We start from the raw sequence: 54,636 nt of genomic DNA, 5'->3' as shown, positions 1-54,636 counted from the left end.
GGGAATTTCTGCTCGTGTACATCCATCTTCACGTCTTCAACTGTCCTAAACGTTGCTTTCAAAGTGGTCAGACACGGATAACCCATTAGCAGTGCACGTGGGCTTCTTTTTCCCCACATCCTCTTCAATACTAGTTACTGTGCAACCTTTAAAGATTTGCCAGTAATGTGGGGGTGAACCTGAGGATCCCTGTTCTCAGCCACGCTCCCCCTGAGGGAGCTGGGGGGCTGGGCATCTTCTCCTGTTCACTTGCCGTTCAGGTCCACCTTTGTAAGTGCCTGTTGGTACCTTTAACTCAAAACAATTTTAAAACTGAATTAATGGCCTCAAAAAACGTTTTTTTCTTGCTGCCTCAAGGCAGCCTGTCTGTAACCTGCCTCCTTCCAGTCCTCTCCCTTCCTCCCTGCTGGCAGATTTTACTTAGAACAACTTCAGGGCCATGGATATGAAAAGGAGTGGGTGGGTGGGTGGGGGTCAGGAAAGCATCAGAAAGCCATATGGGGGAGGTGGAGCTAAGGGGCCTGCAGCATTCATTTATTCATTCACTGAACAAGAACTGAGTCTCAGTGCTGTGCACCACCCTCTGAGAACAGAGGCCCCTGCACTGCTGCCCCCCAAGGAGCCTGCTGCCCGTAGGTGCAGAGACAGACCCACCACAACCGCCTAGCAGCACCGCCTGGAGCTAAGTCACCCCCAGGCCGGCCTCCCTGCTTCCATCCCTGGGCACCTGACTGTCCTAGGCCTGTGGCCAGCTTTGGCCAGGCAGTGGGCACAGACCAGAAGTCCAGAGGGACTTTCCAGGTATATTCCACCCTGGTCCACCTCTGTTCCTGCCCACTCACATGCATTCCCTTCCCTGGGGTTCTGATTTCCAGGAAAACCTGGAGGGGACCAGAGGGAGGAAAGGGGAGAAGAGGGGAGGAGGGAGGGAGGGGAGCCGACAGACGAGGAGAGAAGGGGCGGAGCTCCGGCTGATCCTCACAGCCCCTATCGCGTTGTACCGACCATTGCTGTCGCCCAGGAGAGCCAGTCTCCCGCGCTGCCACCGAGGAGCAACTGTGGAGAGCAGCCACTTGCCGTGCCTGGAGGAGCAGCCCCCGCCCCGAGGAGCAGCCCGGGATGCAGCCCCCCGCGCCCCTGGCCCTGCTGGACACGACAGGTGAGCGCGGCTCGAGCGTCCCCTCAGGCTCCCAGTGTCCGGCTCTGGCGTCTGGGTGCAGGTCCATCCTTCCCGCCTCCTTGGAGGGCATCTGCGGGACCCTTGGGGGCACAGGTCCTCATGCACATCCTCTCGGTCTGTTTCTGGACGTCTCTGACTTTGCGCCGTCTCTCCCGTCTCTTTCCCGCGATCATTCCTTAGGAACAATAGACACCATACTTGCAAAAGGACAACCCAAACCGCACTCCTTTTCCGTCTCTTCTACTCTATTTCAGTCTCCAAAAATTTCTAGGAAAAGTTCGTTTCAACAGCCCGGTAGCTTCTTCCTGCTTGAAAGTGACAAGGGTACTGACAGCTGTTTTCAGTGCTGCTCCCTCCAGGCACCCTCCCCACGGACTTCCCCCACAAATTCACAGAATCCCTAATTCTTGGTTTCTCCAACAGAGCCTGGTGCAGCCTGGATGCCAGGCGCCAGCGGGGGAAAGAGACCTGTGCTGCTTGCCCACAGGGTCTGGAGCTGGCCATGGTTCTCTACCGGGAAGTGGCCGGGACAGAAATAACGCCAGGCGTGTTTTGCTGAAGGGAAGACCCACTGCAGGGAGGGTTTTGAAAAGCACAGGAAAAAGGAGTCCAGTGAGTGAGGCTCTGAGGCTGGGCTGGGGGATTGGTGACATCCTGGGGCCGCTGCGTGCTTCAGAAACGGCCCTGTCCAAATCTCGGGGGTTAAACCACACGACCCTGCCTGCAGTGCCTTTGGAAAGTCTCTTTTTAAAAACCAGATTAGTACTGTTTGATTTTTAAATAATAATCAAAGAATCTGGCTTCTTCCTAAAAGAAACAGTTCCATAGCCCCACCCTCTAAAGCTAAACGCTCTGTGACAAAACTTATTAACACGCGTGCGTCACTTAACGATGGGGACACGTTCAGAGAGCTGCACCGTTAGGCGGTTTTGTCGTTGTGCGAACATCACAGAGTGAACTTACACAAACCTGGATTGTACAGCCCACCACACGCCTAGGCTGCTTGGTGCTAATCTTATGGGACCACCGTGGTCCGTCTCTGGTGGAAACGTCATGATGTGGTACGTGACTGTAAACGTGTTTTCATCCTCCAGGAAACGAACTACTTATTAGTGTGTAATAATAATAATAACTGGTTTTTATTATTGTTATTATTAACTAATTATTATATTAGAATGACTTGGTTAAAAAATATCATCTGACTTAGTTTTTTCTTCTTCTGAGGAAGTATAAATTTAAAATAATAAAACTAGGAGTTGGTCTCTTATTTAGAAATATTAAACATTAGTGTGGCTGGGGTGGGATTGTGGAATTTCCCACCTTACGTCTCTGTGGTCTCCACCTTGGGCACGTGTTATGTTAAAATCAGAGACAAGGGAGACGGCGGCCGAGGGACCTCTGCCTCGGTGTGTCTTCCTGGGGACAGTCACTGTGCTTGCACGACGAGGTGTCCACACACAGTTAAGTGAGCTCATTCTTCTTTTGGGAAGCCCATGCCCTGCTGGCAGGGAGGCCAGGGCTCGGAGCCTTCCTAGCTGCCCCCCAGTCTCTGTGACACCCCCTTCCTGGCTCTACTAAGTGGAGAAAGTGCTTGGGAGAGCGACCGGATCTGATCCCCGTCCTTGTGCCTCCTCAGGCGTGACCAGGTTCCGCAGGAGCTGTGGTTCAGCTCCTCGGCCGCGGCTTGGGGCGGGCAGGGCCAGAGGACTGGAGGGGCCGAGGGGGGACGGGGCGACAGTCTGAGATGTTCTCGGAGGGATGCACCGGGGACAGAGCGGAGCTGGGAAAACTCGAGCAGGACACGTGAGCTGTAGCCACTGGCCTCAGCTTCATGCCTCGGAACCTCTCCCTCAACCCTGGTGGAGAAACACGGGTCAGAACAACTGCTGTGCAGTCTCAACGTGACACCACCCGTGATGAATCTACTCCTCACGCTCATGAGAACGTGTGCAGAGCTTTCGCCTCTGTTCTCACATCACAGCGAGGAGGGGTAAAGCAGGAGGTTGTCAGTATCTCCACTTTACAGACCAGGAAACTGAAGTCCGTTCGTTCACTCACCACCGGGAGACGTCTCTGTCTTCTAGGTTGAGCTGGGCACGGGGATCCAGCGGCGAACAAGACAGACACAGTCCCTGCTCTAGCGGATTCTCCTGCTGGGCTCAGAGAGGATGGATGGCTGCCCAAGATCACACAGCAGGTCTGGGCAGACGCAGAACAGTGTGGGTACCGTCCATGTAGCTGCCCCACAATTGCAAACCTAACAGTAGATATATTAATTTACCATCAGGGCACCGTCTTAAGAGCGCTTCAGTTGTCACAACGCACATGATAACATTCCTGCTGACGGGACAGGACGGAGGGGATGGTGCAGGCTGTTCCAGTTGTCTGCCTCCAATTCGGAACCCAAATTCTCTCCAAAACCTGATCTGAAAATGCATATGCCTTGTGGTTATTATAAAGGTATCCAACCTTCTTTTCTTGAGTTTATTTCTTGTTTTCTTATTTTTATGCAATATCCTATGTTTATAAAGTGTATTTAAGGTCGAGATTCTTCTTTTTGTTATCTCTGTTGTACCTGGAGTTAAAATAGTACAGTCTGTGTCATGAGAACGAGTTTGTGCAGAACCGTTCCCCACAGCGTCTCGTATCGATTACGCTGTCTGTCTTTCTGGGCCTCGTATCAACCGCGGAACTACTGACAGAAATGCTGACACTTTCTGCTTTTATTATGCAGCAGTTTCAGGGAAAAGCCAGACTCAGGGCAAAGTGGTGAAACAGCAGTTATACTGAAAACGGTTCGTGGGAAGATTTACGTGATCCCACAGGAGATGCGTTTAACTCTTTACTCCGTGACTCGGGTGTCAGAATGTCCCTAACAGATCGGACAAGGGCTTACCGAATGCTCCTAGCCTAGCGGATCTGATCAGATCACCATCCATCAAGCCAACTTCCCCAAAAAGACGAAGGAAACAGAGCCGAGAGCTTTAACAACCGGAATATAGTGGAGGGGGCTCTGTCAGATAGACGCCCACAGGGAGCCAAGAGACACGGCCCTGAGAAGGCTGTAACTGTGCTGTAAAGCAGATGCCGAGGCATCTGGCTAATTATCTTGAGCGTAATAGCCGTGCAATGCATTAAATTAGGAAAAATGGCAAAACAAAACCCTTTGAGGAGAAAGGCATTTGCCTGATAATTTTCTCAAATACTTAGTCCCACAAAATTTAGTTTTAGGAGTCTTATTGCTCTTAAAACACACTTTACCCATCGAAAGATTGGAATGGGAGCCTAAGGAAAGAAGAACAGTCCAGGAAGAAGAGCTGAAGAGGAAGCCGTGCTGACGGAAAGCGGCTGGTGTCTGGCTTCGCCGGCAGGCGTGCGGAGGCTGGCGAGGGTGATGGGCAGGCGGGGGCCGGTCCTCCCTCCTGGCTGAGCCAGACGAGGAGGCTGGGCGGCTCTGGAAACAGCTACGGTTGCTACTGAGCTACTAGATGGTGGTGTCACCATTAATGTGGTTGTTTTGTGAACTTCCACAGCAACAGTTGCATCAACTTCCAAAACACAGAAGATAGATTTTTAACTTTTGTGTCCGTTTTTTTCAATTTACCCACCTTTCTGCAATTAATCAACCAGACAACTTCTCCCGTGGGGGCTTCTCTTTGTCCCCAGGGTGGCACTGTCATTTCAGGCCCGTTTCCCCACAGACACCCCAGGTCTTCTGCCACCATCCTCATAACCCTGATCTTCCTGACTCCTGGGCAGACTACCTTGTGCAGATGTCCTTGGTTTCAGGCTTGAAACAAATGCAAGAAAAAAAGTAATTGCTGTCTCTGCACGTATACTTCTTTGCAAGTAAGATGTGTGATAGTAACAGAGGGGAAAGTCCACTATGGGGAACTCCCAGAGCACGTGCAAATGCCCTGTGTCCCGAGGGGTCAATTGTCTGCTTGCACTTGGGGCTGTGTTTTCCTGTAGACACTCCTACGAACAGTTCACCCTCAACAATTCTTATATATTTGTAATAGAAACTACTAGAAAATAACAAAAGAGCAATTTAGAAGCAACCAGATGAAGCAGTATTGACTTCTCTTGCCTGTAGATGAAGAATTCTGTGGAGCTCCTGAGAACTCTTTCCAAAGCTTGTGCGAGGACTGTGGGTTTATCTTCTGTTTTATTAAGGTTAAATTTCACTTCAAAACTTTTACTTTCTCCTTAAAAATATTTTGCCCTGAAATTCCCCTTGTAGAAATTTATCCTAAAGAAGTAATTAGAGGTGATAGAAAGATTTATGTACAAAGACATTGTGGTTTTTAAAATATATATAGACTTTATTTTTCAGAGCAATTTTGGGTTCACAGCAAAATTGAGGGGAAAGTACAAAGATTTCCCCTCTACCCTCTGTCCCCACACAGGCACAGCCTCTTCCGAGATCAGCATCCCCACCAGGGGAAACTTTGCTGCGCTCAATGAACCCACACTGACGCGTCGTCCCCCAGAGCCCACGGCTGACACCAGGACCACTCAGTGTTGGGCAGTCTGTGGTTTGGACAAACGCATAACGTCACGTATCCATCGTTGTAGTATCAGACAGAGCAGTTTCACTGCCCCGAAAATCTCCTGTGCCCCAGCTGTTCATCCCTCCACCTTGTGTTTTGAATAATAAAAGTTAGAAATAATAAAAATTTAGAAATAACCCAAACATACAACAGTAGAGCTAGATTAATTGGCTCATTCATTTGGTGGAACTCACTATTGTGAATAAGAATTATGTTTAGAAAAGTATTTAAGAAGTTGGAAAATTCTTACAGTATATTAAATGAAAAAAAACCCCAGATTTTAAAACATTTTGGTCCCAATTAAAGGAAAAAATGCTTTAAAAAGTAGATAAGTGCATTGAAAAAAGACAATACGGTTATGTGCCCACCTGCCAATTTTGGGTGATGGGATTACCGTGAACTTTATTTTTTTCTTTTGTATTTTTCTGTACTTTATATATATTCTACAAAAAGTAACTATTGCTTTTATGAGAAGAACAAAAATCACACATTTTTAATATAAACCTACAGTCTTCTTTTTCCTTGTAAAAACGTCCTTGTCACCTTGGTAATATTTCCTAGGCCCAGTTAGGGTTGGTTTTAGTTCACAGACACAACGAGGGGTGTGGGAAGAGAAATTCCCGAGGTAACTGAAAAAGTCAGGCGTGGAAAGAAGAGGAGGTGAGACGGAGGAGAGGACACGGTGGGGGAGAATCCGAGGATGCTGGGGCTGGAGCGGCTCTTGGCAAATGTGTCCACTCTGCCCCCACGCCCGGGGCAGACATGGTTAATGGGTCCAGGACATCTCAGACACTGAGTGGGGACTTCCTCGCCGTCCACGACGCCGCAGCAGGAACAGGAAGTCACTTGCTTCTGGTCACACACCAAGCAAGGCCCGTCCTCTTGACAGAAGCCCGACAGTGGCCTGGGCATCAGGCCACACGGGTTAACGTTTGGCCAATGCCCTCAGGACAGAGCACCTCTGGAGAGCTGTGGGCTGCGGAGTGGCCAGTGTGAGGCTGGACATGGGTAGGGAGGGTCACCGTAGGACATGTGCCAAGTTTAGAAACATCAGGACATGTCGCAGAACCGCGTCTGAGTGATGCGGCCACTGCGTGGTCATGGGCAGTCAGCGTTGTCACTGTGCTCCTGCTCTGTCCACTCATGTGTCCACTCAGGGGTCCACTCATTGTCCACTCATGTGTCCACTCACGGGTCCACTCATTACTCAGACCCTCAACGCTTATTCTGCAGAAGCTGCGGTGGTGGACTGGCAGCCCACCGCCAGGGCGCGTCTGCGAGGCTCAGATGAGGGATGTGCTCCCCGGCGAGTGGCACGTGGCCGGCCCCTGGGGGCAGCAGTCACACGACTTGTTGTTGAAGTGGGGTGGCCCTTCGAAGCGAGGGCCGAAACAGGTCTAGGAGCCCTGCATCGCCTCTGCTCTTGCTGGGGTGCACTGTCCGCACAGCGGCCACGGAGCTGCCGGAATCAGGAAAAACCCCAGAGCAACGCCCTCCTCTGCTCAGAGTCTCCAGCAGCCCTGCTCTCTCAGGGCGCAGCGGGGCAGGCGGGAGAATTTGTCCCTGAGGACGCCAGAAATAAACCTGCTTCTTAGGGAGGCGGAGAGGGGAGCACATAACCGAGGGAAATCTGGAGCCTGATGGCGGGGCTTTGCATCCCAGATCCCCACGTCAGCGTCTGGAGAAGCTGTGCCAGGCCTGCTGTGAGGGGCCTGCAGACAGGCTGCCTGCGCCAGGGGAGCCCCTTCCCCCACCGCCACCCCAGGACCTAGAGCTGCAGGCTGCCTCTGGCCCGAGACGGTCAGCTGGCTAGTCGGGAGCCAGGGATTTACGATCTTAGTGAGAATTGACCTCGTATTCCAGGGTGAGGGTCACAGGTGGTGTAGGACGAGAGTCTTGGGAGAAGGTCCTCCCAGGGGTCTGGAGACGCAGGGCTGTGCAGAGGGCCTTATTGCGTCTGAGGGGGTGCTGGGGAAGGGAGGGCGGGGCCCCGTCGGGGTTCGGCTTGGCCTCAGGAGGAAGTGTCCTTCCCCAGACGCCCACCCGTGCTGGCTCACTGGGTCAGAACGGCGTTCTCTGGTCAGCCAAGTTATTCTGAGTTTGCACCTTGATTTACGGTTTTGCATCATTTATTTCCGAGGATGTAACAATCCCATTCCTGGGGTTGTGACCTTGACTCGCTGTCAGGCTTTGCGAAAGGACGGCACACGTGTGAACCTGCAGACACAAACCTCTGGAGCATGAGGACGTCTGCCTGCCTTGAGTCAGGGGTCACTGCGCCAGGGGTCTCCGGCAAATATGCAGCCGCCTCCCCCGTCACAGGCACTGATACACGCTTGCGCACACACGTACACTCACACATCCTCACACACACTCACACACCCTCACACATGCTCGCACACACGAACGCTTGCACACTCTCACACGCACACACTCACATACTCTCACACACTCACACGCACACGCAATGTGGATTTCAAACACTTGGGCCTGGGAAGAAGCACCGTGTTTTCCCTTCATCTGTCATTCAGCTTTCGACTCCCAAGGACCAAGACGGTTAAGCTTCCACACCAGCCGCGCTGGGCTCAGCGAGTCTCTCCTCGGCCCCCCGCCGTCTCTGCCTCCGTGTGCACTTGCTGGTGACCAGCTGGGAGCAGGTGTGTCTGAGAGCGAATGGCTGTCGTAAAGAGGCCAGTGTGCCCTCCCCGCACACATGGAGAAGGAAGTCAGATAAACGCGGACCCAGACGTCAAGCCTCGGGGCGGGGGGTGGGATGCGGGCGGCGGGGAGGTTTCCTTTCTTCCTTCTTTCTTGAGTTCTGTGACCATTAGAATTGGGTTTGGCTGTAAATACCAGGACATCCAAATAGTGGCTTATAATCCAGAGATTTTATTCTGTTACCTAATCAAAGCGTGGACGTGGGTAAGCCAGGGCTGTCTTCCTGCTCTGTCATTCTGCCTGTGTGGCTTCCGTCCTCAGGTTTGCTCTTGGTCCGAAATGGCTGCTGGGGCTCTGCTTTCTGTTCATGTTCTAGGCAGCAGGAAGGATGAAGGGGAGAAAGGCAAAGGACACGCTCCTTTGAGAGGTTTCCTGTGGGTCCTGCCCACTGACCTTTGCTTAGATGGATAAGTAACCATGCGGCTGGAACAGAGGCTGGAAAATGCAGTCTTTCATGTGGGCAGGTTTCCACATCCCATACAGGGGCCTGTGCTCGGGGGAGAGGGAAATGGAGGCCCAGGGGCAATGGTGGTCTCCGGCACACTTTCTGCTTTCTTTCTGCCCCTCCCCATTCAATCCTTCACTGTTGGGGGCTGAGCTAGATGCTGGAGATGGCGGACAAAACACCTTGCGTGCCCTTGGGGGTGACAGCTGTGTGGACAGGCCACAGGCTATCGAGAGGGACGCGCATGCTCCCTTGGAGCGCGACCTGCTTAGCCTGGTCCAGGCAGAGTGTGAGCGTCTCCCTCCAGCCTCCAAGCAGGCAGGTGTCCAGGCTCAGGACTCGGCAAGGACCTAGGGGCTCTTGTTAACACAGGTGAGGTGCTAGAGTGGCAGCCGGCACGTGGTGGATGCTCGGTAAGTGGTTGGCCTGACTTGCCGTGTGGGTTGCCGGGGTGAAGGCGTTTGGGGACCTGTAGTCTGGGGAGGCGACGGCATTGGAGGCGAGCCACTGCGGCCCTGACGTCTGTTGAGAATCTGCTGTGTGGGGTGGCCTTAGGTGTGTGGGAGGCAGTGGGGACAAGACAGACCCCCACTCGCCCTTGTGGACTCCTCCTCGGTGGGATGGATGACGGGGCTGTGAACTCAGGAGCTGATGGTCAGAGTGACCACTGGGTGCAGTGGGAACTGTGGGGGACAGGGGGCCGGGGGCTCCTGCTTCTGCCCCGGTGGAGGTGCGGAGGAGGGAGGCTGTGCAGGTGAGATGAGCAGGGTAGAGTGCTATTTAGGACACGATGCCAAGGAATCTGGCACAACCCTGTAAGGTAGGTGAGGGGCGGCGAGGGTGACTCGCCTGAGTTCCTGCTCTGAGAAACAGGGCGAGCCGGAAAGAAAGGGGTTGTGCGTGTGGGTGGTCTGGGGGGTTTCCAGAGGCCTGTTCAGTGCGCCTGAGGAGAGAGCAGCAAATGTGCCCATGTTGGCTGGGACCCCCGCTCAGCCCCGGCCCCTGAGTAACGGCTCCCCATTTGTCCTCCTCCCAGAAGGGTTTGCAAGAAGAAAGAAGACTTCCCTCTGGTTTGTGGCGTCTCTGCTGGTGGTGTCCATCTTCATCCTGACCGTCGGCCTTGCCGCCACCACCAGGACGGAGAACGTGACCGTGGGGGGCTACTACCCAGGAATCATCGTGAGTCACAGTCCCGGGGGTCTGTGGGGAGGCGCAGGGGCTCGACGGTTGCTGTGTGGTGGGGACACTCCGCTCCAGCCCCACAGAGTTGGGGACCAGGGCACGGAAACTTCCATTGGTGATTGTGGTTGGCAGAATAATGACCCCAAAGGCGTCCGTGTCCTCCTCACTGGGACCTGTGAATGTGGGGGGCTACACAGCAAAGGGGCTCAAGGTTGCCAGCCAGCCTGGAGAGGGGGCGGTCATCCCGCACCGTCCAGAGGTCCAGTGTGAGCACGGGGTCCTTCCACATGGAGGAGGGGCAGGGGAGGGGTCGAGCCACGTGATGGGAGAGGATGCCCACGGTGGAGGAAGGGCCATAAGCCGAGGGGTATGGCCACCCCTGGACGCACGAAAGGCCCAGCCACATCCTCCCCCAGAACCTCCGAGGGAACCAGCTTTGTGACGCTTGGATTTCAGCCTCATGAGACCAAGCTGACGCTTTACAAGCTGCCTGCCTAGGAGCCTTGATTGAAGTTTGCGTTAATATTGTGACCAGATGGGAGCAGCAGGAGATGACGGAGCCAACCTCGTCCACTTCTGGTTTCAGATTTTGGACACCGACTCCACCGGCTAAAGCGATGACAGCTAATCAGATCTGGCAAGAAGCGGTCACCCAAATCCAGAATTATCTAGAAGAATTTTTACCTATGAATTCACATCTGCTGTTGTCAGCAATAAAGTCTGCTCCAAGTGTCCACGTCATGCTCAGGGAAAGTTTGTGAAGTTGCCTTTTATTGGCTACGACGCCCTTAAAATGCACCAGGACCCTGAGCTGCTGTCATAAAGTGCTAAACCAAGATTCTTTTTAAGAATGAAGCTTATTTAATCACATTACTGTCACTAGCAGTGTTATCAAGACTAGTAATAATATTGATAACATTTTTAGCAAGGGTGAAAAGGATTTTGGCACTCAGATTTAAAAATATTTTACAAATGTTGTTCATTTCATCTTCATGCTGTCCTTCATTGTTATATTCTGTCTGTGCTTTATAAATCTGCATTACCCACTTGTATGTAATTTACGGGTGAACATATATAAATAGTGTCTGTGCAGAAAGTTTCATCAGTGGAATCGCACGTTGAAGACCCTGCTTTTCTGCCTTGCGCCCTGGACTGGAAGGGGAGCCAGGAATTTGGGGGCTAGTGGCTGAGGACACGTCCTCCCAAATTTCCTCAAAGGATCAGGATCCGTCTCGAGCGGCAGTGTTTTCCTTGTTCTTTAAGCTTTGCTTACTCAGGACTTCGTGTCAGATCCTGTTCAGAGCCTCCTGTGCCGTCAGTGCTGTGTCCACAAGGCCCCCGATTCCCAGTGGTGACGGGAGGGAGTGAGCTTTAGCCCGGCAGCTCTGAGGGGAAACTGTGGACACGGTGTGAAATTCACTCAGAGAAAATGTGGACAGAAGTCACTCCCGTGGCGGTCCCGTGCCCAACCTGCAGACGACGGGGAGAGCGGACCTTGGGGAGAACCTGCAGCCCAGCATCTCCTCCTCCTGGGGGCCGGGGCTGTGCTTTCTCGAGGAGCAGGAAGACTGACTCTCAGGAGCCCCAAGACCGCCCGAGTCAGAAGCCATCTCCGAGCGGCATCAGCATGCCCATGGGTGACCGTCAGCTCTTCTTCTGAAGTGCCCTCGGGTCCAGTTTCCCGGTATCTCTCCCGGGGAGTCGTTCTCTGACAACGACAGGACTGCAGACAGGCCCAGGGGCACGAGCAGGTGGGCCTCTCGCCTGATGACCAGAAGATGCCCGTGAGGGGTCTGGGTTACCATGGAGACGTTGTCCCTCCGTGCTGGGGTAGGGGCACACGGTACTCTCTTTTCTGTAACCAAGAGGCAAACTGAGTAAGAGTTAAAATATGTGGACGTAGAAGATGAGATGGGTCACGTTTCAGCAGCTTCTGTTCCGATAGCGGCTCTGATGAAGCCCATGAGGCCCACCCAAGCAGGTGTGCTCCCATCTGCCCCTTATCGGTTAGCCTTTGTGGTGGGAATGGCCAGCCTCGCGCCTTTGGTGAGTTGCGTTCAGGGTGGGAGTCTCCGTGCACTATTTACTGTTGCGTGTCAGCAGTGAGCTGCCAGCCGTGTAACCGAGCGCTCTCTCCCTTGTTTTTCCTCTGGTGTCAGCTGGGCTTCGGATCTTTCTTGGGAATTATTGGCATCAACCTGGTGGAGAACAGAAGGCAAATGGTAAGAGTGTATATTGTTTCTTTCAAATGTGGGGTGGTGGGGAGTGCTTCCCCTCAGCAGAGGATGTTACAGCATTAGCCGGCGTTCCTGGGAGAGCCCCCGCCCCAATCCAGCAGCCCACGGGATCAGCACTGAGGTTCCCCAGGCTGCGCACTGCACAATTCAGGGGTTGGTGGGTGCCATTCTCACCTTAGTCTAAGTGAGCGTCGCCCCGAGGGTCGTAGGGTACATCTACAACCTCACACGGAGGTCCCAGCAGCTCAGGTTGTCATGGGAAGAAAAGCTCAGGGTGTGGGGTGGGGTAGGGTGGTTGGCAAATTAAATTAAATCATGGCGTGTGAAGTTCAGGCCAAAGCATCTGTGAGTGAGCATCTCTCCTTTCTGAGTCGATAGGCCCAGCGTCTGCTCTTACCTCTGGACACGATAGTGTGTGGGCTTCCCCAGACTGAGGAGAGGAGCAGTAAACGGAAGAACAGGAGGCCCCGTGGTTCAGACGATCTTGACAGAGTGGGAGTCTAGACACGGCCCGTCCACGCGTGTTTGCTTGTGGATGTGTGAACGGCAAATGATCAATTTTACTAACCTGATGTCTTTACTGATCATTTGAATTTGGAATCTGTTTGTTGGTGTGCTGCTTTCGGGAATAGAGCTATAAGAATAAGTGGTTAATTTTGCCAATTCGGTGGACAGCCGATGTTGAACTTTGAGAGTGGTGTTCGGAGGGGATGTGGCCATTTCTGTCTCATCCCCGAATTATTGTGTGAGACCACGCTGGCGTTTTCAACGCCCCCTGCACTGGCTGTCGTCCTGTTGTGTCCTCAAGTTCCCAGCGGCCTGCCCTGGGGCTTCCCCGGGTGTGTGAGGAGCGTGCAGTAGATGACCCCAGATGGCAATGGGACCCATTACCCCACTCATTCTGTTCCCTGGCCCCCTGGCCAAGAGGGAAGGTCAGACGGCTTGGCCATGGTGTCTGCTGTCAGAACCCACAGGGGAGGAGAAGACGGACCTTGGGTGGGAGGGCCCTGGACGGGGCTGGGGAGGGGGAGGTCAAGGAGACTGGGATTTGGGTAAAAAGAGGTGTTTAGCCCCAAATATTGGGAGGTGATGATGCATCGCAGGGCGGGCCGAGACCCGATGCTTTCCTCCGGAGTGCAGTGCGGGCTCTTCCTCTGTGTCCACCCGGCTTATCCATTCTCCGCTTTGCCTGGCTGATAGGGGAATATCAGCCTGGGAGGGCACAGTCTCGGGGCCCCTGTAAGCCCCCCATCTCCCAGTGAATCTCTTGCAGGAAGGAAGTGAGAGGGGCTGAGTTGAAAAATAAAAGGAAGCCCTCGCTCCTGTGTCTGCTGAGGGAGCCCCAGGGTGGAGGGAGTGCCTTTCGAAATTCTTACCAGGGCTCCTTCTGTGCGCTGACCACTTGAGTGACATTTAAGAATCTTCACTGGGGGAAATATGTTTCCTTCCATGCTTTTTGTTAGTGCCCCGGAGTCGATTCTGACTGTTAGCGACCCGTGGACAGCAGAGCAGAACCCTGCCTGGTCCCTCTGCGCCATCCTCCCACCTTCTGGTGCTCTATCAGACGATGCTCTGCTGCTATTCATAGGGCTTTCATGGCAATTTTTTCGGAAGTGGGTGGTCAGGTCCCTCTTCCTAGTCTGTCTAGTCTGGAAGCTCCACTGAAACCTGTCCACCATGGGGGATCCTGCTGGTGTTTGAAATACCAGTGGCAGCGCTTTCCACATCACAGCAACACGCAGCCGCCACAGTGTGACAACCTACAGATGGTGGTGTGGTTCCCTGCCCGGGAAACGAACCCAGGCCGAGGCGGCGAGAGCTCCGGATCTTAGCCCCCAGACCACAGGGCCGGCTCCTTCCATGCTAAAACGCATTTCAGTGTCACGACTCCGGAGAGGGAGTGATTGACAGCTACTCTAAGGTGTGAAGGCTGGCATTGTTTTCTGTAGAAAAAGCTGGTGCTGGAGAGAGGGCCTCCCCGTTGCTTGAGGAGAAACTAGAACCCCGCTGTGGAGGGACGCACCCTTGTCCCCCACTCGCTCTCTCGCCACACTCCTGTCGCAGCCCCTCTGCCTCCCACCCCTCCTGCCCAGCTGTCGCCTGGCGTCCCTGCACGCCCCCGCGGTCTCTCGGCTGCGCTCCTACCTTCCGGGAGGGTTGGGGCGCCTGCCTGAGGCAGGTCTCTGCACCTTTGGTCCACAGGTTGAGGGTCTCCCGACAGACATGGCTTCCTACATGATTTCCCCAAAGGGGCGGGCCGGTGGTGAAGCTAGGGGTGCGGCCACGTGCCAGGTGGCCTGCAGGCCGCACACTCTTGGGAGCTGTGGACCGAATCTGGTCCTTAGAGGCCTATTTCTTTCCCCTCTTTTTTTTAAACAGCTGTATTGAGATGTAATCCACATAGCATATAATTCACCCATTTAATGTGTAAAATCCAATGGATTTTAGCACATCCACAGATACGTGCAACCATTACCACAGCAAAGTTTAGAATATTTTCATCACCTTGACAAGAAGCCTATACCTGTTAGTTATCAGCCCTCCAGCCCCCACCTCCAGCCCCCAGCAACCACTCATCTACTTTCTGTCTATAGATCTCCTATTCGGGACTTTCGTATTAATAGAATCATACACCATGTGGTCTTTTGTGTCCGGCTTCTTTCACTTAGCTTAATGCTTTCAAGGTTCGTCCATGTCGTCATGTGTGTCAGTGCTTCATTCCTTTCTATGGCTGAATCACACTCCGTTGTATGGATGGACCACATTTTGTTTACACATCCTCAGCTGATGGACAGTAGAGCTGCTGCCACATTTTGGCTGTTGTGCATGATGCTGCTCTCAACATTTGAGGTCAAGCTTCTGTGGACGTATGTTTTCTTTGCTCTAGGGTCTGTATCTAGGAGTGGAATTGCTGGGTCACATGGTAACTCTACATTTAATCGTTTGAGGAACTGCCAGAACTGATTTTAAAGTGGCTGCCCCGGTTTACCGTCCCACCAGCAGCGGATGAGGTTCTCTACATCCTCTCTTGTCGTCGTCTGTGTTGTCTATTCTGGCCATCCCCGTGGGTGTGAAGTGGTGTCTCATTGTGCGTTCGATTTGTGTTTCCTCGATGCCTAATGATGTGGAGCTTCTTCTCGTGTGCTTATTGGCCTTTTGTAAATCTTTTTTTGGAGAAATATCTATTCGAATCCTTTGCTCATTTTTAAATGGAGTGACTTGTCTTTTTATTACTGAGTTGTCAGAGTCCTTTATATATTCTAGATACAAGTCCTTATGAGTCACATGATTTACAAATATTTTCTCCCATTCTGTGGGTTATCTTTTCACCCTTTTGATGGTGTCCTTGGGCACAAAAGTTTTCAGTTTTGACAAATTTATCCCTTTTTTTCTTTTGTTGCTTGTGCCTTTGGTGCCCTTTCCAAGAATTCCATGCCAATTCCAAGGTCATGAAGATTTGCCCCTATGTTTTCTAAGAGTTTATCACTTGCATTTAAGCCTTTGGTCCATTCGAGTCAACTTGTGTCTACAGTGTGAGGTGGGGTCCACGTTCAATCTTCCGCATGTGGCGCCTCGGTTGCCCCAGCACCATTTGGTGAAAAGACTATCCTTTCCCCACCGAATGGGCTTGACACCGTTATTGATGATCCCTTGGGCATGGGTGTGTGTGTTTATTTTTGGACTCTCAATCCTATTGTGTTGATCTATGAGTCCGTCTTTGTGCCAGGACACACCGTCTTGAGTACCACTGCTTTGTAGTAAGTTTTGAAATCAGGACACATGCGTCCTCTGACGGTGTTCCTCTTTTTCGGGATTGTTTGGTTCTTCTGTGTCCTTGCAGCTCCGTATGAGTTTTAGAATCAGCTTGTCAATTTCTACAAAGAAGTCAGCTGGGATTTTGATAGAGACGATGGTGAATCTGTAGACCAGTTTGGGGAGCATTGCCATCTTAACAATGTTAAGTGTCTTGACCCATGAACACGGGATGTTTTTCCATTCTTTTAGATTTTCTTTCATTTCTTTCAACAATGTTTTGTTATTTTAAGAGTCTAAGTTTTGCCTTTCTTTTGTTAAATTTATTCTTAAGTATTTTACTCTTTTTGAGGCTATTGTGAATGGAATTGTTCTCTTAACTTCATTTTTGGATGTTTCATTGTAAGTTATAAAAATACAATTGATTTTTCTATGTTGATCTGGTATCTGCAACCCTGTTGAACTCATTCATTACTTCTAATGGTTTTATAGTGGATTCCTTAGGATTTTCGATCCCTAAGACCACGTTGCCTGCAAACAGAGATAGTTTTGCTTCTTCCTTTCCAGTCTGGATGCTGGAGGTCGACTTCTACAGCTTTGGTAAAAGAAATGTGGGCCTTGGAATGGGAGGATAAAAACCCAGAAGTGACAGCAGCCGCCAGAGCAGCCTGAGCCAGGAAGCCTCCCTGTCTGCCGGGTGAGGGGGGCACCGGCTTCCTCAGACCAGAGCTGTCTGAGCGGAGTTGCTTGTGGTGCCTGTGGAATCATTTCTGCCTCTTCAGGGGAAGCAGTCTTCCAGGCTAACTTTCTATGATAAACAAATATTTCGCTATCTAACATTTAACTTAGTATTTATGAAAGCTGAAACCTGTATCCACCACTAGTAGCTGTGTGAACTTGGGGAACCTACTTGACCATTTTGAACCTCAGTATCTTCATTTTCAGGGTTGCTGGGCGCATCTGAGTTGACGCATGTGAGAATATCTAGCACAGCGCTGGCCCATGACAGGTGTTCAGAGAATAGTAGCTGTTGTTACGTTTCATATGAATTTACATTACTGTATTTAAGCACATAGGTTAGTCAGAACAGTCGAGTTGTTTCAAAAGGAGACAACAGCAAGCTGAGGGAATGTCAGCCGAAGAAAGAATCCTTGCATTTCAAATGCATCCAGATACATAAGAATGCTTTCTTCTTTCTTGATAGAAAACTTAAACACATACACAAGTAGACAGAATAGTGTAGTGAGCCCCTCTGTGCCCTCTCCCAGCTTCATCAGCTGCCGACTCACGGCCAGTCTTCGTTTGTCCCCCATCCATTTCTTCCCTTCCTGTGTTATTTTGAAGCAAATCCCAGACATAGTATCATTTCGTCTGTAAATATTTCCTTCTGTTCAATTTAAAGGGTGGAATCTAATCATCAGAAGTGGCGTCACCATTATCTCTGCCTATTATCATAGTAGTCCCCAGTGACATCCAAAGAATGCCCCAAATTGAGTCAGCTTCTGATATTTTTCCATCGACGACTGAGTTCTTGTTTCTCCTCACCCAACAGACGCAGGAATCATTGATTTCCTAATAGCTCTGTAGTCTAGATGGTCCAGACAGGTCCAGGGAGAAGTGAAGTCCAAAACAGACTGTTTACTCTGATCCCCCCACCATGTGTGTGTGCACACACACACACACAGAGACAGACAGACAGACACACACACACAGACACAGATACAGACAGACACACACACACACACAGACAGAGAGACACACAGAGGTAGACACACACACAGACAGACAGACAGGCAGACACAGACACACAGAGACAGACACACGGAGACAGACGCCCCCACACGGACAGGCAAACACAGATAGACACACAGAGATAGACACACACATAGACACATAGACAGACAGACACGCAGACACAGACATACACACTGGAATCCCCCTGGAACATAGTTTAAAACTGAACTACAAGAACCAATGGGACTATTAAGAAGTGACTTATAGATTGAAAACACTTTCCGCAGAGGGTTGGGGTATCAGACCTTTACTGCCTGGTCTAGAGACAACCTGTTTTCTGTTTTCTTACATTACACAGAGCGTACTCTCAGGCCCAGAGCAGATCTTTTCAAAACCCTCACTGTGTGCCATCTTGCCCACAATAAAACCCCAAGTCCTCCAAGGCCTAAGGCCCCCGATCTGGGCCAACCGGCCCCCTACCTCTCCCTCCACTGCTCTCGCCTCTCAGTGCCTGCCCCCATGTGCCTGCCTCGAGGCCCTTGCCCTGCAGCTGCTGGTGCCTGAGTTGTTCTCTCAGTCACTGAGTCCCTGTCTGACGCCCCAGCCCACAGAGGCCTGCCCTCCCCGGGTGACAGCCTCCCCATGGACGCGCTCTCTCCTTGCCCTGTTTTCTTTCCCTCTTTTCCTCTTATCCCCACAATTGTATCTACCTATCTGGTATTTGTTTTTTTAATCTCCTTTCCCCTGTTGGCATGTGGACTCTGAGCCCGGCAGAGATGTGGAGGTGACCTTCCCCTGCTGAATAACAGTTGCCCTTCTCTCAGTGAGGACGCCGCGCAGAGCAATGGACCGTATCCACACTCTTGATCTCGAGCTTTCTGTAGCTGCTGGAGCAAGAGCGGTTTCTCTCTGCAGAATCCGTGGGCTCTGGTGGTCCTCACAGACTGCGGAAAGCGGCTCGTTTGTATCTTCATGAGAGGCAGCTGGGTTCCCACTGCGTGCTTTCTTCTGGCCTCATGTTCTTAAACACGCTGACGGGTCAGCGATGCCCGGAAGGAGGGCGGGAGCCGTCACGGGGAACGCAGGAGAACACCCCGGTCTCTGCTGAGAGGTGGCTCTCCCATCGCCGATTCTGGCCAGAACTCTACCTCCAGGCTGAGGAGTCGGAGGAGAGAATGTCAGATGTCCTTCCCAGTGCCACTGCCTGTACGCTGGGGCTCACACACCAGAGAGGTTCTGGGCAATACCGAGCAAGTGGTCGTCCCAGCGCTGGGGGCTATCACACAAGCAGTCTTGCTGGCCTTGAACTGACGACTTTATCAGGCGAGCCGTCTTGCCAGCCCTGAATTTTGCTGTCTCAGGGGTGGTGGGAGGACGGGCAGCCAGGCAGGACCAGCTGACAGTTGACGAGGGCACTCGAATGGAGGGGACTGTATGTGCCAGACCAGATCAGAACGTGTTTATCAGTCTGGACAGGTGCGGGCAGCCTGCAGTGTCAGCGGAGACTTTGGAGACTGTGCTCTCTGTGAAGTTGTGGACAAGGCCGGGTGGAGGTGTGCGTGAGGGTCTCGGCTGTCGGGACTGTGACACCTGGTCAGAGCTGGCCGCCTGGCTGGGATGTGGAGTGTGGCGCTCTCTGAGGAGTCACTGAGTTGGTGCGGGTTGAGCTCCAGGGGCAGCAGGTCCTGACAGCCACCCTGGTCGCCCACTTGTGGTGAGAGAAGTGCAGTGACACTTCTGGAAGTTTCTCAGGCAATTGGCAAGTGCTTGGTGGATGTCCTGGGCCAGGCCCCGAGCTGGAGAGGATGCACACCGCATGGGGCCTAGCAGACACCCACTTCTGATGGGGACCTGGTCACTGGACTGGCCGCAGGCCCCATTGGGCTCTAGGAAAGTCATCACTGGGACAGCTCAGCTCCTTGGGGACACAGAAGTGGCCCTGGGATGGTGGGGGAGAGGGGAAGGCAGGCCTGGAAGAGGGAATGGTGCCATTGAAGGGGGTTCACGCCCATGAGCTGAGTGAGCTGTCTGCAGAGAAGGATGTCAGGGCCACGTGCACAGGGGGACCCCAATGGGTCCTGCACAGAGCCTGGAGCCAGGCAGGTGCCCAGGAGACAGGTGCTGGAGGAGAGGGTTAACCTCCCATGGCTTCTGTGTCAGAAACTTGGCCTCCCTTCCTGAGGCCACGGGGCTATCTGGGGAGGTCTGGGGGAGCGGGGCTGCATTCTGAACCCCTGAAGTTGTGGCCGTGGCCTCTGTCAGGCGGGCTTTCCCCTGATGAGCCCGGGGACGGGGTTCTAGCGGGGACCAGCCTTTCTCCCCCGACGCTGGCTGACCTTTGCCAACTGCAGACAGTGCCAACGTCACAGCATCACCAGGGTTGGCAGGAGGCCCTGTGCGGAAGGGCATGGGGACTCTAACGTGACTTTGTCCATCTTCGTGGCTTTTTTCCTTTGGCCTCTGGCCGGGAGTTCTGCCCAACAGGAGTTGGTGGGCGCCCTTTCAGAACAGCGTGCTCGCCGTGTCCTTCCGTGGGCTGCGCTGGGTTGGGGTGGGCTGTTGGTCACAGAGGCGTCCTCCAGGAGCAATGGGCCGTGTGCCCTTCCCTCCCAGCTGGTGCTAAGACGAGGCGGTGCGGCCTCGAGATTCACGGCCGGTGTGAAGGAAGAGCATGAACCGTGGATAATGTTTCCTCTTTGAAGGGTGCGAGCCAAGGGGGGACAGAGCCCAGCCAGTTGGGACGGCAGGAAGGTCGGGGAGGAAGCTGCGAGGACTCGGCAGCCAAATTAGACGCAGGCTTTTCATTTTCCTCCGGAAAAGCAGAGGCACCTGGCCTCCCTGCTGGGAACTGGAAAGTCGCCTTCTGACCCTTTCATTTACGTTTTCATGTATTTTTTCATAACAGCAACACAAGTGTAGGAAAGTTCAGTTAGGTATAATTTCTGCAAACGATTTCTATGCAACTCTTCGCACGATAAACATTTTATTTGTGTGCGGTGACTTCATGCGGAGGAAGCCCCAGGACTCCCCTTCCCCGTGGAGGTGAAGGAAGGTCTGCCTCTGGCCACAGTCCCTGAGCATCACGGACCTTCCGGTGTTAACCCCGGGGGCTCGAGCGCCCACCCTTGTCCCACAGCTCTGGCCCTGCTCCTGCTGCCTGCCAGCCCCCTTGGAGGAGACCCTGTCTATTTCCCAGAGCTGCTCCAGGCCCTCCTTCATCCTCAGGGTGAGGCAAGTCCCCCCTGTCTGTGCCCATCAGAGCTCATGGTTCAGCCTGTGACAGCAGTTACCACCTTGGGGCTTCAGTTCTTCATGGGGGACCCCCCATCACCCATCTCTGCTTCTCTCCAGCTAACAGAGCAGCTGTTTCTGCCCCGTGGGGCCCAGTCACTATGGGGGTCAGTGGACCCAGAGCAGTCGCCCAGAACAGCAGGTTCTAAAATGGCCTCGGTGCCGTAGAAAGTCCAGCTGGAGATGATTCTTCTGTTCCGGTTGAGGCTTGTGCAGGTGTGGTTCCCTGCACGGCTCCCCCAGGGAGCCCCCAAGTCCTCTTTAGTCTATTCATCGTAAACGTCAGAAACGTCGGCCGTGGGGAAGGGCCAAGGTCACCATCGGTTTTGTCGCCTCTGCCCCTGCAGGGCCTATACCACTCGCAGGTCCTAGCAGGCACTGAGAAACACTTAGTTAGGGCATGGATAAGTCATAGCTCCACACCTGCCTTTCCACATGGGGAGCTGAGGGCCAGAAGGGTCACTAGTTCAGAGACCCCCAAGAGGACTGGGGTGCCAGCTCTGATTTACAATGTCGGGGGACCCTTTTCATTTGGAAGCAGCACGTGGGGCTGGGCATCTGGAGTGGGGTTCGAGGGAGGGGGCTCATCCAGGCAAGCTCAGAGTGCCAGCCGGCTCCTCTCCTCTTGGAACAGCAGCGGAGGGTGTATGGTCTCAAGTCCCATTCTGTCCCCTGGAGTAGCCATTGGGAGTTTCGTGTCAAAACGTGAAATTCTGGGTGTCAAACCAGCCAACGTTTCAGACCAATTCCCTGTGCTTTGCTGAGCAAATAAATAATTCAGATTAACCAGGCTGGAGAGGGAGAGGGAGAGCTGTATGGAACACAGCAACCAGAGCGCCTGACTGCATCATTAATGAGTCACTCGGCCACAGGGGAGGAGCTGCCCCGAGTCACAAGGGAGGACGGTGTCTGACCCTCTTCTCTAAGGCCACAGATGAGACCTGCGCACAAACATTGTGCTCTGGTTAGTAGCTTGACCTTCACAAGGTCGGGTTAGTAATTCCAAAATTACTTTATGCATGTTCCAGGGCCAAGAAAATAAATACATACTTGTGGATCATGAGAGCGGGGTTCTTGCTGCTGGAGAGGAGTTGCAGATAAGGAAAGGTCACTGGTGCGGTTGTGAAGGTGTTAACACCTGGGGAATCTGAAGGAAGGACATCCAGGGGTTCTTTGTACTGTTTTTGCTATTTGTTTTGGTAAGCCTGAAATTATTTCACAGGAAAAGATAAATTTTATTTTATTTTTTTGCGAGGAAGATCAGCCCTGAGCTAACATCTGCCAATCCTCCTCTTTTTGCTGAGGAAGACTGGCCCTGAGCTAACATCCGTGCTGATCTTCCTCCACTTTATGTGGGACGCCACCACAGCATGGCCTGATAAGCAGTGCGTCGGTGCGCGCCCGGGATCCGAACCTGGGCCGCCAGCAGCGGAGTGCATGCACTTAACCGCTACGCCACGGGGCCAGCCCCAAAAAAGTTTTTTTTAAGAAATTGCCAAAAAAATGTAGGAAGAGGGCCGGCCCCGTGGCTTAGCGGTTAAGTGCTCGCACTCCGCTGCTGGTGGCCCGGGTTCGGATCCCGGGCGCACACCCACGCACCGCTTCTCCGGCCATGCTGAGGCCGCGTCCCACATACAGCAACTAGAAGGAGGTGCAGCTATGACATACAGCTATCTACTGGGGCTTTGGGGGAGAAAATAAAATAAAATTATTAAAAAAAAATGTAGGAAGAGGTTCTTAACCTCAGAGAAATGCAAATTGAAATAACAATGAGACTTTTTTGCCCATCGGATTGGCAAAATTTAAAGATTAATAATATGAAGTGTCATTCGGGATATGAGGAGATGGAGGTTAGACTGTTGGAGGGAGAGGGCCACCTAAGGGACAAGGCAGCACATATGTGTCCCATCTAAACGTGTGGCTCTTGTGTGCTCCACTTACCTCTCCTACAGAAATACTCACACACGAGCTGAGATTTTTCATATAGAACACATTTAGGGTCGTTGTCACAGAGTTTGTAATAGGAAGAAATTGCTGGGGCCGGTCCCGTGGTCTAGTGGTTAAGATAGGCACGCTCCGCTTTGGCAGCCAGGGTTCAGTTCTTGGGCACGGACCTATACCACCCATCAGTGGCCATGCTGTGGCGGAGACCCACATACAAAATAGAGGAAGATGGGCACAGATGGTAGCTCAGGGCGAATCTTCCTCCGCAAAAAAAAAAAAAGAAAAAAAGAAATTGTAAACCGTTTAAACACCATCACAGGAACTGGTTAAATAACCCTGATTATTCATGAGGCAAGTGCAGAGGGGTGTGCTGAGGGGTGTGCTGAGGGGTGGAGGGACTGAAGGCTCCCCCATCCACAGGACCCTCCTGTCTATTTGTCGCGTGAAATGAAACATCAAGAATGTGCTGGCTGGGGTGCAATCTGGCCCAGGATCGTCCTGGGCTGTAAATCGCTGGGGACTCAGGCAGGGTGGAGACGAGAATCCTGCGGAAGGAACAGCTAACATGCGGGTGGGACTTTGAACTGGTTTGTGTTTGGAAAAGGGTCCTGTTGGACGCTCAACGCCCACTCCCTCTTGTGTCTCCACTTCCAGCTGGTGGCAGCCATCGTGTTCATCAGCTTCGGCGTGGTGGCGGCCTTCTGCTGCGCCACCGTGGACGGCGTCTTTGCCGCTCGGCACATAGTGAGTCCCATCTTCTTAATTTTGTTTTCAATCGCTTTCCTGGGTTTGAAAAACCTACCTCACAAAAATAAAATTCCGTTTTGCAGAACTCAGCTCAGTGACCTCCACGTTTCTCTCTCCACTTGTGTTTGCAAATACTGTCCTTCATTTCCTCATTTTTCCTCGTTTCCTGCAAAACTGACCCCGACACACACACACACGCCCCAGCACAACCATATCGGTTAGAATCAGATGCTTCAGCCTCCCAGGTAACTTTCCTCAAGCTCTCTAAACTTAAGACGAGACACATCCCAAGATCCACTGCCTCACGTCTTCCCAGGTTTATGGTTCAGTACGTGTCTCTAGCAAGATTACTACAGAATCCTCTAGGTTGGCGCTGTAGCCTGTGAAATCCTTTTCCGTTTATTTGCCTAATGGTGCGGAAGCCTGAGATGGAAGATTCCATCAGTGGTTATTCAAGTGGAGCCGTCAGGTCAGGACACACATGCTCGAGAACCGTGGCTCCCACGCGGCCACGGCACAGAACACTGCCGGTTTAGTTTTTAGCATTATGTGAACAGATTCTGAGCAAAAAAAAGACGAGATCAATGAGGATGGTGCTTATACAAATGTTAAATTATGTTAAAATCAGTTAAAGAGCCAAGTCAAAGGCAAAAGGTAAAATCCATCACCTGTTATGCAGGATATTTTTTCTAACCTTCTTTCTACGTTTATAAAAGCTTTGTCATACCGTCAGGAGATGGTTCTTCCTGTTTCAACGTAGACAGATGTACAAACTAGGCAAATCAAAGAGAGTTTGGGTGTCTTGTCGGTTAATCTGAACACAGCGCAGCAGCAGAATTGCATCAGAAGCACCGACGTCTGCCTCGTCAGCAGCTGCCGTGGCCTCTAAAATAAGACGGTTTTGGTCACGTGCAGTGTTGTTTTCTGCATTCGTCCATCAGATGTTACCTCTGACCTTGGAAGTCAGAGGTGGTGAGACAGTCGGGTCCCGAGATGCCCCGTCCCGCTAGAGCCATCTGCTCAGCCCCCATTCCGACGAGGCGGACACGGCTGGACTGATGATTCTGTCTCTGGAGAACCATTAGGAGACCCTTCACGGCCTCAGACAGAAATGATGGGGCCGAGATGCAGACGTACGTCCCCTTCATACCTCCCCCAAGCGCTTCATTATACAGCAATCCAGGGGAGGTGTGGTCGGGGCCTGTGCCGAGGACTGAAGGTTCGTGTCCCCCCAAATTCGTATGTTGAAACCTAGCCCCACGGTAATGGTGTTGAGGGGGCTTTGGGAGGTGGAGCCCCCACGAATGGGATTAGTGTCCCCATAGAAGAGGCCCCAGAGAGCTCCCTCGTCCCTTCCACCGTGTGGACACATCGAGAAGACGCCGTCTGCCAACCAGGACGCGGGTCCTCACCAGGCACCGACTCTGCGGTCGCCTTGTCCTCAAGGCCTGTCGCCCACAGCGTCCGGCTCAGCCTTCCCAGCACAGAGCGCCTCCAAGTGGCAATACTGACTAAGAAGATGAAGAGGTCTGGGGCCAGAGGCAGCCGGCCCAGGGTCGCCTCGGCAGCCTGAGCCCACTCACCACCCTGGTGGCCAGGCGAGTGACCACACCCCCGCCTGATCCGTTGCAGAGGGCTCAGCTGCCAGGGGTTCAGGTGAAACAGATGAAAAGGTGCTGGTTTTTCAGCCAGAGAGACCTGGGTTCAAACTCAGAGCTGGGCCAGTTGCTTCCAGCGTCTGTATTCGTAATGGGATGATTCTTATTTCCTACAGTGTGATTGAGGATGAAATAAAACCACGTATGCCCTTCAGGGTCTGCGAATCAAAGACGGCCGCCCCTTCCTGGGCAGACCATGTTCTTTGAGTTGAAATGAGATGTGGACATTTCGGGAACCGTGGACAGATGCAGGTCAGAGGTTCCACACAACCAGGCTTTTCTCCCCTATAAATACAGAGCACACCAATAGCTGGGTTTTACTGAGAAAGTTTTATACGGTGTTTGAAGATGGGGCATCTTCAACTGAGCCCTGAGGGTTCCTGCCTGGCTGGTGACAGGGGAGAGTATGGGGTTGAGGGCTGGGATGGAGGGCGGCCCACTCCAGGCTCTACAGGTGGCCAGACGCAGACAGGACCAAGGGCGGGACTGGGTGGAGTTGTGGACGCCCAGGTGGAATCCCGCTGCAGCTCTCAGATGACAGGGGCAGTAAGCAGGGACCTTGTGTCATCCAGCTTCCCTGAGGGCCCAGCCATGCCTGCCTCAGAAGGAAGGGGCAGGGGCAGCCACTTTGTTTGCCCTCGGTGTCCTGACCCAGCATCCCGTCCGAGCCCGCGAGGAGAATCCAGCTGGCACCTCCCTGAGGCCCCAACATGTCGTGGGTATGCAGGGCACTGCCCACGCGAGCCAAAGGCTTAAGATTGCACCGGGTCACACTAACGTGGCCGGCCGCACTGAGTATGTTTATAATTGTGGAGTTTCTTAGGTTTTTTAAACGAGCTGGCACCCACTGTTAACATGAGGTTAATCCGGGCAGAGACTGTGCCTCATAGTACTCTATTCTTGCCACCTTTCTGTAAGTTTGAAATTACTTCCAAATAAAAGGTTTAAAAAATGTCGGTACTGTGGATCTTTACAGACTCCTTTCCAGGAATGGCAAAGGGCCAAGGAATTGCCCAAAGCACGGCATCTTTCTCCCGGTCGGCGGTTTGAAATTAAAGCGGCGGTCACGTCCCTCCAGCCACCTGGGTCCTGGCGCCACTCGGGAGCCTCGGGTTCCATGAGACTCCACCAGCCTCACGCACGGAGGCTGGAGCGGGGTCCTCATGTCCACGGGCTCGTCTGTCTTTCTTCTTTGATGGATTTCCAGCTTCTTCTGGCTGCACGTGGCCAGTGTCCCCAGGACTGGCCTGTCCTTCCAGTGCTCGGCCTGCGTATCCAGTAGCACAGGGACGTGAAGAGCAAGGAGTGAGTTTCCAGGTTGAAAATCCGCAGCCTGACTCTCCCGGGAGATGGTTATTGTCGGACAAATGAAGAATCAATTTGCCCAAAGCCCTTTTCTGCAAACAGTAACCAGCTTTCGGTACTTCTCGAAATTATAGTTTTAAAATGCCAACAGCCGGGAGACAAACATGTGGGACATCAAAGAGCGGGGAAAGCGTGTCCCTGGAACAGACGAGACGCGGTGTGTGGAGTGTGAGCGTGGTGGAGAGGCCCCAGCCTGATGACCGACTCCCAGCCCCGCCCCAAATCCCGGTGGCTCCCGTGGCCTGACGACCTATCCCCTCCCCAACCCCCGAGTCCCGGTGGCTCCCGTGGCAGCACACCCTAGATACCCAGACCCATGGATGTTTACCAACATCTACACCATAGCTGGTTCTCAAAGGACTGGGTGCCTCATCAGCTCGTTTTCTGGTTACATTCCAGCCATGGGATCAGTCTGCACCTGGACCACACTCTCGCCCTTCCATTGGTAATGGACTCACTCTTGTTTCTGAGCTGAGTAGCAGGAGGGCTTGGGTCTGGCAGGCAGTTTTGAGAACCCTGGTTTTGGAGGCAGAAACCCGGCCTGCCTTCCTGGACTCTTCTTCCTGGAAGCTTCTTCCTGATGGGGGAACTCACGGCGGCCAGAGGTGGGGTCCCGGCCCTGCCCCCGTGTGCAATGGCTTTCTCAAGCCACCTCCCTCTCAGCTCACGTCTGAGAGACATTTCCTTCAAAACCAGTGGTTTCCAAGTGGAAGAATCTCCTCCTCCCAGTGCTACCGGAGTGAAGACGGGGGGCATGTGTCTCCCTCGGCCCCTGTCTTGTTTCATGGACAAGTAGGATTTATTGAAGCAATTCGTCTTTGCAGGCGACGTATAAAGATCGCTGGAGAGAACTCCAGGACCCCTTGTTCCACATTAACTGGCCGCCTCGTGAAGTGGAATGTCTGCCCCCGGGTACTGGAAGTTCGTCGCTGGCAGGAGATCTGTTGGGAATTAGCCCACTCCTGTTTCCACCCAGTGGGCCTTTGGTCAGATCTTCTGGCCTGGCAGACTCCTGGGGGTCATGGCTCATTACAGAGGAATGGGGAATACTGAGGCTGATGGTCACTCGGCCAGGCCTCCTGTTCCAGCTCAGGGTGGACTCATCTCTGGCATAACAACAATGTGGTCGCCCCAAAGTGTTTAATTCAGTAGCTAATTTGGGACATTTTCAACAACTGGCTGCACAGTGCTGACACCAGGGCCGACACCAAGGGTGTCCTTTTGCCTCCTGGGCAGTTCCTGGCCCCTTCATTCACCTCACAGCTGCTCACTGAGTCCTGCGGGTGCCAGGTGTGCAACGGACCGGGGCAGCTGGCGTCTCTGGAAAGGGCCAGAGGGTCAACATGTTAGGCTTGTGGCCACGTGGCCTGTCACTGCTACTCAGCTCAGCCGTCACAGCCTAAAAGCAGCCCCAGATGATACGTGATGAGTCAGTGCAGTTGTGTGCCGATAAAACTTTATTTACAAAATCAGATGGTGAGCTAGGTTTGGCCTGAGGGCCGTGGTTGGCCGACCCCTGCAGGAGACACACAGGTTTTAACGACTTACAGTCTGATGATCAATGTTGTTTAGTGTTAATTTATGTGCAACGGTTAAGAAATAAAAACCGTGTGCAACATTCCTCCTGAGCACCTGCTGCCCACGCTCCTAGGCCAGAATGACGCTGACTCTGGGCTCCCTCCAGCCCCAGAGGAAATTTAGGGTTATCCCCAGAGAAACACAATTTCCAGTTTCATCATAAATTCGAAAATTAAGTTTGTGTGATTTATCTGGGCTAAAATGGGTTACAGTTTTATTTAATTCAAAACTAATAAGAATTATTTCATCCTGATTGAATAGTAAAGATCAGACAGAAAATCACACCAAACCACTGGTGCTCCTGTGTTAGAAAAAGGATTCACTAAAAAGTCCAAGTTTTACAGCAAGTCTCCGTCACTGATTTAAGGTGACGCTCAGCAGGGAGCTGACGAAGCTCCAGAGCGGCCATGGCTGAATGTTTGTGCTCCCAAATCCATCTGCTGAAGCCCTAAGCCCCATGAGGTGGTGTTTGGAGGTGGGGCCTCTTCGAGGTGACCAGGGTTAGATGAGGTCATGAGGGTAGGGCCCCTGTGGTGGGGTTAGGGTCCTTGTGAAAGAGACAGAGCTCTTTCTGCCCTGTGAAGACACGGGAGAAGGTGGCTGTCTGCAGGACAGAAGAAGGTCCTCACCAGATCCCGACCCTGCTGCACCTGATCTCGGACGTCCAGCCTCCAGAACTAGGAGAAATAAACGTCTGTTGTTGAAGCCGCCCAGTCGGTGGGGTTTAGGGCAGACTGAGACAGAGCTAATGGTCCCATACGCTCCCCCAGACCCCGGGGGCCAGCCCTCGAGCTGGGCTGGATGTAAACCAGGAGGGCCTGAGGGTGACTTTCGGGGCCGTGAGTCTGGGCCCTTTCAGCCAGTCATCAGTTGGAGTCTGAAAGGGCATTTCCCCTTGATTACTGGGAGGAAGGAGGGCAGCTGTCCACAGGGACGACCTATCAGAACCTGAAGCTTGTCACCGGCACGTTGGCACAGTCACGAGGATTGTGCCGACCTGAACATCGCTGCCCACGTGCCGGCCGGATTCCCTGGGGAACAGACGCTGAGCCGGAGCTGCTGACACAAAGGCCTTGTCGGGTCAACGCCCGTGAAGGGAAAGGAGGAGAGAACTGGGTGGTGGGCGCCCAGCAGAGGTCCCCACAGGGCAGAACCGGCCCTGACCCACAGCCTTGCCCAGTCAGCACTGGGCCTGAGGAGGGCTGAGGAGGCCTGTATGGCAGCCCCACCCAGCCTTCTCAGTCCCCTGTCTCTCTCCCCAGCCTTTCTCACCATCCTCCATGCTCTACACGTGTTTCCCACAGGAAGACAGACTCCTCGAGGACAGGGACTCAGCTCCGTTCCGCCACCCTGTATCATCAGCTGCTGCCGCCTGGACACACGGATGCATGCCTGTCACCCATCACTGGTGTCACAGTTGTTTTATTCTCTTTTCTTTTTTTTTTTTCTTGTGAGGAAGATCAGCCCTGAGCTAACATCTGCCAATCCTCCTCTTTTTGCTGAGGAAGACCGGCCCTGGGCTAACACCTGTGCCCATCTTCCTCCACTTTATATGGGACGCCGCCACAGCATGGCCTGACAAGCAGTGCGTCCGTGCACGCCCGGGATCTGAACCCGGGCCGCCAGCAATGGAGCGCTCACACTTAACCGCTACGCCACAGGGTTCTGACCTCTTTTCTTAGGTCAGAAGTAGGAATGCTTTGGGAAATACAACTAACGAAGTAGTAAAACTACAGTTATCGGGACCCTAACTCATTTCACAACATCAGGTTCCTGGCAGTTTATAGCTTCTGTGTGCTCCTTGCTCTTGTCTACCAGAGCAATTATAAGCACTTTGTAATTGTCAGTTTACTGGTCTGTCTCCTTCACTAATCCCCTAAGGACAGGAACTGTGTCTTAACTGGGTACCTGTATAAGGTGGCACTGTGTCTGCTCCATGAACACTGGGGACAGACTGGTGGATGGATAGTTGGATAAGGTCATAGGTGGATGTGTGCTTGCATAGTTGGTGGGTGGATGGACGCATGGAGGGAGGGGGAAGATGGATGGATGGATGGAAGGATGGGTGGATGAATAGAGGGATGGATGGAGGGATAGAGGGATGACTGGATGGATGAGGGATGGATAGATAGATGGAAAGATAGATGGATGGATGGATAAATGGATGAAGGAATGGATGCATAGATGGTTGAATGACTGGATGATTAGATGGATGGGTGGGTGGGTGGGTGGATCTTTAACTGGATGAGTGAATTAGTCTGAAATCCCTTTTGCTCCTTTCCTAGTCAAAAAAAAGTTTGTTTTTTTGTTTTTTTAGGGAAGGAGGCAGGAGCCAAGGGGTCTCCCTATTGAGAGTTGTAGGGTGCACCTCAAAATGTCATGCAGCCACTTCCCTTCAGCTGCCCCGTGTTGACGGGGGGAGGAGGAGATGTGTCGGCCCAGCCTGCAGGGACGGGGCGCCTGCTCCCCTGGGGTGTTCTGCTCGCAGGAGCCCAGCTGCTCTGGAATGAGCTGTGGCATTTCCTGCTTTGTGTTCTCCATCTGGCCGGCTCTAGTGGTGTTGGCATCTCTCTTCTAGGCTCAGGGCCGTGGCCGACGGGTCTGAATTGCCTCTGGCCACTCCTGATTTGGGGAGGAAACTGTTCCATTCCACCTGCGTTTCTCTGCTCCAGGAACCGAGGCCCCTCTCCACGGGGAGATGCCAGTTCTACTCCAGCGGGCTGGGATACCTGCACGACATCTACCAGACAGAGGTGAGCAGCGCTGGGCCTCATGTCTGGTTTCGCTCTGCTGATCCAGGGATCCCATCATTTCCTGAGTCCCTGGTCAGAGTCTGAGTGTCTGGATTCTAGCAGTTCTTCTGTCCGTCTCCACTCTGTGTCGTGTGAGGATTTGTTGCTCACACTTTGTTTCGAGCTCTGACATTTAATGTGTCCTGTTTGTTTGGGAATCACGGCTCTGACTTGCCTTCTCTGACCCACACCAGTCCTGGGACTCACTTGTGCAGCTCCGTGTGGTTTTTCCGATGAGCATGTTTTGTTGGCTTAACTACTGGTGTAAAAAGCTATGAACTACATTTACGTTGGCCAAGGGACTCACCGACAGTTCCTGGGCCACGGACACCTGCAGGGCGGTTTCACTTCTATTCCCAGCTGCGTGCAACGCCAAGAATAACGCCGTCCTCGGTGGCACACCGTCTGCTCTCACGGCGTCCCCAGGGGGCACGTGGTTCTCTCTGACGTGTCCAGCCGGCTCAGCCCAGCCCTGTGTAGATTGTCGGTTTAAGGAAACACGGCCTCTCAAGCTGCATACCAATGTCAGAAAGGAGGAGGGCAGAGAGGAGCAGCCTGAGAACACTCTGCGTGGCTTGTTGGGGTTCTCTGTGGACCACGGGGATGGGAAGGGGCATTCTGCATGCTGTGGCATGGGGCGCTGAGTGGCCTCTGCTGCTGGCCTGGAGGCCCCTTGTCGCCCCTCTCCGAGGGAGACGGCACATTTTTTCTCCAAAGGCCGGTCCCGGCACTTGTGGCCTTTCGCCTGGCTTGGGGGAGCCCTGGGACCTGTCGCGTTCAGAGGGGGTCACGGCTCTCCAGGTGCTCCCTGTGTGCCCCCTGCCCTCTGCAGGCCTGTCCTTCCCTTCTGCTCACCCTGATGTGTTCCAGTTCAGGCTGGACTCTTTCCCTCCCTCCTGGGATCACAGAAAAGCAAGCCCCCCTCCGGAACCCCGTTGTCTCCTTCTGAGGTCAGGCTACATGCCTTGGGCTGCCCGGCTCCATCCATCCCTCCACCAGGCGTTCTCACCCCACTGTCCACTGGAGTCAGTCCAGGGGCTGGAGCAAATTCGGACGCCGAGTCCTACCCCAGGGACAGGGTTCAGTGGACACCAAATTTAAAAATCTCCCCAAAGATTCTGGGGCCGAAGCTGCCCACACAGCTCTAAACCAGGGGCCAGCAACTTTCCCCATAAAGGGCCAGTGATAGTTTAAGATTTAGATGGTCTCTGTCACAGCTACTCAACTCTGTCTCTCGGTGCGACGTGTGGACAGATGAGTGTGGCCACGCAGAGCTTCACCTACAGGACAGGCTATGCGCTGGGCTGGGCTTGAGGCTCCTGTTGGCTGACCCTACTCTGAGCCACTGTCCCAACTGTTGTCTCCACACCTCCCAGCAGGGGACACCTCCCAGGAGGGGACACCTAGGGTGAGGGGTTAGGGGTTAGGGTTAGAGGTTTGGGGTAGGGGTTAGGAGTTAGGGTTAGAGGTTAGGGGATTAGAGGTTAGGGGTTAGGGTTAGAGGTTAGGGGGTAAGAGGTTGGGGGTTGGGGTTAGGGTTATGGGTTAGGGTTAGATGTTAGGGATTGGGGTTAGGGTTGGAGGTTAGGGTTAAGGTTAGGGGTTAGAGTTAGGGTTAGGGTTAGGCCTCTTGACCTCCAGCTCCCCATCCCGTGGCTCTGACGTCTCACAAGCTGGGTGCTGGGCTCAGAGTCGTGTGTCACCCTTGCTCCTTCCTTCCCTCCAGTTCTCACATGTCACATCCCCTGGCCCAGCCCCCTCCGAGTCTGAGTCACCAAGCCCCTGACCACCAGGGCCCCAGGGAGGCTCTGAGGACTCTAGGGTCTGATCCTGTTCCTTAACCTGCCCCGGTGCAGTGCCTCACCTCTGAGAGCCACCCCGAGCTTGTGTGGAGAGCCGGGAGAGCCAGCCTGAATCTCTGCCCTTCCCGAGGTGCACCATCCTCCCTCAGAAGCTCCTTCTGCTCCCCTGGCATCACTGTACTCCCTCTGAAGTTGGGGTGGTCTCGGCTCTGCTCACCTCCCACATGGGGTGACACAGCCCATGCCCACACATCGCATAGCACTGGAGTAGGGGGAGAAAGTGTGCATTTTTGCCCCAATCTTGCTCCTTTAACATCAAAAGTCCCCCCCAACATTTGTAGCCTGGGGCAAGGCCTCCGTGTGGCTTAGGCAGGGATGGCTTGGTCAGATCAGACTGCCAGGAGCTGTCCTCTGTGTGGTCAGGAAGGGTCCCACCTGGAGGAGTCCCCATCTGTCCCCACCTGGAGGAGTCCCCATCTGTCCCCACCTGGAGGAGTCCCTACCGGTCCTCACCTGGAGGAGTGTCCTTATTGACGCACGGTGCCGGGAACCCTCTCCCTCTCCTTGTCCAGCGAGCACTGGCAGGCGTGGCCGAGCCTGGTCCTCTGATTCCTCCTGAAGGGAGGGCGCTGCAGCCCCCCAACACCCCTGCAGCTGTAATGGGGGAGGGGGAGGTCAGGAGGGGGCGCTGCCTGACTGGCCAGGTGCAGCGGCCGGGTCCCGGCTCCCAGGGAGGCAGCTGTGTCCACTCCGGGGTGAGGACGAGCGGGCACCCGACGAGGTCTCTGCTTGCAGGTCACCTGCCACTCCCTGAACAGCAAGTGCCAGCTGAAGGTGAGGAGCCACACCTGCTACTGCTGCGACCTCTACGACTGCCGGGGGTGAGTTGGGGGGTGGCTGTGGCCAAGCCCCTTGCACCTGGACGTGCCGGGCAGCCCTCCTCCCGTCCCTCCTTCCTACCCCGGCCTTGGACGCTGCTCCCCCATCATCTCCTCTAGCTCTCAACACTTACGGGAGGAAAGGGTGCCGGCTCCGTTTCACTGACAAGAAAACTGGGGCTCAGTGAGTGGGGGTGTCTGTGAGCCCCGTGGTCATCTCCCCGAGAGCCTGGTCTGGGCTCTGAGCCACACCCACCAGTCTCCGTCTTTCCCCCCTCCGCTGGGACAGGCCGGCTAGTGGGGCCTGGGGTGGGCGTTCCCTCCCAGGGGTCAGGTTCTGGTGACCAGCGTCCCCGAGGGCAGCCTTGTTCAGAACAGTGCTTTCAGAACAGCCCTTCCCTCCCCTCGGAAGCCCGGGGCACTTTTCCCTGATGTTTACTGTGGGAACCTGGCTGGGCTCCCGGAGGTAATCCTCACGGTACCGTCCCTCAGTGATGGGTCCCCTCAGACTTGTCTGCATGGGGACCCCGGCAGCTCAGCGTCATGGGTGAGGGTTTCCTGCCGGCGCTGGTCCGGCAAAGGTTTCCACTCATGTGTCTCTGCTCAGGGGGCTGCATCCGCCTGTCTGTCTCTCCTGTCTGGGGCCGTGGTGCGTCCTGTGTCCTCCACTCTTACTCCAGTAGAGCTGCTGATTTCCCAGGCTGCACAGCTGTTCACGTGCTGTTAGGCTGGGGTGGGGGTTCTGAGCTCCTTGTGGGAGGAAGTGGAACCTTCCCCATCGTCACAGCTTGAACACCCACATTCAAACCAGCGGGAAGGTTGACGTTTGCTTCTTGGGGACCCCTCCCCTGACTGTTGAGAACCCATGGGTTTAAGATGCACCCCCTCCCCAGGAAGAGAGATCCATCCTATTTCCAAACCCAAATGGGAGGAGCAGTGTATGGGGGTCACGGGGGTAACGGGGCTGCCCCTGTAGGTCCCTGTGGCCCAGGCTGCAGGCCCAGGACCGTGATGCCCGAGGTCCAGGGCTCTTTCCAGACCACGGCAGGCCCATGGCAGGAGGGCCAGGACGAACCCCTCTGGGCATCCACGGGCAAAGACCGCAGCTTGTCTGGACGCAATTTGCCTGGGTCCAGCACTGCGTCCTCCCGACCCTGCTCTGTTGGCGGTAAGGTCACCTCCTTGCAAGTGTGGGTGACGCCGTTGTCCATCCCCGTGTGCAGCTCCGAGCACCCTCCCACCTACTACGAGTTCGTGGGCGTGAGCGGCTGTCAGGACGTGCTCCACCTGTACCGGCTGCTCTGGGCCTCGGCGGTGCTGAACGTCCTGGGCCTGTTCCTGGGCATTGTCACAGCAGCTGTCCTAGGGGCCTTCAAGGACATGGTGAGTGGCCCCCAGTGCTGGCCTGCGACAGCACTCGAGTCCGACCAGGGCTCTGGGGCCCGTGTTCGCTGAGGCTGGCCAGCGGGTCTCGTCCTCAGTTGTAAATGGGGAAACCGGGCCTGGAGGCTGGGCCTGGGGGCTGGGGCTCGGGGCTGGGTGCCCAGATCTGGGTGCTCGGGGCTGGGCCTCGGGGCTCACCCAGCAGAATCCCTGCTCCTGTCCTCTCCCTGTGGACCTGGTTGTTCCAAACCAGACATCCCCGTGTGGTGCTGACAGCACCCTCCTGCCACACATCCTCCCTCATCCTTGGAGGCGCTGGGGCGAGGGGGCGCCCCCCAGTTTCACGCGTCACGCACCAAGGGGGGGCACAGAACAGCTCGCACGGAGCCACCCACCCCTCACCCAACTGTAACTGAAAGGCCAGAGCAACACGTGCAAACGGATCCCCGCAGGACAAACCCAAGCCAGCGTCCACAGCTAAAACTCTTCCTGGGTGACCTCTTGCCACCCAGCTGCTCTGGAGACTCTGGTCATCAGCCACGTTTAGTAGCTCAGCCCGGAGCCCCCCGAGGTCTGTGACTCACCTCGTGTTTTCTTGAAGCTTTGTTTCCCTGGACAAAACCTGAGGGACCTGGGAGACCACGGTGCCCCCAGTAACCAAACCCTCCCCTGGCCCCCACCCTGGACGCGGCAGCCGGCCTCCAACTCCGGCCTCGGTCCAAGATGTTGTTAGAGGCACGCAGGGCAAGCCTCCTCCCAGGACAGAAGCCGCTGGTTGCTGTGCCTTCAGCAAACTCCCCAGTGGGTGCAGCAGCCGTCCCGGGTCAGGATGCCTGGGGTCCAGAGAGGGTCCAGAGGTGCCTTCCGTGCAGTCCCTCATGCGGGGCCTTTCCTGCTGGAGCCAGTTAGGAGTGTGCCCTCTTCCAGGAGGAGAGCAAGTTAGACTGCAGATCGGGTGCACGACGTGTCTGCTCCCAGTCCTGCCGTCCTGCAGGCCTGGGTAAAGGTGGTTGGGACAGCGGTCAGCTGGTGGGCTTTCCCGAAGGGGCTCTTGTGCCCATCAGAGTTTATGACAAGGCTGCTGGCGTGGTCTCTTGGGAAGGTAGCGATGCCCCAGAAGGGCACTGGTCACACCATCCACAGGGCTGTGTCCAAACTCTGCTCTGGACAATTTTCTCCCTCAAACCCAAAGCTCTGGGATGTGTAAGAAGCAAGAAGGCGATTCCTTAAAATTTTACACCTACCAAGCAGGTACTCCTGGAAGTTAACGGATTCCATAATTTAAAAATTACATGAAGGAGCAAAGGCCCTTCATGAGCCACTCAAAGCTGTGTGAGCCCTCTCAGCACACCAGGGCTTTGACGGAGGGCACAAGATGCTGGTCGCGAAGTGGGAGCCCAGCAGGCAGAGTGTGAGGGTCCCCAGCATCTGTGGAGGGTCCCTGGGGTCTGCAGAGGGTCCCTGGGGTCTGCAGAGGGTCCCCGGGGTCTGCAGAGGGTCCCCGGCGGCTGCAGAGGGTCCCCGGGGTCTGCAGAGGGTCCCCAGGGTCCACAGAGGGCCCCCCCACATGTGCAGAGGGTCCCCAGCATCTTCAGAGGGTCTCTGGGGTCTGCAGAGGGTTCCCGCGATCTGCAGAGGGTCCCCGAGGCGGGGCTGGGTGATGGGGCGGTGCTTACAGACACCGTCTGGGGAGGAAGGGTCTGCGCCGAGCCTTGGGCACACGGAGAGATGCTGGAGGAAAGTCCTGCTGGCCCAGCTAGGGCCCTCGCGGTCACTCACACTGCCGGGCCCAGGGGTAAGGAGGTGGACGAGAGGCCAGGGCAGATGGAGGAAGCCAGGGCCATAGTTGGATGGGGCCCCCAGCCCCGCAGACAAGTGAAGCTGCCATGTGGCCCGTGGGTATTGGGTGGGCAACCAGCCTCTGTCCTCTCAGAGGGGGACACACCTCTGGTCTGGTACCCCCCTGAGCACCCGGTGTGAGGCCTGGCCTCCCCCTGGGCAGGGCTCCCTCCTACAGCCCCGTCCTCTCTGCGGGACAGGTGTGAATCAGGGCCACGTCCTGTTTTCCTTTTGAGATTGGAGCCGACAAAAGCACAGCGTCCAGGAGTTGGGATGCCCTGGTATTATGTGCATTTCTCCAGAAATCCCTGTGACCAGAGGTCTGGCCTGGGCCGTGGCCCCGGAGGAGGCGAAGGGAGGGAGAGCGCGCCCCGACCAGATCTGAGAGCGTCTCTGAGGTCAGCCGCCCTCAGGCCCGCGACGCCCGCGGTGCCCCCGCTCCAGTGGAGGAGGGACCGGCATAGTCTTCCTTTTTCAAAAAATGCACCAAAGAGATCTGAGCCTGAGCTGGCATCTTGGCGGGTCCCTGGGCAAACAGACAGAAAGACGAAGAGGAAAAGAGCCTCGCTTTCAGATGCCTTGTTCTGGCCCGAGAGAGGCTGACCCGAGGACTCTTGGCGTCTCTCCCCCTTGGATTCAGGGGCACAGACCCCTCCTTCATGGACACCTGGAGGACAGGCTCCCAGGGGGATACTGAGAGGCGCCCGCCTCTGGAGGGCCTGCTGACGCTCTCTGTTCTCGTGGCAGGTCCCCCTGCCCCAGGTGGTCACCGGCCCGTCCGCTCCGCCTGAGATCCTCTATGGCCCGGCCCAGCAGATCCTGGCCTACGCCGGCTTCTGCCCGGCGCCCGGCACCCTCCCCGCCTGCTCGTCCTACGCGCTGCCTCTCCAGGTAGGCCCAGCGTCGCCGGCCGAACTGTGTGCTCATGTCACGGGCAGTGGGCAGCCAGGACAGTGCTGGACGGACGGGATGCATGTGGGGCCTCAGGTGAGGGAAGATGGGGCGGGCCTACGACTTCCCCTCTGATCTAGGTAACAGGATGGTGGGGCCAGCGTGGACTGGGGGCACCGTCTGAGGGGAGACAGGGAGGGTGACTCTACACCACCCCCTACGACCCCCTGCACAGACGTTCGATGCCCCGTTTGGCATTTTGGGCACCCTTTGCTCCGCGTGGCCTTGGCGACCCAGCAACTGGTGTCCTGTGGGCCTCGAGCCTTTTCTCACCCACGACCTGGTCCCACGGAAGGTAGCTTGCGTTTCCTGGCCAGAGCGGCTGGGGACACCCGACTGTGTCCTGGGAGCAGAGTTACGTAGGCGGAGCCGAGTGAATCTGCCGATATCTAACCACACTACCCGCCAGGCTGGCACTTTGTGGAGTCACCCAAACACGACGCTATGGCCTTGGGGCTGTGTGGGAGGAGGGGCATTTGGTGTGGGCGAAACCCTGTCCACAGACTGGCCTTTGCTCTCTCCTTCCATTTCCACTGGGGCTTCGGTCTGTGCCACGGTTGAAGTGGACCCTCATGGTCTGTCACCGTGTGGACTCCAGACCAGGGCCCTCCAGCGTGGCGCTGTCCACATTGGGGCCAGAGGGGGCGTGGGGTCCCCGTGCGCTGTAGGACGTGACAGTGTCTCTGGCCTGTACCCCCGGCTGTGACAAGTGTCTCCAGGTGTTGCCCCATGTCCTCAGGGGGTGAGGGTGGGAACAAGCGTCCAGACAACTCAGCTGGGCTTCTGTTTCGGAGTGGGGCAGCCAGACGGACTCAGCACTCATTCTCTTGCTGTATTAATGACAGCAGAGCCGCCAACACGTTCTAGGAACTATTAAAATACGTGAGTTATTGTGTTTCTGTGCTCAGATGAAGTGGGGGGTGGTGGATGAAGTGGGGGGCCAGTGGACGAAGTGGGGCCAGTGGATGAAGTGGGGGCCGGTGGATGAAGTGGGGGTGGTGGGTGGAGTGGGGTGGTGGGCGAAGTGGGGGTGGTGGACGAAGTGGGGCGGTGGACAAAGTGGGGCGGTGGATGAAGTGGGGCTGGTGGATGAAGTGGGGCGGTGGATGAAGTGGGGCGGTGGATGAAGTGGGGCCGTGGGTGAAGTAGGGGTGGTGGATGAAGTGGGGGCCGTGGGTGAAGTGGGGTGGTGGGTGGAGTGGGGGCTGGTGGGTGAAGTGGGGCCGGTGGATGAAGTGGGGCCGGTGGATGAAGTGGGGGCCGTGGGTGAAGTGGGGCCGGTGGATGAAATGGGGCCGGTGGATGAAGTGGGGGCCGTGGGTGAAGTGGGGTGGTGGATGAAGTGGGGGCCGTGGGTGAAGTGGGGTGGTGGGTGGAGTGGGGGCTGGTGGGTGGAGTGGGGCCGGTGGATGAAGTGGGGCCGGTGGATGAAGTGGGGGCCGGTGGGCGAAGTGGGGTGGTGGGCGAAGTGGGGTGGTGGGCGAAGTGGGGGCGGTGGGCGAAGTGGGGCGGTGGGCGAAGTGGGGCTGGTGGATGAAGTGGGGCGGTGGATGAAGTGGGGCGGTGGATGAAGTGGGGGCCGTGGGTGAAGTGGGGTGGTGGGTGGAGTGGGGGCTGGTGGGTGAAGTGGGGCCGGTGGATGAAGTGGGGCCGGTGGATGAAGTGGGGGCCGTGGGTGAAGTGGGGCCGGTGGATGAAGTGGGGCCGGTGGATGAAGTGGGGGCCGTGGTGAAGTGGGGGTGGTGGATGAAGTGGGGGCCGTGGGTGAAGTGGGGTGGTGGGTGGAGTGGGGCTGGTGGGTGAAGTGGGGCCGGTGGATGAAGTGGGGCCGGTGGATGAAGTGGGGCCGGTGGATGAAGTGGGGTGGTGGACGAAGTGGGGTGGTGGGCGAAGTGGGGCGGTGGGCGAAGTGGGGGCGGTGGGCGAAGTGGGGCTGGTGGACGAAGTGGGCGGTGGAGAAGTGGGGGCGGTGGGCGAAGTGGGGCGGTGGATGAAGTGGGGGCCGTGGGCGAAGTGGGGCGGTGGGCGAAGTGGGGTGGTGGGCGAAGTGGGGGCGGTGGGCGAAGTGGGGGTGGTGGACAAAGTGGGGTGGTGGATGAAGTGGGGCCAGGTGGATGAAGTGGGGGTGGTGGATGAAGTGGGGGCCGTGGGTGGAGTGGGGCGGTGGGTGGAGTGGGGCGGTGGATGGAGTGGGGCGGTGGATGGAGTGGGGGCCGTGGATGAAGTGGGGGTGGTGGATGAAGTGGGGGCCGTGGGTGGAGTGGGGGCCGTGGGTGGAGTGGGGGCGGTGGACGAAGTGGGGGCGGTGGACGAAGTGGGGGCCGGTGGATGAAGTGGGGGCCGGTGGACGAAATGGGGGGCAGTGGCTCAGACTCTCGTTGTTTGTCATGAGTCTTCACATGTCAGTCATGGGGACCAGCGCCCGATGATGATGACAGGAAGTGAGACCTTCTTAGGAACAATTGCTTCTCAGGAGAAGCGGGTGTGCACCCACCAGCTCGGCCTGTCTGGACAGAGAGGGTGACCCGAGGCCGGGACACCACAGCGGCCGGCTGGGTGTGGGCAGAGCCTGAGATGAAGGTGGTCCTGCGTGTCCTGTGGAAGGGCTGCTCACCCTGGGATTTCCTCATCTCTGCAAAGCTCCCTTGGCGAGGAGCCACGTGCCGTCCCAGCTCGCCCGGGGGGGCGCACGACTCTGTGTCAGTGAGGTCTGTAGGGCCTCCCCGACCCGACAGCACGCCTGGCCGGAATCCGGTGTGGGGGGCTCTCCGAGGCTCAGGATGTGGGGGGCGCAGTGTGCCGAGAAAGGCTGTGGCCGAGGACAAGCCGAATTTAGTGACGCACAGGCCCCTGGTCCAGCGTTATCTCCGTGGGCCAAGGAGCAAGTCCCTTCTCTCCGTGCCTCAGTATCCTCTGCTCGCCTTGAAAACAAAGCTGGAGGCCGTGCCCCCAGGTGCTGCTTGGGGCCTTCAAATTCCGGAAGGAGGACCTGATGCTGCCCCACCTGAGGTCTCCGCGGAGCGATGGCTCCCAGGCTGTGCCACGGCAGCCTCCTCCTTCCAAGGGGGGTCGACCAGTTAGCCACTCAACAAGTCCTGAGCGGGGGCCCAGGCCCTCGTCCTGTGGGGACGAGGGCGATTCCCGAGTCCAGGGGATGTGAGGCCCCTGTGAGCACCCTGTCTCCACCAGGGAGAGGCTTGGCTCGAGAGTGAGTCTTCTCCACTTCTCTGACGTGGGAAGGAACTACCCCGAGGGTCAGAAATGATGAGAATGTTCGCCAAGACCCCTGTAGTGCTCATCCCAGAGGAGGCAGGTCCTGCGTGTCACCGGGCACAGCCTTCCCAGACGCCCAGGCTGCCATACTCGGCGGCCCTCATCTCCCCTGGAGCATCACCCACCACCCGCCTCCAGAGCATCCTCTCTGGTCCCCAGCACAGGAAGGACAACGTTACCTTGGACGTGACCTGCATCCTGGGGGCTCTGCTCTACCCTCCTCATCGTCTTAGGTTGCCAAACCCAGGACCTGAGACCCACAACTGTAGGGACTGCTGGACCCATGGCTGGCTGGCCACTTTTGGTCACAAACACCAGCTTGGGAGATGGGCAGGGGCAGAGAAACATGCACACCGCATGTAGGCTGCATGGATCCCGTCGTCACATCACCACTCCAGGGGTCCTGAAGCCGCTCCCACACACAGGGACGCAAGGCGGGGAGAGATGTGCTTGGAGCTCGGTGCCGTATGCCGAGCGGGTGAGCTGGACTAGCTTCTCCAGGAGGCGGGAGGCAATCCTGTCCAGTTGTCGGGGCCCCTCCTCCTGTCTGACGCCTCACGTTTGGGCCGGCGTGTCACCGGCCTCCAGCAAGCCTGGCTTTGAGGGGGGACGGGGGAAGGCACACCCCGAATGGCAGCCCACCTCATCCTGGGCACCTGCTGGTCCTCGGAGGTGGGCGGCAGCCGGGGCTCTTGAGAAGTCTGGATCCTGACCTTGGGGCGTGGGGTGTGTGATCTGCCCTCGCAGGTTGTGAGGTTTTCCCTCTGGAGACGTGCCCCTCTCAGGAGTGCAGGATGGGGGCACGGTCTTCCATCCGTGACACATGGTGCTGGTGAATGGATCCACTTTATTCCACATCGCATTCGTCTTCATCCACCTTGGGGGCCTCTGGCTCTTCACAAACAGCTGGTGCTCCCAATTCCCCCTCCCAGGGGAGGCCTGGGCTCCCCCAATGGCCTAATCGGCTTTTACTGCCAGCACGTGTCAGAGCAGAATTACATACACGTCAATAATCAGATTTCGAGGAGATGACAAATCAATGAGTCTCGTACATTTCCTCAGGAGAAAAACAACAGAACTGAAGCTTCAGTTCCTAGTGACCAGCAGAGAAGCAAAGGGAATGTTTTAAGCAAAAAATACTCCCACAAAACAGCAGGGAGTGAGACAGCTGCTGGGGGCTGTTTGAGCAGTTCCTCAACAGACAGATCTTAAAGGGAGCCCACCTTCCTGCTCGCAGTGGTGCCTGGCGGGGTGGGATGCAGGACGGGCTGGGCGTCAGTGAGTGTTATGAGAATGGACACTGTGGACATTGAGCTGACCTCCTGTAACTAAGGGATTTCTCATCAACTCTCCTCATGGGGTCGCCTGTGGGGCAGAGCTCGTCCCTGGTGAGCCCTGTCTGTCGGGGAGGTTTCTCCGTGGTTCCTGGTGGTTCACTCTGTAGTTCATAGCAGTTCATTCACGGTCCGTGGTGGTCTACTCTAAGGCTTATAGTGGCTTACTCCGTGGTCTGTGGTGGTTTATTCCGTGGTCTGTGGTGGCTTACTCTGTGGTCTGTGGTGGTTTACTCTGTGGTTCTTGGTGGTTTCCTCTGTGGTCTGTGGTGGTTTACTCTGTGGTCTGAGGTGGTTTCCTCCCTAGTCCGTCGTGGTTTATTCCGTGGTCTGTGGTGGTTTACTCCGTGGTGGTTTCCTTTGTGGTTTGTGGTGGTTTCCCCTGTTTTCCATGGTGGCTTACTCTGTGGTCTGTGGTGGTTTACTCTGTGGTTCATGGTGGTTTCCTCCGTGGTCCGTGGTGGTTTATTCTGTGGTTTGGGGTGGTTTGCTCCATGCTTCTTTCAGCTGCTCATTTCCAGCAAAGAACTGAGCAGACACGGGCATGATAGGGGCTGGGAGCTCCCAGCAGACCTGAGAGAACGTTCTCTAGAGGTTTGCTTTGTCCCCTGTGATCAGAAAGAAGTGTGAGTTTGAAAGAAAGAAAGAAACGGAGGTGCCCACCCTCAGGGCCCTGCGCCATCGAATCCCAAACAACCAACCTGTCAACCTTGAGCAGGGTGACGTTCTTGTCTTCAGCTTCTGCTCGTGAGGAGATTCTCCTTTCAGAACCCCGAGGTCCCGGGACTCCTCAGGGGAGTCTCCAGAAGAGGCGCCGCAGACGGCTGACCTCCCGGGGCCCTGGGCAGAGCGCAGAGGAATCGCACAGCCCCAGTCCTGACACTCCCCTGTGCTACTCCATGGAAGAGACTTTGCTTTATTCATGAAGATAGCGGTTTTAAATGGGTGTTTTTAGTGCTTAGAACTTAAGGAAAAAAAAGAAAAAAATTTAAGAGGTTTGTTGGCAGGTAGAGGAAAACTGGAAATTGTATTGATTTAAAATCTGTGCCACGCCCCAGTATTGTTCTTCTCAGAATCACTTTTACTTGCGTCTATGTGTATTAGTCAGGGTTCTCCAGAGAAATAGAACCAATAGAATGTTTGGGTGTATATAGATATAGACATATCTATAGATATAGACATATGGACAGAGAGAGACAGAGAGAGTCCAAAATGTACGGGGCAGGATGGCAGCCTGGAGACCCAGGGAAGAATGGATCTTGCAGTTTTGAGTTGAAAGTCAGTCTCCTGGCAGAATTCCCTCTTCTTCAGGAACCTCAGCCTTTTTCTCTTAAGGCCTTCAACCAATTAGATGAGGCCCACCAACACATGGAGGGTACTCTGCTTTATTCAAAGTCTACTGATTTGAATGATAATCACATCTAGAAAACACCTTCACGGTGACATTCAGACTAGTGTTTGGCCGAACATCTGGGCACCACAATCTAGCCAAGTTGATGCATAAAATTAACCATCACACTATTTTGAAAATGTTGATGTCTTGATTTTTTCCTTAACTTATGCAGTGTTGGGTGGACCCAGGGGCTCTGAAACAAGCTGGGCCGCCTTTTCCCTGGACACGTTCCCATGACTGTGCATCCAGGTGTCAGTTTGGCAAAAGGCCACCCCTTTGACAGTCAAGAATCACACACAGCAGGCGCGAGGGCCGGGAAGTCTGAGGAATTCCACAGCCGGGCGTTTTGGCATGCCCTTCCTGGGCGCCTCTTTGGGGGCTGCCAGAGCAGAGCTGGTGTAGAGGAGGCCCCGGCAGGGCTGAATCGGGCCCTCCCTCCGGCCCCACTGGGAATGCGCTCCCATCAGGGAGCAGTGCCCCTGGAAGGGCCTTGGTCAGGAGGGTGGCCCTGAGTCTGGGAGGGAGTCCGAGCCCCGGGTGGGCTCTCTGAGGGGTGCTGTGGTGCCCGGCGTGTTCTCACGCTCCACATGGACCGCATGCGCAGCCGGCCCTCTCCGCTGACTGAGGAAGACTTTTCTGTTCAATTGCAGCCGTCCAGCAGCTTTCCAGCCTCGCCTCCCACTGACCCCTCTCTGTCGGAGGATGCGCAGCCTCTGCCCGCGTCCAGCTCCAGCTGTGGGCTTCCCGCCAATGCCCCGCCTCTCTACGCACTAGCCCGCTTCCTCCCAGGGGAGAAGCCGCCCCCCTACACACCCTGACACAGAGGGAGGAGATCGAAAAGTAATTTTCTTTTGGTTTGTTGGAAAACAGAGCAGCCTCTGCAAACCCTGCTTCAGTGGCCAACCTCCTGGAGACATCAGGAGAACGTTCCAGAATCGGCACCTCCTTCCCTCCCTGGGCACATCCTCGGCAAGGAGAGCCCAGGACTAGGGTGGGGACAGAGCCCCAGGTGACCGTGCCCCGGGCGCCTGGCCCAGTGTGTAGACAGACAGACAGGCAGACAGACAGCAAGTAGAGCTACAGTTTCCCCAGGAGCCTCCTCGCTTTGGTGTTGTCATCACCTACAAAGTTTCACTTCCCTGCATTCTCCTAATTAGTTATTATTATCATCATCTGACAAAGGGCCTATGGCCCTGTATCCATGTGTGAGGACCACTTTTAAGGAAACGTGTGTATGTTTACATGTTTACATGTGCGTGTCCCTGAGAAGGGGCAGGGTCCCCACCCTCAGCACTGCATGCTCCTGGCATTATTTGCCCAGAAGGAAAAGGCACTCTGGCTCAAAATAAACGCTGCATCCAAGCCCGCAGTTGGCTGAGGTCTGTGTGTTGTCTCTTCCAAATCCGCCATCACACCTGGAGAGAGGTTTGCTACCCGAGGCTGAGGGTCTCCTATTTAAGGCGACTGTCATCCTTCATGGAGTGTTCTGGAGGCCTCCCCGGTCCCCTCTGCAGGGCACCCCGTAGGGGGCGCCCCTTGCCTGCAGAGCAGGTGCCCCTAACATGCAGCCTCTCTGCTCTAAGTGGCCCCTGAAGCGGGTGGCTTCTGAGGCCCTTCAGCCTGACCCTGGGGTGCAGCTCTGCCCATTACAGACCAGCAGCTATTGACCAAGGGCCCCACGTGTGCCCGCCGGTCACCAGGCACACCTGAGGAAGCAGGCGAGCACAGATCTGGAAATGGTCACACAGTGGCTGAAGGACAGAGCAGAGTCCCTGAATTACAGTCCTGGACCCCTGGGGAAAAGAGGCGCGGGGGGGGCGCGGGGGGGGAACAGGAGTGTTTAAGAAGCCGCGGTCTCCAGCTCCCCTGCTGGCTCGGGACGCAATTCTGTCTGTCACACAACGTCCCAGCCGGCAGAGACCCCTCACACTCAGAGTTCTGAGCATCTAGAGTTTCCTGGAAGGAGGGCACCATACACGGGCCCATCAGGAGGCGACAGCGCCTGGGAGTCTGGCTGACCGATCTTAGGCCATTTGTTCTTCACAAGGAAGGGAGAGGCCTGGTCCTGGGTCTGGTGAGCGACCGGGCTGTTGTGACAACCGTCTCATTACATTTCCACTCCCAGCCACGTGTTCTCCTGGAGAGCCTGACCTGTCGGGGCCCGGCACAGCCCTGGCCCCCACACGACAGGGACGCGGTCCCCATCTCGTGCTGCAGAAGTCCAAGGCGCCCACCCGCTGGTTTCTAAAGGACATTCCTTTATTAGCTGCAGGCCGCGGAGCAGGAAAGATGACAACGTGAAGACAGACTCACATGCCTCAGAGCTTGTGCAGGGCACCTGTGCGGGGTCAGGGGAGCGGACATGGGGCCCCTGAGCAGCAAGGGCCCACGCCCGGCCTCTGTCCCGCACACCGGCTGAATATCAGTAACCATAACAAGCTGGCAGAACCGCCACACCGCACCCGTGGCCGACGCGTCAGGTCGCACGGCAGGGACCTCACCTGCCTGGAGTTCCTACACAGGGTCAGAGCCCTTTCAGGCTGAGACGCAGAGGCCACGTGGTGGGTCCCCCGCTCCGCGAGCGCCTGGACCGGGAGGAGGGTGGGCTCCGAGGGTCCGGCCAGCGTGGAGTGAGGCGCTACCTCCTGCGGCTTGGGCTCCGCCTCCTCAGGGTCCACTGTGGCCCCGGAGCGGACGGCAGAGAAGCTGGGCTGCAGATCTGGCAGCGAGCCTGTGCCGACGGGAACCATGGGCGCCACAGAACATGGGGACAACCTTTGACCTCTGCACATGACCCAGGGTCAGAGACGGGAGGGGGGTCAGTGTGTCCCCAGACCATTCCCAACGGCATCGCCCAAACCCACTTCTGTCTTCCCTGCGGGGTCCTTTAGTCTTGCCTAGAGCCAAGAGCTGATAAAAATATTAAATCCAAGGCCAGCAAGTTTGCTCTTACCCACAAAAATGTCTTATCCCTCGCCCCAGCCACAAAGAACGTGAACAATTCAACTCCCCGGTGGTGGCTCCCACCCCCACTCCCCCAGTCTCACCTCTCTACCCCTGCACATGCATGTGCCCACATCTAACCCCAGGCCCAGGGACAGCCCCCACCCCCTGCACACGCAGGTGCCCACAACTGACCCCAGGCCCCAGGGAAAGCCCCCACCCTCTGCACACAGCACCTGCCCACACCTGACCCCTCAGTCCCTGCACACACAGGTGCCCACACCTGACCCCTCAGTCCCCAGGGGCAGCCCCCACCCCCTGCAAACGCAGGTGCCCACACCTGACCTCTCAGTCCCCAGGGGCAGCCCCCACCCTCTGCACACAGCACCTGCCCACACCTGACCCCTCAGTCCCCAGGGGCAGCCCCCACCCCCTGCAAACGCAGGTGCCCACACCTGACTTCTCAGTCCCCAGGGGCAGCCCCCACCCTCTGCACACAGCACCTGCCCACACCTGACCCCTCACTCCCCAGGGGCAGCCCCCACCCCCTGCAAACGCAGGTGCCCACACCTGATCTCTCAGTCCCCAGGGGCAGCCCCCACCCTCTGCACACAGCACCTGCCCAGACCTGACCACTCAGTCCTCAGGGGCAGTCCCCACCCTCTGCACACTGCACCTGCCCACACCTGACACTAGTCCTCAGGGGCAGCCCCCACCCTCTGCACACGGCACCTGCACACACCTGACCGCAGTCCCCAGGGACAGCCCCCATCCTCTGCACAGGCATGTGCCCATGCCTGGCCTACAGCCTGTTCTGGGTGCCATTCCCTGGGGGGACCCATCTCTGCCAAAGTCTTCACCTTCACAGCGATGGACTCCGGCCAGGGCCTGTTGAGTCCTGATGCTCCTCAGGACCTGGACCCAGCTCTGACGAGCACCACCCTGGGGTGGGTCTTGGTGGGGTCTCACCCCAGCCCCGTCCTCTGCTAACTTAACCGTGCCTCATTCTCGGTGGCAGAGGACCCGGGCTGGAGGCTGGTGATGTGGGAGGTGTCAGGGGGGCTGCCAGTGGGCATGGTGTTCCCTTTTGGATTGACAGAAATGTCCTGGAACTGGATAGTGGTGATGGTTGCACAACCTTGTGAATGTACTAAAAGCCACTGACGCGTACATGTTGAAGGGTGAGCACTGTGGTCTGCGCATTGTGTCTCGTATGACGCAGATGCACGTGAAGCATGCGGAGCAGAGCCAGGAGTCAGGCACGTGCTTGGGCAACGAGAACACTCACCATCATCACCCTGAGGAATGGCCCCTAGCTGGATCTTGAGGGCCTGTGGTCACCCAGCACAGCCCTCTCCGCTGCCCCCGCCCACAGCCGTCTGCAGCCCCATCCCGACACCTCTGGGCATAGGGATGGAAACACAAGGGGCAGGAGCAGAGACCCCTCTGATTAGGGGAAACAGTCGGCCACACTGTCTTGACCCCCGGAGGAGGACAAAGTCCGGGGCACAGGCCCTCGCTTTTTCAGTGGCTTCTTGGGGGAACACAGCTTTGTATGTATTTCTCTTTTCCACTTTCTACAACTTTTTAATCCTGAAATTTAATGCACACATAGAAAGAATGCTTAAAGCAAAGGTAGAATGTGGTGACCCTCCCAGAGAGACACCGTGTGACGGCAGGGACGGGAGGCAGGCCACGCCTGGTCAGGCCACGGCCCAGTCAGGCCATGGCCTAGGGCTGCCCTCTCTCCTCCGCCCCTCAGGCAGATCCTCCTTGCTTTTCTTCACGTTGAGCCTGCTGACAGTACTGCTTGGCCCGTTCTCGGCTTCGTAGGAACAGAATTGCAGGGTATGTGACTTCTTCTGTGAGCATTATGATGCATGATGCGTGCACGTGGCCATTTATTTGCCATGTGGTTCCAGCACGTGAATGTGTCACGATGTAATGGCCCCTTTCACTGGTGGCGGATATTGGGTTGTCTCCACGTTTTGAGGTTCTGTGAGTCTTGTGTGTATATGTGGGGCATGCACACGTGGATTAGGGGCACGGGTGCCGCGGTCTTGTATGTATACGTGGGGCACATGCACGTGGATTGGGGCATGTGCTGCAGTCTTGTATGTATATGTGAGGCATGTGCACGTGCATTAGGGGTGTGTGCTTCAGTCTTGTGTGTATATATGCGGCACACGCACGTGGATTGGGGCGTGTGCCGAGGTCTTGTATATATATGTGGGGCACGTGCATGTGGATTGGGGGCACGTGCCAAGGTCTTGTATGTATATGTGGGAAACGTGCACGTGCGTTAGGGGCGTGTCCTGTGGTCTTGTATGTATATATGGGGCATGTGCACGTGCATTGGGGCGTGTGCCATGACATGGAGGTGCTGGCTCATGGGGGCGCACACCTTTGACTTCACTAGACCATACCCAGCCTTTGTCCACAGGTCAACCTGGCACAGTCTCACCTGCGGGGTCTGGAACTTCCTGTGGCCTCAGCTTCCCAGGATCGGGGGCTGTCAGATTTGAGGCTTTCACATCTGTGGGATATAGTGATATCTCCTGGTGGTTTTCCTCATGGTGTCTGTAAATGTCCTAAATGCACACAGTCTCCTCCACTATCAACATCCCCATCAGACGGTGCATTTGTTACAATTGATGAACTTCCATTGACACGTCACCATCACCCCAGAGTCCACAGGGTACATTAGGGTTCACTCTTGGTGTTGTACATTCTGTGGGTTTGGACAAATGTATAATGACATGTATCTGTCATTGTAATGTCATACAGAGTAACTTCACTGCCCTAAAAATCCTCTGCGCTCTGCTTGTTCACCCTCCCTTAACCCCTGGCAACCACTGATCTTTTTACTGTCTCCACAGTTTTGCCATTTCCAGAACGTCATAGAGTTGGAATCGTACAGTGTGTAGCTTTTTCAGACTGGCTTCTTTCACTTAGTCATATGCATTTAAGGTTTCTCCATGTCTTTTCGTGGCTGGGTAGCTAATTTGTTTTTAGTGCTGAATAATATTCAATTGTCTGGATGTACCACAGTTTATCCGTTCATCTACTGAAGGGCATCTTGGTTGCTTCCAAGTTTTGGCAATTATGAATAAAGGTGCTATAAACATCCATGTGCAGGTTTTTGTGGGGACACACGTTTTCGACTACTTTGGGTAAATACCAAGCAGTGCAATTGCTGGATCACATGGTACGAGGATGTTTAGTTTTGTAAGAAACTGCCAAACTGTCTTGCAAGGTGGCTGCACCATTTTGCAGTCCCACCAACGCGTGAGTTCCTGTTGCTCCCCATCCTCACCAGCATTTGGTGTTATTAGTGCTCTGGATTTTGGCCATTCCAATCTGTGTGTGGTGGTATCTCATTGTTGTTTAAATTTGCAATTCCCTGATGACATGTGATGCTGAGCATCTTTTCATAGGCTTTTTGGGGGTCTGTGTATCTTTTTTGGTGAGGTGTCTTTTTATATCTTTTGCCCATTTTTTAACTGGGTTGTTTATTTTCTAGTTGTTGAGTTTTAAGAGTTCTTAGTATATTTTGGATAACAGTCCTTTATCAGATATACCTTTTGCAAATATCTTCTCTCAGTCTGTGGCTTGTCTTTTCATTCTATTGACAGTGTCTTGACAGAGCAGAAATTTTTACTTTTAATGAAGGCCAGCTCATCCATTATTTCCTTCATGGATTGTGTCTTTGGTGTTGTATCTAAAAAGTCATCACTAAACCCAAGGTCATCTAGATTTTCTCCTATGTTGTCTTCTAGGAGTTTTATAGTTTTGTGTTTTACTTTAGGTCTGTGACCCATTTTGAGTTAATTTTCGTGACGGGTGTAAAGTCTGTGTCTAGATTCCTTTTTTTTGCCTGTGGATGTCCAGTTGTTCCAGCACCATTTGTTGAAAGACTGCCCTTGCTCCATTGTATTGTCTTTGCTCATTTGTCAAAGATCAGTTGACTTTATTTATGTGGTTCTGTTTCTGGACTCTCTGCTCCATTGATCTGTGTGTCTATTCTTTTGGGAATACCAGGCGGTACCGATTACCGTAGCTTCACAGGAAGTCTTTAAGTCAGGTACCGTCATCCTCCAACTTTGTTCTTCTTAAAGTTCCTGATTTTAATGCAGCATGATTTTTAAATCTTTTCCTTTATCATTAGAGCATTTTGTTTTATTTAAGAAATATGTCTCTACCCTAGGTCATGATAACACTCTTCTATCACAGGGCTCAGCAAAATTTTTCTGTAAAGGCCAGATAGTAAATACTTTAGGTTTTCAGGGCCAGTGGGCATGTATCCACCACTCAGCTCTGCTGTTGCAGCACAAAAAAGCTGTAGACAACAGTAAATCAATGGGTGTACTGTGTGCCAATAAAGCTTTATTAACAAAAACAGGTGGTGGCTCACACTGGCCCACAGGCTGTGGTTTTATATCGTCTCCTAAGTGCTTTATAGGTTACCTTTAGATTTAAATATATACTCTGGCAGAGTTAACTTTTTGTGCTATGTGAGGCAGGGGTCAAATTTCCCTTTTCTTTAATGCAGTGGTTTTCAACAGGCATGATTTGGCACCCAGGGGACATCTGGCAATGTCCGCAGACTCTTCTGACTGTCCTAAGTGTGTGTGTGTGTATGTGTGTGTGGTGTGTGAGGGTACTACTGGCATCTGGTGCATATGTGGCAGGGATGCTACTAAATGTCCTAAACGCACAGAATAGCGCTTCACACAGAAAAGCATTCTCAATAAATAGTATCCTAAAAACAAACAAAAAAACAACAGACAAACAAAATTATTACAGCTCTCTCCTAAAAGCAAAACTCTGAAATGTAAGCAGACCATAAATGTGTCTACAGCATAATCCATTCCCCAGTCCATCTCTAGAGCCCTCAATCAGATCATCTGCTCTCCTCCTCCATGGCACAGTCACCTCAGCTCCATCTCCAGAGCCCACAGTCACACTCGTCCCAGCTCCATCTCCATGGTGCACAATCAGAAGATATGAAACTCTCCGTCTGTCACAGCCTCCTGTGCAGCCCAGCCCTGCCTGGACTGGATAGTGGTGAGGACGCCAACCTGGCCGGCACGGCTGGGGAACGTATTGCAGCATTTGGCTCTGTACTGGCTGTAAGCTTTTTCTTGGCAGTAGTTAGAACAACCTCTGGTGCCCAGTGGCAACCTAAGGAGACCACAGTAGGAAACATGTGTGCCTAGCTCTCCCCAGACAGCAAGGTGGCCAGAGAGGCCCTGAGACGCTGGCCTGTGTGGTGTGGCCCATGGGGGCTCCAGTGTCCAGTCCCAGAGCTCAGTGTGTGGCGTCTCCACTCTTGGCTGTCCTGGCCTTCTCGAGAGAATTGGGGCTGGCCGGGAAGAGGCTCCCAGCCGGCCAGGGGAGCATTCCACAAGAACATTCCAGAGCCGCCTCTACAGTGAACAAAAAGCCAGAGAGCACCACGAGGATTGCTGTGGTGACGGGATTAAGAAACAGACCAGCCCCCAAAAGTGGCTTTGGGCTCCTGAGGCCCCATGAGACCAGTTGGTGGGAAGCATGGGGTCTCCCAGGGCCACGGGTGGGACTGCGCTTCCCACGCCTCTCAGAGCGGTGCTCAGCCGGCTGTGGGGGGCTGTTGGGGGCTCAGCCGGCTGTCGGGGGCTGTTGGAGACCTCCAGCTTATCGAGCAGATGGTGTCCCTGCCTTGTTCTCCCTGGTCAAGACCAGGGTCCCCAGGAACTGGGCTCTCTGGCCCCAGACGGAGAGGCTACATCCTACAGCTCCAAGTCCCGGCCTGCAGCTCAGCCCAACCAGGCTCCCTCGTTCTGGAGCCAGTGCAGGGGGCCTGGGTTTGGGGGCCACTTATGGTGCGAGCCGGCACACACGTCCACCCCAGTCACAGACAAGACTGGGAAACCCACGGTGCCGTGGAAGGGTGGGTGACCCCATCCTTCCACGCAGGACCTTGGCTGGATGACCTTGGCTGGTGACGGACATGTCACGAGGACATGGGAGCGGGAGAGCTGCTCAGGAGCCGCCTGACGTGTGCTCTCTGAGGCTTCACTCTCTCCCTTATTTCTCAGGCGCCAATGTGGAAAATTACCTGAAGAACCTCTTGGACTAGTTTTCTGAAGTCCTGAGTCAATAGAACTTCCACCCAGATGCTGCCAAGAGTGTAGGAAGAACAGCAACAGAAGGGACGCAGCCAGCGCAGCCTGAGGGCGCCGTGCCCCCAGCACAGCCTGATCCGAACCGTGCCCCCAGCACAGCCTGATCCGAACCGTGCCCCCAGCTCAGCCTGATCTGAACCGTCCCCCAGCTCAGCCTGATCCGAACCGTCCCCCAGCACAGACTGAACCAAACCGTGCCCCCAGCACAGCCTGATCCGAACTGTTCCCCCAGCACAGCCTGATCCGAACCGTCCCCCCAGCACAGCCTGATCTGAACCGTCCCCCAGCACAGCCTGAGCCGAACCGTGCCCCCAGCACAGCCTGAGCCGAACCGTGCCCCCAGCACAGCCTGATTGAACTGTTCCCCCAGCACAGCCTGATCTGAACCGTCCCCCAGCACAGACTGAGCAGAACCGGCCCCCCAGCACAGACTGAGCTGAACCGTCCCCCAGCACAGCCTGATCTGAACTGTCCCCCAGCACAGCCTGAGCCGAACCGTGCCCCCAGCACAGCCTGAGCCGAACCGTGCCCCCAGCACAGCCTGATTGAACTGTTCCCCCAGCACAGCCTGATCTGAACTGTCCCCCAGCACAGACTGAGCAGAACCGGCCCCCCAGCACAGACTGAGTTGAACCGTCCCCCAGCACAGCCTGATCTGAACTGTCCCCCAGCACAGCCTGAGCCGAACCGTGCCCCCAGCACAGACTGAGCTGAACCGTGCCCCCAGCGCGGCCTGAGCTGAACCATCCCCCCAGCACAGCCTGATTGAGCTGTCCCCCCATGTCGAGCCAAGTGGAGGCGGGGCTCACAGACACATGTGGGGTCAGGGGGCCGGCCAGGAAGCAGAAAAGTGGGTTCAGGCCAGCAGGAGACCCAAGGACAAAGGTGAGTGTGCCAAGGACCCGTGGTGACTCTCAGTGGGGCTGACCCTGGCTACTTGGGCCAGCCCTGCCAGGACCTGGGGGCCCGAGTGCCATCGCCTCGCGCCCTCGTGCGTCCTTGCCCAGTCATCCTGTAGCTTCAGGCCTCCGTCTGGTCATCTTAAGTAAGCCTGGCCTGGGGGGTCCCTCCTGACGGGCGTCTGGGATTGTCAGCCCCCCAATGTCGTGTGGACCCTGCCAGCCGCAGGTGAGGAGGGACGCTCGCCTCCACCCACCCGGGTGCATTCGGGCTGGCAGGGGCCTCAGTGTGTCCTTGAGGCCACAGCCCTGTCCTCCAGGATTCGGGGGAGCCTCCCCTCACGGTGCCCGTGCTCTCCTCTCAGCAGTGGTGACTCTTCAGGCCCCTGTCCCACATACCCGCTTAGCTCTGGGTCCCGTTGTGACGTATAGACTCACGATCTGCAGCCAAGAGGACGCGATGACACCAGAACTCTGACTGCATGTGGCTGATGTGGCTTTTAGGAGTTAACCCCACAGCTGGGTGGGGTAATGGGTGGGGTGATGGGTCCCGGGACACGTCACTGCCATCCGAGGAGCAGGACCTGAAAGTAACGC

At 55.3% G+C, this 54,636-nt stretch overlaps 1 protein-coding gene across 2 annotated transcripts; it reads left to right on the top strand.

Annotated features, from left to right (window-relative positions):
- The first annotated feature begins 1,059 nt into the window (after window positions 1-1,059).
- On the top strand, window positions 1,060-45,177 carry TMEM255B (transmembrane protein 255B). Of its 2 annotated transcripts, XM_087435752.1 has the most exons (10): window positions 1,060-1,163; window positions 7,603-7,610; window positions 9,933-10,075; window positions 12,238-12,300; window positions 23,692-23,781; window positions 31,058-31,138; window positions 33,775-33,860; window positions 35,081-35,240; window positions 37,827-37,970; window positions 44,681-45,177. In XM_087435752.1, exons 1-10 carry the CDS (start codon window positions 1,120-1,122, stop codon window positions 44,846-44,848), a joined length of 987 nt encoding a protein of 328 aa, XP_087291878.1. In that variant the 5' UTR covers window positions 1,060-1,119; the 3' UTR covers window positions 44,849-45,177. The 2 variants fall into 2 exon arrangements, with proteins under 2 accessions (XP_087291878.1, XP_004423271.2); XM_004423214.3 differs by lacking the exon at window positions 7,603-7,610 and having other exon boundaries at window positions 1,060-1,159.
- The last annotated feature ends 9,459 nt before the right edge of the window (window positions 45,178-54,636 follow it).

This window comes from Ceratotherium simum, chromosome 10, assembly GCF_057802395.1.
Source record: "Ceratotherium simum simum isolate JZ-2026a chromosome 10, ASM5780239v1, whole genome shotgun sequence".
NCBI lineage: Eukaryota > Metazoa > Chordata > Mammalia > Perissodactyla > Rhinocerotidae > Ceratotherium > Ceratotherium simum.
The sequence above is the reverse complement of the archived record's forward strand: the minus strand, read 5'-3'. Positions and strand labels throughout refer to the sequence as shown.

Excerpts from the sequence above, each read along its gene's own strand:
- TMEM255B (XM_087435752.1), top strand. The coding sequence starts at position 1,120 with ATGCAGCCCCCCGCGCCCCTGGCCCTGCTGGACACGACAGGTGA. Across the intron at positions 23,782-31,057 it reads TCTTTGCCGCTCGGCACATA|GAACCGAGGCCCCTCTCCAC; the intron begins GTGAGTCCCATC and ends TCTCTGCTCCAG. Across the intron at positions 31,139-33,774 it reads ACGACATCTACCAGACAGAG|GTCACCTGCCACTCCCTGAA; the intron begins GTGAGCAGCGCT and ends CTCTGCTTGCAG.